Here is a 61,355-nt window from a genome sequence, read left to right as displayed (position 1 = left end):
AAAAAAAAATTCTTTTCCACGTCAAACCAACGGGTTCTATACCTGACCCCCTAGAATTTTGGTATTCAATGGATTTTTTGGTTTGTTTCGGTCAAAATTGATACCTCCAATTTGTTATAATTTTACCGAAATTTTGTAAAAGTGAGGCGATTCGAAATATCCTGGATACGTAGATAACATTAACAAAATAAATAAAACTTTTTTGTAAAATCAGGGACTCGAAGACACATCTTGTCATCATGTTTCAAAAATGGAATGAAAATACTGATTGTTGTTGTTGAATTTTTAATTAAAAAAAAAAAATCATAATTTTATTGGAATTTATTTTGAATGATTGTTTCCTGTAGTAAAAAATAAAATAAAAAAAAACTTCACTTTGGTAAAATTCGCTGTTCGTTTTAATTAAGGAGTAAATCGAAGAAAACGATTTTTGCTTCTAAAAAAAAAATTTCTTTTCTTTCATTTACTCTTCACTTAAAAGAAAAATCGAATTTTACCAATACAAAATTTCTTTTTATTTTGTTTTTATTACAAAAAACCATCATTAGAAATACGTTAAATGAAAATTTTTTTTTTTGGAAAGCAAAAATTCAGAAAAAATATTCAGACGAAAAGATGTGTCTTCGAGTCCCTGATTTTACAAGACAGTTTTATCCATTTTTGAAAATAGTATCTTCGTATCAAGGATATTTCGGGTCGCCACACTTTTACAAAATGTCGAGATGATTTCGAAAAATTAGAGGAATCATTTTTAACCGAAACAAACCAAAAAAACCCATTGGACATTAAAATCTCAGGGGGTCAGGTCCAGGAACCGTTGATTTGACGTGGAATGCCCCATATGTCAAACAAATTGAGTAAGTTGGTTGATAAATGAGCAATTATGTCTGCAATAACTTTCGTTCTACATTATGCGAATATACGCGATTAATCTCTCCGTTTTTGTAGACAGTGTAGTTATTATTGTATTGTAATATTTTACTGTAAAATTCTAAGATTGAAGATTTCGCTGTCAATTATACATTACTCTTACTCCGCATGTTACAATTTATTTATATGAATGTGTGTCAATATGCAAGAAAGTATCTTACACAATGCATTGTACAAATCATAAAATATGGATGTCTACTTTTAATAAGCTTAATTAAAACGTCCGTAATAATAATAATGATAATAATAAAGTTAGTGTAATATATGTATATGTATACTTTAATAATTGAGAATAAAACTGAATCAATGTAATCAAAAGCGTCTAATTTGTAATATTGTTATGTGCTTACCTTTTACCTTTGACAGCATAATGTATTATATACATTTATTTCGTCCGATTAGGCATCGATCGATGGGACTAATTGAATTTCATTATTATTTGCAAATTTAATTTAAAAATAATTGATTCGAAAATAAACGATGTATAGTACGATCATGTATATATAATGTGGACATTCTATTTACTGACCGTCTTGCCGAGTTTTAATCAAAAGAAAAAGAACGGAAGTAGTTGAACAGAATGAATATAAAAAGAAAAGTACACGGTTACTATAATGATAATAATATTCGTCGATCACAGGTTTAATATGTTTAAGCGCAAGCATATTTTAACATATACCGGTAACGTTGAAAACTATTATAAGTATACGATACGATTTAAAAAATGATATAGGAATATTAATTTCAAATCACGTAAAATGATTTAATTTACTCATATGTTTAAAATGCAAAATAGTATATTATCATTTAAATTTCCGTTTTCCAGGTCACACAGTGAGGGACAAAAGTATTCGTGCGGTGGATAAATTCAAACAAAATAGGGAATAATTGTTTGAATTAATTCATGTATTCAAACGTGTGCTGTTTTATATTTTACTTTTATATTCTGACATAATCACATATTTACAAAAGGTCGCTTATCTCTGACTCAGGAACGCATAGGTATTACCGAAAGTCATTATGACTCGGACAAGGGTATTTTTTGTATTTCAGCAAACCTTGTCGACAACTTGTTATTTATATTTTGTGGAATACCTTTTTGCTTGATACGCTATGCGGAACAATATTAACGTATAAATTGTGTTTCCGGAGATTTTTAGACTGTCCGTTGTGAAAAGGAATCCACTTGCATATTTGATAGCAGGCAATATGCTTTAAATCGAATTCGGTTTTGAGTTTTCTCCGTACTCTCAAACTATCATCAGAATCAAAAATATGATATTGAAATTTTGATTCGTCCGAGAATGTGACATTGTTCCAGAGGACTGTATCGTAGTTTACAAACCTGCTCGCCGAATGACTTTCTGAATCGTCTTTAAAATCATATTCTCCGATCTGTCACGCGATTTCCGATGAACTTATCGTTGGGTTTTCTTTTCCTTATCGCAGAATCTTTCTTCCATTACGTGAAGACAGTTTCCGTGGTCGACCACTTCTGTGTGAATTTCGCAATATTTCTGTATATTCAAAAAATTTTTCATCACACTTTAACCTGTTGATCGACTTCTCTGAACAATCTTTGCAATGTATGCATAAGACTTGTTTTGCTTCTTTATATAAATTTGATACGATTTTTTGCATTTGCAAATAATCGTTCCCGGTGAATAATCCATTTCGAACTTGTTTGTTTACAATGTTGCATCGTAAACTTATAGTGTACGAATACATTTCCTTACCATACCGGTGACTTGTCTTCATATTAGCCACGCAACGGAAGATAAAATGTCCGATTCTATATATTTTTTCACGTTAGTATCCAGGCATGAAATAAAACAGCACACCTTTGAATAAATAAATCAATTTTTAAAAAATTATTCCTTATTTTATTTAAATTTAGCCACTGTACGAATACTTTTATCGCGCACTGTATACAGATGTGCAGATAATAGTAATATATTTATCAATTTTACATCACACACGTGCATACATACAAACATTTATAAACTATTTATGTAAAATATATAGATAAGGAAAAATGTTGGATTAAAATACTTTTCTCAAATAAAAAACGCGGCAATGAGTTAATAATACATGTGCGGGTATGTATATAAACGAATGGAAAATATAAATCGTATGCCAAGCTTGACGAGTTCACCGACATAATTGTTTATCAGAGAACGGAAATATTAATATAGTAAATTATTTATCCAACATATCGTTACGAAATATAATTTGTGTATACATATAGCGTATGTAGATGATTTACATTATATGTATTATATATACAACAACAGTAATAACAATATAGCGAAATGTTATTTAAATTATTCACCTCTTATTGCTCTAATCGAAACATACTTCATTCATATCAAAGGATCGATTGTAAACCGCGCCGATCTGCAGTTCAGCAGAAATTTTGTATTTACAATATAAGTGGATTAATCTATTGATAAATTGATGCTTTTTATTTTAAGGTTGTTAACACGATACTAATATACGACTTATTGCTATATCTAATGATGAACGAAAGTGAACATTACGCAGACCTAAGGTATAAAATTTTGGACCAAAAATCGTGAATTCTGTCCATAAATTATTGACAGCAGTTTTGCAGTAGCATCGTTGCTTCAATGCTCGAACACAGTTTTCAAAAATTCGTAGCATACAAAATTTAAAGCCGTCAACCGAGCAGGTATAAAAATTTGTGATAAATCTTTTATCGCCTTAATTAGTATTTAACTGCTAACAATTGATTTGTAAATATCCAGAACATATTTTGGCTTCGATTAATTCATTGGATCTGTTCCATTAAACAGGAGCCGATATAATTATAATTATACCGTGGATTCCGCAAAATGTTTTACCGTTTCGTTGATTATACGATCAAACTTAGATTACGTTAAGATACGGAAATTATCGCTTAATCGTTACCGTTACAATTAATTTTTATCTCAATTCTCTTCTCTTTATCCGGTAAGTGGTAATTTCAAAATCAGACGAAGAATTTTACGACGTCCGCGTCTTTGAATCTCGTTTTACGAAAACTCGAAGACCTTGAACCGAACTATGTTCAATTGTTTTATTTTGTTCTCGAAAACACGAACTTCAAGCCACTGACGCAATTACCTAATTTCTTTTTTTTTTAATCTAAGTTCCACGTTTCCATCATATGATCTATCTTTGAATATCTTCATGGGGTATTACATTTGGAGACAGAATGAGAAGGAAAAATCACTCGAATTGCAACGAAGTCATCCAAAATACTTACCAGCAACTTTAAGCCGTCGCTTCAGTCGGTATATCAATATATTTATACAAATTTTCAAATGAAAAAAAGTAACACATTTCATGATATTTCGATCTACAAATACTTGGATCATAACAAATTTCGTTCATCGAATACCGATAATACAATAATAATAATAAAAATAATAATAACAATAGCCAGTATCACGATTCAGCCCGTATCTCATATAATTTTGGCACAAGGCTATTACTCTTAAATTTCACATCGATAATACGTGTATATTTATAATTTGCATTAAACCCTCGACTGGAGAGTTTCTGCTATCACACTCGTACATTTTCAACCCATTATATTATCCAAGGGCTAGTTTCTCGTCTCGAGCTAATCTGTTTCGCCACTTTCGACGTCCGGATCGCGAGATTTGCTAGGACCGCTCCCGTCTTTGGATCCGAATCCGTTCGCCATTCGCTGATAGTGCGGCTTCCATGAACTCGTCGGCCTCGTGTAGTCGAGGTGATCGTACTCCATTTCACCCTTGTTTTGCTTTATTTCGTCGTAGACGTGCTCGGCCGCTTTCTTTGCGTCTAATTCGTCGATGCTGTGATACAGATTAGGGTTTCCAAGATCGGCGTCCTTGTTCTTCGAGTCTAGACCGTTGTACTGAAAACGCCCGAAGGAATCTGCGCGAGATAATAACACATGTTTCATGATATTTTTCTTGTGATTTTTACGTCGAAGAGTGAAATTAATTCGCTGGACCGGCCAGTTTCAGGGTTGTTACAGAGACGGTGGGGAAAATTTGTCGCAACTTGCCAAATTGGGATATCCACTTGACTATGATTGCAGAATCATTGCTACTGCGTTAACAATTTTTGCTTCATCTATATTAATACCGAAATTGGAGAAGCGCTATTAATAGATTTTATGCAATAATTCTGGTATATTTGGCTTCAAAGTGCTTAATTTAAATCACATGTCTGTAATAAATAATTTTGTCACAATTAGAGAAGCATTTCACAGTTTTCATAAAATTAGTAATTAATACAAGAAACGATGTTAAATATACCATGATACAATTTTATAAACATCAATAAGCCTGAGGAAAAAGTATTCTTGAATCTAATCAATCTAAAATTATTTCATAGAATCAACGAACCGTCGTTTTAACGAATCTGTTTTACCTTTTCATGCATTATTTTGTAGCAAGATGGGTTTGGAAAATCACACCTTTTAACAATTAAACGCGAAACACTTGCAATAGAAAAGTTTATGCACAGTAGTACGACATTAAAGAAACGAAATAATTGACAAGGTTGAATGGAGATCAAAAATTACCTTTGCAACTGCCATCGTCATCGCTAGTTGTATTATAGCCAGCAACCATGGGACCGAGTTTGGCTCGTTCTGTGTTAATATTCTTGGTACCTAGATCGTTTTTTATTTGCACATTGTTCAACAACGTCGCTGTTCCGTCGTCAGACCTACTAGAATCCCGATACGAGTATACCGGATTATCGAAGTGATTGCGATCTGTGAAAGAAACAGGCCGATGTTGATATTATTATTTTCCTGTTTTAATCACTGCAAAAGTCCTGAAATATTTTCATTTTTTACCAAAAGCGAAAAACATAGCACTGGGTGAGAAATTTTTCTCAATGTGATAAACCGATCGAAGAGATCTAACGTTGCAATAACCAGAGGATTTGGTACCGACAAATATAATCGCTTAAAATAGTTATTTGTATAAAATTTTCTTCGAATTTTTAACAACATTTGAACCGTTACAATGGTAACGATACCCATTTTACCACAATTTTCCAATGACTGTAACAAACGAAACTTTCTTCGGTGTATATGAAATAGCAAAACTCAACAGGGATTTTTTATTTACCTGGCGCCGTCACAGGTTCGGCGATGTATTGAACCTGAGCTATTTCAGTTTTCAAATTAGCAACCCGCCGCCTGTAGTACAACCATATCGTGAATATGATCGCAATGAAGATTAGAGCGATCGCAATTCCCACGACGACACTTCCAGATCCTGAATCTTCTATCGGAAGGACGCTCTTTTCTTGCATTAACTCATCGCAGTTTTCACCTAAACAGTTTCAAAACATGCGAAGTCATTCGAATGCCAAACTTGAAAGCAAATCGGGGAATATAAGCCAGAATAAATACGCGTATTTAGAATTGAGTATTTACCTTTGAAGCCTTTTTTGCACGTGCAACCGTTTATCGGGTGACATACGAAGGAATCGGACTTACATTCGCACGGTTCCATGCAGTGATCACCGTAATATCCCTCCGGACATACTGAGAAAATAAGGAATGGCGTAAAATTATTTTGCTTGATAAAAGGAGCCGAACAGATTTCTCTCTGTTCCTTTGGACTGATACTTGTTATAGTTGGAATGTAACTGGAGGGGAAAAATTCCAGGATGTGAATCAGTCGGGATGACTTTTTCCTCACTTCGAACATTCAGCATTTGTATAAATATAAACACCTCGACATTCGAGTCGTTTCGATTTTCAATTGAGGATTAATCGAGCGTACAATTCAAAAAGCGATTTTGCGCAAAAAGAAAAGTGATAGGACAAAGAGAGAAAGAGTTTCGTTGAAATTCATCGAGTTGACTATATTTTTCTAAAAGAGAAAAAAAAAGTTTCCCTAAGACAGAAAATTTCTTTTCAAATATTCGATTTCAACACTAAATACTTCATTACGCTACTAACATCAGAGAAATTAAGTTATTCTAAAATTTTATCATCGCAAAATCCATATGAAATGCTCGTTCGATTTTGATATAAATGGTTCGTTTGATTCGTGACCGAATTCTCGAAACATCTTCTGACTCGAATCTTGGGTAACAATAACATGTTTCTTGTTAAATCATAAGTTAATCAGCGGTAAATTATCGTGATTGTATTACATGACAATATGTATCGAACTTTGTTACAAACCAACGAGTTAAAGAACACAAAATTTGCCGCAGCCAGTTCCTAGGGAATTCATTTCTGAATAAAATGAGCTACACTTTCATCGGAGTTAAACAAACTGTTTGAATTTTTTGGTAAAAAATATGGGGGTAATGTAATTTCTCTGACATGCTATTCATAAAAAACTTATTTACAATAGAAAATACATTTTGAAAAAAAATGTTGTCCGAATGAGTGGGAATCTTTTGGATTAAAATTAATCTGTCTAGCTTCAACTGCACGTTTTCAATTTCTGTTTCAACGCATTTTTCACCTGTTCTGAACAGCCTTTAATTCATGAAAATACGCTTCCTTCTTTGATCAAGAGTCTCTCACCTTCTGTGCAATGCGTTCCAGTCCATCCAGGTGCGCATCTGCAATGACCATCGTTTTTCCTGCATTCGCCTCCGTTCTGACACTTGCAAGGCTGGGTGCAATTAACACCGTACATCCCATCGGTGCAGGGAATTTGACAAGAACTGCCTTGCCAGCCCGGCAAACATTGGCAGACACCTGTTATTAAAATTTCAAGAAAACAATCCATGAATTGTCTTCAGAAAATGTGGAATCTGACTGTTTTTCAAAGATATTATTGAAGGAGGCCGGTATAGCAACAAAATCCAAAATCGAATTATTTTATGACCAAAGTTCACTTTATATCGAAATAGATTATTGTGTAACAAGGTCGTAAACTCGGTCTTTTCGTGCCGAGCGTAAGTTTGCAACATTATTCTTCGTTGAGCCAAAAACGAAATTATACTAAATCATAATAACAAATCATAAGCCAAGAGCTATTTCCTCATAATTACCAGTCACATGGTGACAATCAGCTCCGTTCTTGCAGTGACAATGGTTCGCGCAATTCGGACCGTATCTATCCAGAGGGCAAGGATGTTCGCAAGTTAGTCCAAGATAGCCAGGTCTGCATACGTATTGTCCAGTGACGTGATCGCACGTCATGTTGCCTGTGTGAATCAGGAAACATGGATATCAACTGACAATAGATAGAGCAAGATTAAACAATCGAGAGCCGATTGCTGTGGCTCTGTGTGAATGAAATTAGTATAACAGGCAAAGAAAGATCTTATCTTTGCGGAAAAATCAATAGCGCGGAAGATTAAACAATTTTAAGCACCGAGGTATATAAAGTCTTGAGAAATTGATCGAAATGTAACGGCAACTCTCAGGATGAAATGAGAATTTGTACGACGCTTATAATTATTAATGCATTTTGTTTTTAATGAAGTAACATACCACCTTTATGAAGCCAGTACTATTTCTGACGAAATTGTCAGCTACATACACGTAGAGCTATTCAAAACGTGACAAAACTACACAACGGTAAAAAAGCATACCTTGCAAAAGCAATTTATAATTATCTTTGCGTGACAGTGTTTGTGTGTTACATTGTTAAAGGGGAATATTAATTCGTAAGCATGTGTTCAATGACATTCTTTCGGAACCGGAAGCACGGCGCCTTGTCGAAATTCGAGATATAGACGCGAAGGAAAAATTAGACTGTTCGTCAGTCAAGAAGTCTCTTGGTTAGTCAAAAATTCATACTTCGTATTGATTTTTTCACATTCAGTACTTATCGAATATAATTGTTTCGTTATTTTGTAAAAATCGAAAAATACGAAATATCGAAATTATAAACGAAAATTTGAATATCAATGATTCATTTCAAATAACTTCAAAATGGAATTGAAAAACCTAATGGATTCACTCAATTTCACTCCACGATGGTTTATTTTATTGACAAGGCTATTCCCCGCAAAGTCACTGTCAAATATTTTTTTCTTTCGTTACTCAGTTCAATATTGAGAATTTTCGAGCGTATTTAATATAAGTAAAATCTTTGAAAGATAAATATTCCACAATGGCGATATGTTAAAACAAAAGTTGATAATTCATTTTGTACAAAATAATCGAACGAATCTACTAGATTTTCAACAATCACCTAGTAATTTGACGCCAGTACGTTCTATATTTTAATTATCAAATACATCTTCGTAGTTTACGATTTGCATAATTCGACAAATGCGCTCAAAATAAATAAAAAATATCAATTTTTGAGCAACCAATCCCCTTATCAACCCTCGATCGCACCCTGCTTCGGATTTCGTCTTACCGTTAAATTTCTCTGGGCATTTCTCCTTACAGCCAACGCCGTAAAAGCCCTCCTCGCAAGGTTCCGAGCAATTGGGACCCTCCCAACCTCGGGCGCAAACGCAAGCCCCAGTTTCTGGATCGCACGAGCTATTGTTCATGCAGTTACACTCGGAGTGACAGTCGTCGCCGAATTGACCAGCCGGACATTGCGTCTCGCACCTTATTCCTGTTTCATTAAATGTCAGTCTATGCTCAAGCTTGCGACCCATTTGTTATAAATTTTATTATTCGTACATCATACTTTTAGGTACTTTTTCTAACAAACGTGTAAAGGAGGGTTTAAAATTCCTTCGACAGATCGAACGATAAATACTTTTAATATATGCAGTCGATAACTATTATATATTATAAAAATAAAGAACAAAAATTAAGAATGAAAGAAATGAAAAATGGTGCTTAGCGTCATTTTTCACTGCAAAAATATCTTTGATTAATAATCGTTATGAAAGTTAGGGGTGAGTAGAATTTAGGGTGTAATACGAGTATCGATCAACGACGAACCTTTCCATTCGGGTTTGCACTTGCATCGTCCGGTCGCCGGATCGCAGCCTAAGCTGTTATTCTTGTCGCAGTCGCAGATCTGCTTACAATCGTGACCAAAGTATCCGTTGGGACATTTTTCCTCGCACAGATCCCCGGTGAAACCAGCCGCACATGTGCATGTGCCTAATATTACATGTACAAAAACCCAAACATACATACTGTACGATGCAGCAAAGTCTTTCTCGTCTTCGTCTTTTAAAGATCCATGTTTTTTTGCATGTGCTTTGAAAAAAACAAGACGCTCATCTACTCGGTTGTCACTACGGGTTTCGGCTCATGCTGACAATTTATGCCGGTAAGGGAAACAAGCGAAAGATTCAAGAAAAGGGAAAAAGGAATAAAAATAATTGCAAATATTTGAGAAAAATTTCCTCACCACAAACACGAGCTACATATTTTTATAATTATTATTATTCATTTATAATATTCCACTAGAATATTGTCAAGTCAAAGTCAAAGTCAAATAATTGTGAAAACAACATTTAACGTATTCTTACCGTTTTGCGAATTGCAGGCAGCGTTGTTCAAGCATTTGCAACTCTCCTTGCAATCCTTACCGTAAAACTTGTCGGGACACGGACGATCGCACAGAATACCTTTCCATCCTGACGAATTATCGTTACTCGTTTACAAATAATGATAATAATAATAACAATAAGACAAAATGATGCAAAATGAGCGCATTGATGTACTTGCAATAATAATACAATTAAATTGTGCACAAAATCAAAGTACTCGAATAAAATTGAAACGTGACAGAAAAAAAGAAAAAAAAAAATCGAAGATATCCGATTCACGAACTTTTGACCAGCTTTTTTTCACAGGCTCAAAATTTCGATCTAGCTGCAATTATTCAAATATGTGATAGACTAAGCGAAGATACAAGAATCCTGTGACATTTAGCTCTGCGGACTTTAAAGTTAACGAGAAACAAGTGGTCGATTTTACCGCATTTTCGAAATGAACCTGTGTATTCGAATTTTGAGTACTTCCAGTTCCCAGTGAAAGAAATATGATCTCGTCTGTTTTTGGTTCGAAAAAATTTGACCTTTTCGCGTCTAAAACCTGTTGAGGATAAATTGTCATGAGAACAGACAAAAAACATTTTTTCTTCTTTTCCAATTCTGTGTATTCCAAGGGTATAAGATAAAATGGTTTTCTATTTTTGAGTGCAAAAGCGCTGATATTCCGAAGTGCATCCTAAAATTTTTAGGTCAGTTAAATATTTCGAAGAGATACGGTATATTCAAAAAATTCGGTCTCCCCGGAATATTTGAAACGATTTAACAGACTCCACACTTTCACTTTGCTTCAAAAATTTAAAAATACTTTTCGAAGAGTCTATAAAAAGTTTCGAAAGAAACTTATTTTGACCGTAGCTCAAGATCTTCTTAAAGATAAATTCCACATTTGAAAAGATCAATCTTTTTTACACGAAAAATACATCAGATCATATTTTTGTTACCTACAAGAGGCGAAATGTTTAAAATTCATAGTAAAAGGGTTTCATTTCTAAAAAAAAAAGAAGCGATAAAATTGTTGCACGTGTTCCTCGTAAATATTAATGCCGCTCGTGCCTCAGAATCGGAGTTCTTTCTAAAACTTGGCCGAATGTCGATGGATCGGATTTAAACTAAATACAGTAACAACAAACAAAACGTTCATCCCCCACCTAATGACTCGATAAAAATCGCTATCGCGACGTAAAAAGCGTCGGGTACCTGCTGTGCAGTTGCATCGTCCGTTTTCTGGCGAACAATTGGCTCCGTTATTGCAATTGCACTTCTGGGCGCAATCTTCGCCAAACGTACCATCGGGACAGGGTTCGTTGCAGCGTTTACCCTTGAATCCCGCTGCGCATGTGCAAGTCCCGTCAAAAGGTGAACACTGGGCGCTGTTTTCGCATTTGCACTGCTGCTGGCATCCCTTGCCAAATGTATAAATCGGACAGGTGTGAGAGCAGATTTCGCCGTCCCAACCGGCGCGGCAAACGCAGTTTCCGGTCCAGGGATGACAGAGCTCGGTGTGTTCTTCTTCGCATGCGCAACTCTGGGGAATTTTATCAGCGAGATGGATTTAGGAATGTGTAAAATGGGCAGAGGCTGGAAACTAGAATGGCGGATCGATCGTCACTGAAATCAGCGATACGTTATATTCAGCACCAATTTCACAATTTCATGATTTTCGACAGCTTTAACAGGTTTCATTCGCCTCTCAAGACCTGATGATTTATTAGGGCCTTCGATTAAGCTAGATCGGTGGAAATATCAAGTAGACTAAACTTGTACTTTTACTCACGTTCTTGCACTCCGGACCCCATGAACTGTCAGGACAAGCTCGCTCCTCGCAAAGCTCGCCTTTCCACCCGTTTTGGCAGTTGCAGGATCCATCGATCACCGAACAAGTCGCCCCATTTTTGCAGCTGCAGTTGCTCGTGCAGTTAAGGCCATATTTGCCGCTAGGGCAGGTCTCCACACACTGGAAATGAAAGTATTTTGATGACTTCGTTATCACGCGCTTGCAATTTTTGTTAAAAGCTGACTGTCTGAAGCGGAAGTTAATTTTTACAGCTTCAGATAATGACCAATATCATAATAACGCGTCCAGTGCAAGTTTGCCAAGAATTCTATCATTTGCTCAAATTGTCATAATTTCAACAATGACAAATCATTTTTCGTTCTTCAAAGTTCACGTCGAAAATAAAATTATTATCTTTCGATCTGACAGTTGTCGTTTATTCTTGTGGACCTTTCGGTACAAATTTCAGCGGCATATATTCAAATTTCTCTCGAAAATCAAGTTCTAAAGGCAATTTTAATTCCCTCCGACTTTCTTCTCATCCCAAAATAAGGATGCGTTAAAGTCATGGTTTCTACGGTACACACCTTCTCCCCAAGAAATCCTGCTTTGCATTGACATTCGCCAGTTATATGATGGCACGATGCTCCGTTGTAGCAATCGCAGGAAGACGAACAATTGTTTCCCCATTGGCCATCGGGACAACGATTAGCGCATACGGATCCCTGAAACAATTTACACTCATTACGAACTGAAACTTCAAGCCACGTAGAATTTTTTTTTTGCCTCTTGCAAAATAGACTTCACTTATAATAATATCGAGCCAATTTTTCTCATCATCGCTTCTTTTGACGTACATTTGTCGTGTTTATTTTAACCGAGAGAAAATAATTGAACTGCCCGATAATCCCGAACGTTTTTATTACAGTAAACAAATTCCTTGTCTTAATTTCGTTGAACGTGTCGCAGTATATTTCAAGTTATCATGTGCGACAGGAAACAAATTTATATACACATAGTTAATTAGTCTGCAACAATAATCATCGCCGCACATTTTTGTCCGGCAGATCGTCGAAAATATTTACATATAACAAGTAGTTGTAACTCACCGTCCATCCTGGCGTGCAGAAACATTCGCCATTTGTCGGACTGCAGGATCCGCCGTTTTGGCAACTGCAGTTCGATTTGCATTCATAGCCGTGTTTACCTTCTGGACATTGAAAGTCGCATCTGAATGACGGAAGAAAAAAATAATTTAATACTTGTACAATATTATATGCATGAATACTGAAAAATATATTATACAGTATTGATCAATACTTTTTATTTTTACATCTTTAATTCGTCGTCTCACCGATTACTCTGTGGAGGATTTAATTTTTCTTTACACATTTACAAATTTGTCGATTATTATGTGATGAGTATAAGGCAGAAATTACTGTCAGTATTGTTTTCAAAATCTGAATATTTTGGTCCAGTCATAATGCATTTTGCTTTTCCATATATTGTACAATATGGGATTTTCAATTTCAATTAAATTGCATCTCACTCTAAAAACGATTTTCTTTTGACAATTTGTGATCTTGATTTCCGAGAAATTCATATATCTTGACACACGTTCCGTAGAACAAGCTAAATCACAACTTTCTAAATTCCACATTACATGGATAATTATTTCCTCCCATCTGTGACATTCGCTGGACATGTTTCACGTTTAGTAAAAAATAGTTACAAGGAAGGCTGATAAAACTTTCAAGCCGTGTCTATTTCTGCACATTCCACGAACATTTGTCAAGGTGGCCGTACAATCATAGTAACTACATTTTTTTAATAAGAATTCTTCGACTTTTTGCCGATTTATTCTACAGTCAAAGTTCTATTTTTTTTCCAGCAATTTTAAAGCGTCCGAATTCGGCACGAAGAATTAAATATGATATAAAAAAAAAAACTCGATATTTCACATCAGCATTTAACGATGTGTTTCACGTAGTGGAAAAGTTCAAAAAAATTATACACTTCCAACTTATAGGTACGGTGAAATTGATCAATTTACACACAACTGATCAGCCGTTAATTACGAACGTTGTTATTACGTATCTACTAATTGGCAAAATTTATTTGAGGATAGTTAAAATTACGAGACATTTCCTGGATTGTCACATTTTTCAACGATGATTATCGACTGTAAAAATTTCACGATTATACAGTGGAAGACCCAGATTTATAAATTTCATAATTTTCATGACTTTTACCTGCGCTTTATTCAGTTTAAAACTTTCAAGGGTTCGCAAGTGGCACGTAGTCTGTTTGAGATAAGAGGAATACTTGAATATTTTGTTATTCCTGAAACGTAAGATTTCGTTGAGTTAAAAATCCTGCTACAGTGCAGGATTATTAGGATTACTGATTTACGATTACTCGCGATTAATTTGAAAAATTCCCTGAAAAAAACTGGATCATATACATTTTTCGCACGTGATTTGAGAAGGGAAAAAATCACATACCATGAGACACCCCTCAAAGATTGGGATTAAAACTCACCAAACCGCTCAAAGCTTCGTTTAAGAAAAATATAAAAACCAATATATTTTGCCCTACATTCTAAACAGTCCAGATTAAATATATAACAGGCAATTTTTTGCGAAAATTTGTTTCTCAAAAAAGGCGAAAAAGCTAAGGCTGTCGATATTTTCGTCAATCCCAACTTACAGAGGTCCTGTGAACCCCGCGGCGCAGAGACACTCGCCGGAAATGTGATGGCAGCTGCCACCGTTTTGACACCGACACTCCTCGCCGCAATCCAGTCCGTAACGATCAGGCGGACATTTCTCATCGCAGTTTTCACCCTTCCAGCCCCTTGTGCACTTGCATTTTCCATTAAAAGGGTCGCAGCTACCGCCATTACGGCACGTGCACTCGTCCCGACAATGCCGACCCCAGTAACCGGTCGGACAGGCTGAAAGTCGAACAAAAGTTACGTAATAACGTCAACATTTTCTGTAAATGCGAGAAAATTTATGATAATTATATTTTGTTTAGATGTAAAAAAAATATCCGCGAAAATTATCGAGGGAATTTCGTGCGAATCTAAACAACGTCTGACCTTCACCTGGTTGATTAGTTATAAATATTGAGAGTGATTTTGGAAAGGAACATTTTTTCAAATTCATAAAAAATTCTCAAAGCATTTATTTTGTCTTTTTAACATTCCAAGACCGGGCCTATGATGATTTTTGGAGAACTCTAAGAAAAAAGTCCTTTTCAAAATCACGTCAAATGTTTATAAGCAAACGATCTGTTGAACAAAAAAACCTAAATAAATTCAAGGCACTGTTTCAGAGTTGGGAGAAAAAAAAAAATAATCAGAAATGGTGAGAGTCATAAGTTGGTCGAGTTCGCATGGAATTCCCCATATGCAGAAATTTCTTGTTACGGTTACTAGAGTCCGTAACTATTACATTTTTTGCCGTAACCGAAAACTATAACCTTGTGTAGAAAATGAAAATTAGTTCTTTTGCTGCGACATGGAAAATCCGTAATATATATGTGTTACTATTTTTATTTTTTTTTCTTGACATTGTTATTCTCACTATATTTTTTTGCAGTAACTATTGCGATAATCTCATGTTGGTGTAATAATGAATTAACGTCGATGGCTGAAATTTATCTTGAAAAAAGTACGATCAACTAAACGAAGAGATTTAATGTTGACGGTAATAATCACACTGGATAATTTCTTGTTGCACAATATTTTCTTGTAATTCTACAAAAACTAACCAGTCACTTTCACGATGTCAATTGTATTAGAATTCTCTGGTTACAGTAACGAATGAAATTTTTTCTCAGCGACAGTTCTTGTCATTGTCTTTTAATCACTACCTGCAATTTTTCCTTTTGTCTCCTCGTTTCCGTGCTAAATTCTCATATTGTACTCTTCGCGATAATTAGCCTGTACATTTTATAATACAGGCACAGAAGTTACGTATTATTCTATTACACGCTTTCCATGAGATATGCACGATGAATACAGAGTTGTCGAGGTCTGGGTGAAAATTACAGGAATTCTATGACTGAAATGTGCATTTTTACCCGGGATGTATTATACAATGTTTTTTACTTAGAAAATAGAATTTTTCATCACTTCGATACTTTACGGTACACCGGTGCAGATTACGTGTGATGAACGTGACTAAAGTTTGACAAACTTTCATCCATGCGTTATTCCTCTAGTTGAAAAATTGTCAGTTATAACTATATTGATGAACTTCCCGAAGCCTGAGAATTTCAAACAGCATTTCCGATGTTTGTTTATGATACGATAAATTTCTTTTAATATCAAAAATTCTAGATGACACATCGGATTTTGGATAAACTGTTGGAAATTTGTCTCTTGTCATTCGATATTTATCGGTATCGAGATCGATTTAATTTACAAAACATACGTTAACGATGATTTTGCAAACGTTTGCGATTAGCGTTCATTTTTCATATCACCAATAGATAGTTGACGATTATTATTTCATAATGAAATAAGTCTCGCTTTTTTGCCTCTGTTATACTTTACAAATTTCCATTCCAAGTATCAATAATCAACGATTAATCCGAACGAGGATCAAAGAGAAAGAAAAATGCGAGGAGAATAAATAAAACCTCGAATCGGTGAATGTGATATTAAATTTTTAAAGTCGAAGAAATTGGCCAACAAATGTGACACAATTTAAAGGAAAAGATCTGTGAGTTTCTTTACGAATCTGAGATTGATCTTTCTCAATACCCGTTATTTTCCAACGTTTTACTTTTCGCATTTCCGTTTCACCGAATGTACATCATACGTATTTATGCGTATAATATAATATTACGTGATTCGCAAGAGGCTGCCATACGAGTATCGTTTCAGCAACGGAAACACAAACATGCCGCTCGTAGTGAAACCTGATTCGTGTCGTGTAATTGGATTAATAAAACTCACTAATATTGCAGGAGGGTCCGCCATAGCCTGACTCGCATTTGCACTCGTCCGGAGCAACGCAAGTGCCGTGAATACAATCTTCGGAACATACCGCTATGCATCGATCCTTGTTGCTCCTCGTGTATCCGTTGCAGCATTCGTCGACCGGCCGTTTTTTAATCAGCGTCTAAAAAAAAAAAACCACAGTCAGATTTCATTTGTCTCGTCGAATTAAAATTTTTTTTTTGTTTTTGTTTTTTTTTTTTTTTTTAATCAATTAATTTTGTTTATTTTTTATTGTCTTCAAACATCGACACTGTCGAAAATAATTATGAATTTACGACGGATTTCTCTCATTTTTCAAAAATGAACTCTGTTAAACGCATTTCCATTTGTGCAGTCGTTCCGTAGTCGAATAAAACTTCCGTACGGAAAATATTTGACAGTATCGTTAGTTGACATACAAATTATACGCCTATTTGAATTGTTTATTACAGAAATGGGGCAATTCACCTGCGTCCTATACACGGGTTTAAAGTTGACCCTGTACTTGGTGCACCTAAATTTTGGGAAGCTGAAGCACCATCCGTACTCCCGAACTTTGAACCCTTTGTTTTCCGATATCGTGACAGTCGTTGTGTACCTTTGGAAAAAAATTGATTAGGATAAAGATAGGTCAAGAATGAGAAGAGAAATTTTGGGATTTAGAAAATTGTACGATATAAAAATATTATTTTTACAAGTAAAACATAAAATTGCTTTATATTTAGGGGTCGCGAAACTCAAAAATGTATGGTTTTCGGATTATTTATGTCATTTCCAACGTAAATATATATTACTTTGATATACCACGTCATGTTATAACAATTTATTGTTGAAATTTGGTGAAATATGTAGTATTCAATAAATGGAAGCTGTTGAAGTGAACATTCATTCACAATCAGTATTATAATGGTCCGATATTCGTATCTTCGGAAAAAAGGTTGTCATAATAATAATAATAATAATAATAATAATAATATATTGTACGAGCAGCTTCAAATTCGAGAAATCAATTTTTTTCGGACAGTCTAATTGCATACCTATTACAAACAGATTCTTACAATAAATAATACAAATTGCAATACATTAATGTTGTAAATATTTCTGTTGGATGGGATAAAGACGAATAAAATTGATTTTTCAGGTTTTCTTTTCGTTGATAAAAAAAAAAAAAAAAAAAAACTAACACAAAATGAAAGAGGAAACAGTTTTGTACTCACGATTCTTGCCGCGTACAGACGTTCGGCCCTTCGAGGGTTGGTTGGGCGAGGTCTATCACGGCTAGAAGGAAGGTGGCAACGACCAGTGAAACGAGGGAGGCCATTCTACTTTCTTTTCTTCTCTTATTTGCGAGGGTCGTGGATGATTCGTAATTTCATTAGTCGTAATATACTTGGATCGATGTAATTTTGTGCTGCTTAGATTCCGTCGTAGATTTTCCGTGCGACAATAACGTAGGATACCCTTTTTCATCCGTTCGCATTGTTTATTTAATTATCTTATCGTGGGAATCATTCTTTTAGAAAATTGTTAAGCGCATCGCGGGTTCACGTCGTGTACTGAGAACTGCTACCCTTCATCCTGACAAAACTCGGAGCTGTAGGGTCAGACTTTGCCTTCACCTGAAACATGCGATACAAAATTTCTAGTCAAATTAGGAGAACAGGGAACTCGTTATTTGCATTAAATTTTAATATTTACTTATAATTATACGGACATTATAATTCATACTCTGATAATTCCAATAGTTTTTCATTCAGAAATGATTCGAAAAGTAAACCACTGTTAATCGCACAGGGAAAACTTTTCAGTTAATTAAGTACGAATTGAAAAATTAATGCTCTTATATGTTTGGTTCAGACGATACCAAGTAATTTTTATAAAATGAATATTGTATTAATCGTAGTGCATGATATTACAATTTCTCAAATCATGACTAATAAAACATTTTAAAACAATCTTAAACGAAATAATTGGTGTATTCATATTAAAATCTACTCCGTAGTTACATTATTTACTCAATTTAATCTTATGATATTTGATTTTTCAGTCATTTTGTCATGAATTTACTATCCGGAAATGGTGAGAATATAATTTCGTCATCGTCACATAATATTGTTAGTTAATTTTTTCAATATATTCACCATTTAAAGAGTTCCCATCTTATAAAATACGAGTTTTTTTTACTTAATCGCGATTTATTGAATCACAGCCGTATAACAAGTTTTTATAAAAATACGTTGTTTCGTCAACGTTACGAATTTCAAACTCATAAGTGCATGATACAATTGACGAAATGAAACCCGTGATTGATTTCTCGATGTTAACAAATTCAAGGTTACTAATTAAAAATACTTGAGTTTTCTTTCCCCACTGCATCAGCAGAATTCAAAAGCAGGACTTTTTAAATAAAAAAGACTTGTCTTGCGGCATATTTGCGGAGTGAGAATTAAAGTTTCAACTGATTGTGAGCCCGGCAAGTTAACAGCTTATTATACTGCTGACTCGTTAAATTGGAGCCAGCCATGTCCTCAATTATGCCATTTTGCGACATAACCTAAACGCAAAATAAACTGCATGTACATATATTAGGGTCATCTCTAATAAGAAGATTTGTAAAATTAGCTGCTCTCATGGGTTAAAATGTCTTGATATAATTTTAAGATATGCAGACAAATTTTCAAACTTTCATCTCAGTTCTAAAATTCTGGCGAAAAGATTTCGAATTTTCCCATTTTGATAAAGCAGAATTTCTTACGCTTCGTGCCGTCAATTTTTATTTCTATTTTTACGGAATTTCTGTTCATTTCTGAAATCTTTATTACGAAATTTCCTACCTATAGTTGTGGATACTCGTTAACATTTTTTTATCGCTTCTAAGAAAACGAAAACGATTAAGAAGGTTAACCGATAAAAAGATGTTTGAATGTAAAATTGAAATGCTTTAATGTTAATTTTTTCTCTCCTAAAATTTCTACAATTTTCATTGAATACTTATGGCTACGGGTGTGAAATTCAGTTTCAGATTTTTCGACGCAACGCATCAGAAAGTAAAAAAAAAAATAAAAATTTAAACAAAAGCGCCAAAAATCCGATGTTAATCAAAGAGATATTCAAATATATATTACATGCAAATCTCATCGTTTGAAACAGTCTGATGACCATATTACTAAGCACCACCACCATTACTGTGACCATAAATAATACTCGCGTATTAAATTGCAAGGATCAGATCGGATCGGATCGGATCACGAGGTTACGACGAGCTGCGTACGACTATTTTAATTTCGCCAATTAAATTAAATTACGCTTAATGACGTGAACAACGAAAAGAAACAGGAGGAGGAGGAGGAGGGTTAAAAAGTAACTAATAAAACAGCGGTTACACGGCTGCCTCAGCAGTGCCGATCCTTCTGGCTCATTTAACAATGAATCGAAGCTGTATTCTCGCGGTTTTGCATGCATATAAATGGATTCATGTTCGTGTACGTCACTCGTTCGTTATTTATATGTACAAGCAGATTTAAAGATATATCAGACGTACAGTCCAGTCAAAGATTTGTAAAGACAGAAATATGATATAACGAAGGTTTGAAAGAGAACAATTGAAAAATTGAGTTAGAAACAATTGTTCCCTGGACACGGATAAAGTCGAAAAACCATAAATTTCAGCTGCAATAGCAGAATTACGGATGGCTTTGAAAAGATGCGATTATTGCCTCGTTTATACAATGAAAAAATCACAAGGTTTGATCGATTTTAATAAACTAGGGTTCATTTTGTTTGTAAATGAATTTTCTACGAGCCAACAAAGTCGTATTTTCCGCTTACTTTCTCAGTCCGTAAAAAATATACGATTACTGAATTCATTGTAAGTGATGAATAGTGACCCAATGCTTTAACGAAAACCACTGCATCGATACGGAAAATCTGATTTCGTAAGCTTGTGAAGAATATTTCATCTGCAAAATCATTTCTAATTAATTGAAATCGATCAAACGATGGGATTTTTTCGATGCAGAAACGATTTAACAACTGGATCTCTTCAAAGTCAACGATGATTGTGCTATTGCATCTGAAATGTATATACTTGAATAAAAAAAATAAAAAAGCAAATCTGCGTTCCTGGAGTATTTTTTCAAGTAAATTCAACTAAATCAAACCTTAGTTTCGACACTCAGACCTTCGTTTAATCATATTTCTGAAGTCTTTGCGGCTTTTTGACCTGACTGTACGTTTGAGGCATCCTTAATAACCGAGTCGATTGCTTCGAAATTCTTCAAGTGAAACGGATCTACTTTGCAATTACTACGCTTCCCTGATTCGTAACGTCTTTACGGTGAGTGAATCAACTGTGAAACGCAAGACGACAACGACGATGATATTAGACCACAAGGATCAAGTGACTGCACATTATAACCGTTTGTTTGTTTTGCGATATCAACGCTTCGGCGAAGCCGTTCGATGCACGATGTTACTTGTGTAAATAACGTTATTCATAAATGCAATCTAGAGCTTTCATTTATTTTCGGACATCAGTTAGAACCAGGGATTGAAAGATGAAAAAAAAATGACTGCAGGTTTCTACGAAATTATAAGACTCGAGTGTATAATTTAGAAACTTTCCGAACAAATAGATTCGGTGAAATATGGGTAACAGAATATGTAACATTGAATTTAAAAAATAGAGTTTTTTTTTTTATAGAAATCGTCGGGCAACTTGAATTCAACAAAACCAGCAGTACGGTGTGCTGAATAGGAAAATACATTGTTCAAATCCTCAACAATTTAATGCATAATGTTTATTGAAGCTACACGAGTAAAATGATACAATAATTCAATGCAGACGTGTTTATTTGCTCCGTTAATTGTCATTTCTTCTTGTTCTACGTCAGAAGAAAATATTTGCCAACATTTTGATGTAAACGGTGATAATTTTTCTTTAAAAAAAAATGTCGCATACGTTATATATTACACTCACAATATGTTACTCTTAATTCGAATCTTAGATAAAAATTATATTCAAGAAAACTATTTCTTTCAAAATTCACATTCGTCGTTCATCATTTTTGTTCACCATGATGGTTCGATTATTTTCACACTCAAATGCATTGTAACCCTGATTGCAAAAATTGAAATATAAATTCTCCCGAAAATATTTCCAAACTTGACCGAAGATTTGACCGAACAATATCAATCAGCTAAAAATATTTATATACAGTTGATTTTTGAAATGAAATTATCAAAATCTCGGTATATTAGCATTATATTCTTCAAGAATACGCTATCATCGTATGTTTTACTTTCCTTAAACGTGTTCAGATCTTTCCACATATTTGTGTTACCGAGAAGATTAGATTAGGTCACAGACACGACACCGTTACATACAATATCCATGTAAGTATACGTATACAGTGAAAAAATGGTGAGGTACATACTGTACTGTCATACATACGGCAGAGTCGTAGATTCGTTTGTTACATGATTACAAAAACAGGCATAAGGCAAGCTGAACGTATTACGTAAGTATTATACCTGCCTGTGTACGTGGTGTACTATATCTTTACGACACCTACGCGCTTTCATTGCGAAGAAACGTTCAAGCAACACGTAACATCATTTACACCCACAAATTGGTGTATCTTTCATACTTGAGGGCTTTGAAACTTTTATGACTACGGATTTCAACGCTTCATAGAATCTGAAATAACGTATAATTCTCGACGGATTGTTTGAAAATAAATTTTCGACGTATGGATTAACTGATGCAAAAGTACAAAATGATGATATTTAAGCCCCGTGAACTATTTCTGTTATTATTTTTGACCCGTTATAATCGCCTTGCGTAGAGTCGAAATTGTAAAAAAATGTTAATAATAAAATTTACCGATCACAGCAAATCGTTGTATTTAACGTTTTTATTAAAACCGCAAAACAAAATAAAAAAAAAAAAAAGACGAGCATTAACTCCACGCACGCATCGACGTTAATTGATGATCGAAAAATATCTCCCGTCTCTGAATTTGTTCTCAATTAATTACAATAGGTACAATATTTTTCCAGCAAGGTGATTACAATTTACAGAATTGATGAGCGTCGAGAAGCATTTGAGTGATCGTAAATAACCCTATTAAAAATACGAAGTTTAACACAACCTAAGATTTTTATTTCATGGTGAAATGGTGTGTCATGTGTTAATTCAGTCGCAACGAATTTTGCACAATCAATCATATCGTTCGGTTAATTTTGTAACAAGCTGTGAAATGATTTGCCAATTTGAAATCTGGGTCAGGGTTTGGAGGAAACTGTTATCGTCTAATTTCATTTAGATATTATCTCAGTATTCTGCGAGTTGTTCGACAGAAATTTCTTACGCGCCAGATTCAATTTTTTGACTCTCCAACTATTTAGCAATATTTATAGAGGAACTAAAGATGATGAATTAAACGGGCGTGTTAAACTTGTCGCAAATTTTTTTGGATTTAGCTGGATTTTTTTATACATAACATGGTTACTTTTTGGGGGTGAGTGTAACATGATCCAAATAAGAACCAGCCTAATACTTACGAACCTTATTATTTCTTTTGATTTTCAGTTTACGAAAGATTTTAAAAATAATATATCTTCATATTATAAAAAAAAGTGATACTCGTTATTTTTCTATATATATTGTAATAATATTGATATTGTTAAGTAATAAATAACTCCAATTTCTGAAAATGGAATATTTTAATTGTGTGTATGTTAGACTGGGCCAAAAAAATTGACTATTTTTTTTTTTTGAAAAATATATTGAGAATATCATTCAGTATGACAAAAAAAAAATTTCATGAAATTTTAAGCCCTTCATATTAACTTTAAGAGGTCTATCATCGCTATTTTTGATTTTTAGTAATAATTTGATGTTTTACGTCAGATCTGTCGAAATATTGAAGTGAAAAAATTTATGTTCACTTATCCCTTTATAAAATTAAATTCCCTACAAAAAAGGTCTGATTATAGATTTTTGTCAGACAAGCCGTTTCCGAGTAATTAAGCTTAATAAATTGATATAATTTCTCGATTTGACTTTTCTAATTTGGAATTTCGTGACTAACAAATCTATGAATGTATCAAAAAGATCATGACAGATTCTTAAAGGAAATTTAATGTTCTACAAAAAAGATCTCTTAATATTTTTTCCTCAATTTAATTTTTCAAAAGTTATTCTCAATTAAAATTTGGGTGAATTTGTAATTTTGCTGTCCGGTCGGTAAGAACACCGTTTGTTTTATCCTATTGCATACCGTTAAAGAACGTGCCTAGCTAGCCGACAGACGACCGATTTCTTTAATTTTACAAAATCATCCGTACTTCCCACGTCTATGCCAAATTTTCGCATCTTTGTATAACATATACATCATATTCGTACAATGCGCACACTGTATTTTGCATATTTTTACTGGCTTATAACGTACACAACGGTACACACGCTTTGATGTATAAGAGGAGTAAACATACCGAGCTCGTCGACGATTTTTATACGGCAAAATATGCTTTATAGGCGTACGTTACATGTATAATACGAACGAATAGGCGGCGGTAAATTCTTAAGTGGATTCATCATCTTTCTCTCTCGCTCTCTCGGTATCTGGACAAGCTTCAAAGGCGCGTCATCGACAATTCCAGTTAGACACACACGCGGGAACAAAACTCGTTACCGAAAGGAAAACAGTTATTTCAACGTACTAGTTCACCTGGGGTCAGTTCATGCGCTACTTTTTATTCCAACGCGGCAAGTATAATTCACCGATCCATCGATCATCGATTTCCATCATTTCTATTGCTGAAAAACATGGGTGAAAAATTTCACAGGATATTCCTTAGTTTTTGGCGTTTTTTTTTTCTAATGCCAAGTTGATTCGACTAGAATTTATTCGATCTTCAATAAATGGTTTAGGTACTTGCTAATAGATGATACTGATAATAATTGTTCACTTCTTGTTAGATAAATTTTTCGTTTTCCAATCAGCAATTGTATTCAAACAAATAGATAAGATCGTAGGTGTACCTATTTATTGATTTTATCGATTTCACATCTTTACCTTGTCAATTTACCGGCACGACTTCATTTAGAAAATATTCATTCTTTTTTCTCACTTGCGATCGCCAGAAAACGCTGAAAATTAACATATTCCCGAACACCGGGTATGCATAATTGCTAGCCACGCGCTCACCGGACCATCAGGTCCATCTGGTTTCTCGTGGAGGGAAAAGATACGAGGATAGACAGTGGAGCGGATGAGGATGAACCTCCCACGTAATTGCTCCGACACTCTCTCATCTCGCACCGTGTTAGTTCTACATCGCTCGGTACTCCTTCGATTCCGCCGCTGTTTTCTCGCTCACCGCATGCAACCGCAAGAGCAGCAACAGCAGCAGCATCGCGATTTTATACCGACAAACCGGTTGGACTTGGTTCTCGTACCGCAATCCAAGCCGCGTTTTAAACCGGAGGCTGAACCGAGGGGAGATAAAATCAGATGAAATGAGATGGGGTCAAACGGAGCGCTTTCAGGCCTGCGTTTCCGATATTTATGGCACATTTTTTACGCAATTACGCGGTTCCTTATTATTACTCAGCAACGTCAAATATCTCATTGAATTCCTTCCGAAGTATGTTAATCGGGTAAAAAAAAGGGCGGGGGGGAACGAATTGAAGAGGAATAAGTAATTCTGGCTATAAATGGATTTTATCACCTTTTATACCGACAAGAGTTTTCTGAACAGGTTATAAAAACCGATGAATCAATTCGAAGATGTAATAGCAACGAATTTAATCCTGGTTGTAATGAAAACACGTGCAAAATTTATGCATGTATTAGATTTTCACAATTTAGGTCGACTTGCCAAATTTTTATGTTACGTGTGATAAAATATCACTTTGAGGATAAATTTGAACGAAGTTGAAAACAATTGGCAAAAAAGGAACAAAATATATCAATATAAATGCCAACGACTTCTGGCAAAATCGGTGTCCACGTGTATAATATAGTAGTTATCGACAAGATAATTTCTAACTTGGAAGAGGGGGAAAAAAAAAAAAAAACAAATGCCACGTGCTATACGCGTAAATGTATAAACTTTCGAGATTACAACATTAAAAACAAAGGAAGTGACTAATGCTGAACGGCTATCGTCGACTGCTATATGTACATATCAATATGCATGTTCTCTTATATACCTATTAAAACCTTGTAAAAAACATTCCAAAGTCCAAAGAACTTTGTGTTACACAATTTTTAAAACTTAGGCAAATGCACACGTGTCTACTCCTGTTATAGACTCAAGACGATATAGGGATATAATTGAGATACCTATTTCTCGTGGTCTTAAGATTGCTTTAGACATGCAAATAAAATATTTCTAATGCAATTTACGACAATACATACGTCAAATTTTTTTTGACGTCGACTAATATGTCGATGACGTCACACAATTCATTCGTCAACGCTATATCGTAATTATACGGCCCCTACAATCGTCTCTGTTATTTTTCAGAATCATTGAAAATGAATACAGTTTTTTTTTTTTTTTGCACGTTCGATTGTTGAGAAACATATATGCACACAAGATTATTACCACAGGTTTGTTAATCTGAAATAATAAATGATTGGCAAACTGATTTTACATAACAGTATAAATAAATAATATTTAAAGTGTGCGGAGAAATTTTTGGGTTTCGCAAGATTGTTCCTGGTGTAGGAATGGTGAAAAAAAGGAAAATGTGATGGTCATGAATCACACGAGGAAATGAGCGAAAAATTTTAATTGTGAAAAAAAAACGACCGTGCAATTGTTTAAGTGAGACAATGAATCGATTTCTTATTTCTTTTTTTTTTCTTTTTCTTTTTTTGTTACCCAAGGCATTGAATTGCAAACTAATCGCCACGTTCTGCACCGTCTGCCACGGATCTTGAGCGTTTATTATAATGTGTATTACGGAAAGGAAAGGAAAGGAAAGGCCGGCATGTAGGAACGAATACTTTGACCTGTGTTATGTATGCATAAAATATATATATAAACATGTACGTACGTATGACGACACAATTTGTGGAGACAACTTTCACCACGTAACTCTCGAGTGATTACATATTACTGTACATTGCACCGTAACCAAAGTGAAAAAAAAATTCTCAAAAATATATTCAAAAAAAGGACGGATCAAATAGAATCTAAAAACACGAGTGATTTCATTTACTTGATCCCGCTTGCTAATTGAAGCTTCATTTTTTAGTTTACCTGAAATAAGGTCAATTGTTTGGTACATATCGGTTTTATCCATGTGTCCAAAGGAATTTGAATCAGTGAAATGATTGTTCTGGAATTTATTAGAACAAATGAACGTTGATTCCAAAGTTGATGATGTTCACTTATATTCATTGAATTAGTTTAAGAATGGTGGTTGGCTGGCCAAAATTTGGGAAATCTTTATTAATCTTATCACAAGATAGTCGCGCATTGAATATTTATTTATTACATTACCATATTCGTATGGTAGAAATATTTTTTCTAACGTACAAAAACAGAAAGTACAGGAATTATAAAAAAGAGATCGACGCTTCATTTCAAATCGCTTCAGAATTAGCAATTCTGAAATCTAGTAGATTCGATTGAATTTATTCTAGGATGGCTCATTTTTTCAGAAGGACTTGCTCTAAGAATTCATTGAAGAAGGTTTGGGTTTCTTTTTCAGTAGTCAATCCAATATTGAAATTTATTGATCATAATCAATATTCTTGCAATGTAATGAAATTAGATAATTAACTACGTGTATATGTATAATAAAAAGGTGTTCTGGTAAATTTGAGGATAAAATGGTCTTCGAACTAAAATAAGTTTGATGTAGTAAAATCAAACGATTTACTAGATCTTCTAAAATTTCGACGTGATTTGAAACTAAGAATCGGTATCCAAGCTTTTCTTAGAATTTTAATATTTTCAAAAATATTTTTACAACTCAAAAATATGACGATTTGTTAAATACTCAATGTACGACTATCTCGTAATAAAATTATTAAAAACTTCAATTTTCGGCCAATCATGCTTCTCAAATCATTGTTAATTAGTCGATCAAAACCATGGTCCATCATGCAAAATCTAATTTGTACAGAATACATTATTTAAAAGAAATAATGCCTCATTTTCAACTCAAGTTATTACAAATATCGATCTATATTAAATGGTCCTACTTGTGACTAAGAATTTTTTCCTTCTTCCATGCACTGCGTCTGGTTTTACGGTATACTTGATGTACACATTTGGTGTCGTTTAAAATAGATTACCGCATGGTTTAAACACGAGTAGAGATGGGATGTGCGTGACGTGCGTTTTGAGGTGGCGTTTTAGATTTAGAGTAACATGGACAATACGCAGAAAATCCGACGGCTTGTTATTTTTTCTCTTTCATTCTGAGAAATGTTTAACGATGAAAAGTACGGTTCTAAATATATGCATATGTAGTTAAACTAACATTAAAAGCAACAAGTACAGTTTTATCTAATTTTTGATAGGCCAATTGGTACAGAATTTCTTGAAATCTAATGAATACTTCACAGCTTACAACGGAATAAATTACTAACAAATTAGTCGAATCATCCAATATTTTCCTCTCCGTTTGACTATCTCGATTTGAATTTGTTTGCGCTTGGGGAAGTCACGCTTGTTCTAAAAAATGAGAACAATTCTGTGTGCGAGGTAACGTAAATTTAGAAAAAGTTCTAAAAATAAACACTAAACCTTATTATTGCTGGCTCGATTTTCAAGATACTTTGTTCATTGCGCACATTATTTACAAGTTCGTGTATATAATGTGCGTGATTTTACTTCAATTAAATTTATAAGCTTTATCAAAGTTTTCAATACTACTGAATTGTTAATAAATAGCATTCATCAATTATACAAATAAATAAATTCATAACTATCAAGAAATTGGTCGAAGAATTGAATTTTTACTTAAAATCATGGAACTTTAATTTGTGAATTTTCCTGTTTTCTATTTTCGCGAATTAAGAAATAGATATATGTTTTTAAAAAAATATACATATAATAATAATAATAACAAAAATAATAATATTAAATCTATTTTGAACTGGACTGAAATAAAGTACAGCTTACGTTTTTTGATATTTCTTCTCGAGAATATCAGTATAATGCATCCATTTGCAAATCATCGATAGATACGAGGAATAAAAAAGTCAAGAATCACAATCGCCGAGTGGAAAATTTCAAAACAGAGTAAATAAAGAGGTGGAAAATTAATTAAAGTTTTTAGAAACATGTGAAAAAAAAAAAAACTTTCACAACACGATAATTTCAAAATTCCATGTTCATGATCGAAAAAGAAAGAGAAAGAGAAATTACGATTCAGTGTGAGGATTCAGAGTTGAAAAATTCACAACTGATATAAACGGCCGAAGAAAAAAATCTATAAAACAAAATAGCCGGCGAGTGTTTGAAATTTGGGAAACTTGTCTGAGAATGAAAAAAATGTTTACATTACATGTTAGATCAGAACGAATAGAAAAGTAACGGGATTCTGGTGGAGTTTGCATGGTGTGCGCCATATGCACACGAATTCAGTTACGCTCCGCAAAGTAGCAGCTGAAATAACGCTTCCGACACCGTACGCGACGTGTGTTTCATTTAATATATCGTATACATCGTACACAGTGTGAATCACGCCTTAAAAATGCGGGACGCGTGTCTCCCGAAGGAACATATGTGTGAAAAAAAAAAAAAAATTGCAAGTAGCTGGAGCCCACTGAAAAAAAAAAAAAGAATAAAATTTAACAAGAAACGGAACTCAAGTAGTATAAACGAAAGAGGAAAAAAACTTGTCCCGTACAAAATAACGCGTGATTCAGCTGCCTATCCGTTGATACATCCGACTTACACATATGCTGTATGTTTTTAATAATGATAAAAAATAAATAAATTGGCGTTTTTTCGTAAATCCTCGCTCAGTATATATATATTTATATGTATATATGTATACTAGGGTGCTTCGTTTGAGACGACTATCCTTTTTTTTTTCACTCCATAGACGAAATATCACTTTGAACATATAAAAAAAAATTCCCACCAAAGCCTAGCTCTTAATTTTAATTTTAATTACTCGCTAAATGAATTTGAAATTTTCCCATTTAATTAAGACGTAAAAATAATTTTTTTTTTGTCAATTATCTGTAGCATCGCGAGTTTTCATACTATTTAATTGACCATGGCCGGAAGTTTTACAGTTTTATACAATGTACATGGAAGAATTGAAAGTTTTGAGTTCGATTCTCCAGTAATTGGCGAAGACTTCAGAATGGTCGGGCGAAGACATTTGAAGATTAAGATACATTACAATCACGTCTATTTTATTACATTTGTAACAATTTGGGTATAAAAATTGTCAAATATGCGGATAAAATAGTGATATTTATGGTATTCTTATGATTATTTAATTTTATATTGGAAACTATCAGTTCTACAGTTTCAGCTGATCAAAAAATCCAATTAATCTATTAAATTCTCTACAAAAAAGATCCTTCACAATTTTGCTGTAAAGTTAGTAGTTTAGGAGAAAAATGAAAAAAACCATAATTTTTTAGCAAACATCAACTTTACAATTTTTTACTGGCTAGATACTTCGTACATTCTAAATTAGCTGTAGGAACTTTTAAAGAGGAAGGATCCCTCTAAAACTTCCGGCCATGGTCAATTAAATAGTATGAAAACTCGCGATGCTATAGATAATTGACAAAAAAAAAATTATTTTTACGTGTTAATTAAATGGGAAAATTTCAAATTCATTTAGCGAGTACATAAAATTAAAATTAAGAGCTGGGCTTTGGTGGAAATTTTTTTTTTATATGTTTAAAGTGATATTTCGTCTATGGAATGAAAAAAAAAAAAATAGTCGTCTTAAACGAAGCACCCTAAATTGTATACAGTAGACGGTTTATATAATATATTACGAATATCGTATGCGTATACCTTATTCGAGACCTTTGGAAGCGAATAATTTACGCTTGGTTAATGTTTCATGTGCCTACTATTTGTTATGTATACAACTATATGTGCGAACTAAAACCGCTAGAATAAGTCAGGAACTCTGCGGAGAAGGGAAGGAGACAACAGGAAGTCGTGTGTGTCACTCGATTAATTACATATGCGTCGGTAGCCGCGTTTAGCGAACAAAAACAACATTTTTTTTCTTCCTGTTTTCATTTTGTTCTGTTTCGTACGTCATGCTCGAGCTCTCACAAGTAAATTTCCGTCATTAAAGCGCGAGGTATTTTATACATGGCATTATAACCGTTGATGAGAGATCGAGAAAATAAATACAGAATTTTGATCAACTGATTATTTGACTAGATTTTTCACCGTATATAGTAAATTTGTTATATTTTTTTTTTATTATTATAAGCTGGACGAATTGATTGAAGATAAAATAAACCAAATTGAAAACTTACGAATATTTTACTTTGATTAGTCGTTGAAGAAACACGAAAAAAATTCTTTTACCAAGTCTATATTTGTTGCAATTTGACAATTGCAAAGGAAATGATTTTTTTTCTATTTACCGCTAGAAAACGATCAAGTCTGTTGTTGAAATAAAATATTATTCTCGTGATCTTTTGGCAGACTTTTGATACCGAGAATTCGGTAAAATTTAAGAATCTTACGGAGATTTGCCAATTGTCGAAAATATGAATTCGGACTATTGCATAATTTGCCGTTAATTAGCCGTAAATTAGTCGTGCGACTTGTTTTTTTGTCGCACTCAATTTTCAAAAAAAAAGCGGATGGCGTGCTAACTTTTTAAAAACTTAGCGCGCCATCTACCAAAAAAACGCACAGCGAGCATCATGCGTAATTCTGATTTGGTTGATAATTTGCCGTAAATAAGCCGCAAATTAGTCGTTGAACTTTAGTTTTTGTCGCACTCAATTTTAAAAAAAAAAGCGGATGGCGTGTTAACTTTTCAAGAATTTAGCACGCCATCCATTTATTCGCAAGATTGAAAATACACTTCCCACACACAAAATATTTACATAAAAATATCTTGGTTCTCTTTTCATTCCAATGGAATGGATGGATGAATGAATAATTTTTTAATGATTTCTATTTACCATTTTATTTATACGCTTTTGATTTATTTATTTGTTATTTTAATCTTGAGAGTGAATGGATGGATGAAAATGAATTTTTCTTTTTTAAACAATTTATTTTTACATCTCTAATTTATTTATTCACTTGGTACGAGAACGAATGTGTCTTAAAGTTGGACGTCCTCATGATTTGTATTGAGACTGACGATTTTCTATGGAGAATACAAAAGTCAATAGTTGATCCAACGTAGCTGTGAATTGTGATAATAAAAAAAAAGTTAGCACGCCATCCGCTTTTTTTGAATATTAAGTGCGACAAAAAAAAAAGTTTAACGAATAATTTGCGGCTTATTTACGGCAAATTATCAACCTAATCAGAATTACCCATGATGCTCGCTGTGCGTTTTTTTGGTGGATGGCGTGCTAAGTTCATGAAAAGTTAGCACGCCATCCGCTTTTTTTAAAAAAATTGAGTGCGACAAAAACCAAAGTTTAACGAATAATTTGCGGCTTATTTACGGCAAATTATCAACCTAATCAGAATTACCCATGATGCTCGCTGTGCGTTTTTTTGGTGGATGGCGTGCTAAGTTCATGAAAAGTTAGCACGCCATCCGCTTTTTTTAAAAAAATTGAGTGCGACAAAAACCAAAGTTCAACGACTAATTTGCGGCTTATTTACGGCAAATTATCAACCTAATCAGAATTACCCATGATGCTCGCTGTGCGTTTTTTTGGTGGATGGCGTGCTAAGTTCATGAAAAGTTAGCACGCCATCCGCTTTTTTTTAAAAAAATTGAGTGCGACAAAAAAATAAGTCGCGCGACTAATTTACGGCTAATTAACGGCAAATTATGCAATAGTCCGAATTCACATTTTCGATAATTGGCGAGCCAAGTTCATGTACGTGATTTGGGCGGACCAAGAATTTCACCTCGTAACCACTGGATTTTTTGATCTTGTCAATTATTGAATAAACTTTAATGCCTCTCGTGGCAATTAATCTATAAAAACGTGACTCCTCTCTGATTCTTGTTATACATGTATAATAATACCAAGTGCATAATCAGGCACAATGTAATTCAGTACAACTGCATACGGTTGAATCACGGGATGTGCGGTCTGTAACAATACTCACAAGGGATGTGAGTGATAGAGATATGATTGCGCGTTAGGAGATACACAGCCGCTGCACGAGATTGATAAAAGCGAGTGCGTATGTACCTACGATATAAACAATTAAACATACATCTATCACACATTTTCACACATTAAAAACAATACATTGTTTTTATTTGTTTTGTTTCTGTGAAAAATTTGGAACATTTTCGAGTATACATATACGAAAATATTTCTAGCGAGATAAAAATTGGATCATTTAATCAAATCGTTATGAAATATTACAAAACTCGAGAATCTTGAAAAATTTCTACCGATTTACTTTACGCTATCCCATTTTCATCTTGGTCTAGAAATTTCAGATCAAACCTCAATATGTCTACTTTTTGACGCAAAAATAAAATTAAGAGAAAAACGTATTTTTTTTCCAACTCCTGAGATTCTGCCTTGAAATAAATTTCATGTTTTTGGAAGATTGGATTCTTTTATGTGAAAAACAAATTCGGTCATATTTCTATTGCGAGGACAGCAAGCGCCGGACATTCGGAAACGGTAAGGCGCAAAAGTTTAGAGATCGGACGGTCGTTATTTCATATCTAATAAACAAAACTGCAAATCCCATTTTTTTATTTTTTTTTCAAAATAATTTTCTTCTTCGCAAATCATTAGCCCTGGCACACGCACAAATACTTTTGAATCAAAAATTTTTCCTGCTGTAAAAAATACCACTTTCAGCCTTTTTTAATTCTCATCTTCAATCGTCCAATCGGGCTAATCGATCGAGACAAGTTAATCGAATTAGTGGGAGATACCCGCATGTTGTACGCATAATTACGACGGTGCCGAGTATCCTAGTGGTATTAAGGTTATCGAACCGAGGAGGACCGCGATCCTCACCGGAAGTGGTCAGTTTCGATGGACTGGATTGAGTGGCGATGCGGGGCAGTGTACGAACTTCCCGTGACCGACAGATAAGATTATCATAAGAAGAGCAGAAGGGACAATGAGATAAGATATTAATTAGGGTATTTTTTGCGTTGATATATAAAGACGTAGGAAATTATGTTTCGAAATGAATCACGCGTGGCTGTGTAATCGGACAGTTGAATTGTTGTGACGAATGATCAAGATGATAGAAAAAATAACAAAAAATAAAAAAAAAAACATATCAGTAATAGAACGAAATTAATGTGATGATATCACATGATCAGATAAGAAAAAAAAGTTCTCAATCAATTAATGATAATTAGTTTATAAATTGAGGAAAATTGTAAATTCTTTGTAACAGAAATCGAGAAAATATACGAAGGAAATAAAATTCGAGGAAAAATCAATCGAACCTCGGTACACCTGAGTTTGAATTTTTTTTTTTTTTTTCTTCATACTCTAATGAAAAACGTAGACTAACGATGAAAAATTCGTGTAAGACGAATATTAACAATATGCCAAGTCTTCTGTTAACATGGACAAGACATTCGACGTTTACCGCGTAACATGTCGCGCTCTATTATCTACTTGACGGAGATTTAATCTTCTCCCCCCCCCCCCCCCCCCCCCAGATTAGTCACGCCTTAGGAGAGGCGTCACACGGCGACGATGCTGGACTACGAACGTCGGTTCAAAGAAAAAAAGAAAAACTAACGAGAAGGAAAGATACATCTGACTAATCAGAGTGCAAAGAATGCATTCAGAAAAAAATTCTGAGAAAATGTTCTGCTTCCGTTGGTATTTACTTTTTGCATTTATTTACCCCCGTTCCCCTTATTCTGCATTTTACTCTTGCGTACAGTGAACTGTATAAATTTATCTCCGTGCAATAGTTGAGTCATTATGATATCTGAACAGGAAAAATATACGTGAATAAATACAAAGGGTATCAAGGCTGGATGTTTTCATTAATCGTGCTTTTCACCGACCGGTTGAATCCAGAAACAAGGTGCCAGGACCAATAAATGACCAAGAAATAATAATCCGAAGTAATAACTCGAAAAAAAATATAACGAACGAGAAAAACAATCACACTAAAGTAACCCATGAAAAAATTAACACGCGTGAAATTTAATTTCATTTAATTATGTGTCAATTTTTTGACGCGCTGGAGTTATTTTTTTATCTTTTTAGAATTATATTCGTTTTCGTATGGGTTTCATTTTGTTCAGGTTATTTTTAGATGGCTTGTCTTTAAGCGGGTTAATAACATCGGTCATCCGTAAACGCGAATATCAACCTACAATGACGGAAGAATTGACTTTTTCCAAACGATTTCGAACCGTTGATATTCGTGGGACCGAGCTTAATCTGCACCAGAGTTTATTTCATATTTGCTGCACCGTAAACCAGCCTTAAAACTCTGCTCGATCAGCAACCCCATGCGAGGGGGCGACACGGTTATTGAGGGGCTTTACGGATAAAGGGTGCAGGAGCTTGTGCCTCGTGTATAAAAGAGTGACGCATTCACAGCCCGTTTTTATGTCGTAGTCGGAATCATTGAGAAGGAATAAAACAAACGCGAAAAAAAAATTATTCTTCTCTAAGAAACTCCAACATAAAACATACAAAATTTATCGCTAGTATAAAACTAAAAAAACAGAGCAATAGAAAGCTTTCGTTTCGATTTTTGTATTGAAACTGCGATTTTAATGATCCTGGGGCTAAGTTTTCTCTGTCCCGTTACTCATCCAAGGACTCCAATTTTTCCTCATCCCTTGAACCTTTTTTTTCTGAATTTTGACAAGAAATAATAGAAAATTAAAGAAAATATCAACACTGTGATAATTGTAAAAAAATTTGTCTGTTACAAAAAAGCAAGAAAAAAATAAACAGTTTTAATTCTATAACATGTTTTTTTTTTTTTTTTTTAACTCAATTCACAAATTTATAAAAATTTCCAGCCATGGAATTTATGTCAACGTATGTTCGCCAAGGATTATCATTGAAAAGAATTATGTATATATTTATTCTACTCTTTTACCCTCCAACAAATTGTTTCCTCAACCCCTGTGCGGCTACATATTAAATATTCTCCGACCATATACTAAATGTTCCCGGTTTTTCACCCCCTGCGTATTACAATCGAGGTTCTACTGTACATCACTGCGCACATGGTGACCCACCCACATTATACCTTGCAAACGAGACTTGGGCTCGAAAGCTATGCGTTTCGCCCCTTCTGCAATACACGCAGCCGAGTCTCGTCGTCTGCAGGAATTGATGCGCCGTATACAATACACTCGTTGAAATGCGAATACGCGTGTGTTTGTGTGCGTTAAACGTACGAGTGAAATAATCACGCAAGGATCCGCTAAAAGGGGGCTGAAAACTCCAGTCTCCTACAGGTTGAAAAAAAATGAAGAAGAAAGCTCCGAGTGAATTTAGCCAAAAAAAAAAACCAGCCATTGCTCAATTATTTTTTCTTCATTCTTACTTCCTTCGTGATCGTTTATCGTAATGTACATAAATATATACGTTCGTGTAAACGCGTATGAATCAGACAATAAAAAGATATGTAATTCAAGAACAAAGCAAAACAGAATTGTAAGAGATGATAATAATTCAGGCTACAGCTTGGGAATAAAAAAAATCAAGAAATTGTTTAGAGCATGCAGATACCTCGAGACATTACAAAGAAATTCTGCACGACTAAAGTGAGCGCGAAATTCAACGCAGCAAGCGAAATTCTACATCGCATGTACGCAATAAATTCGTTGTTTCTTTCTTGCGATGCATATATATGTATATACATACTTGATTTTATTTAATGCATTTATATACTTCAAGAAAAGAAGAAAACAAGTTACGAAATTCTCAATTCTGTTAACGTGCAAAATATTGTGCGCAGATTTTTACTAAAATGGTTCATTTTGTTTAAAAAGCTATTTTTCATAAAATCAATCAAACAGATTTTATTTTTGGATAAACTTCCGTTTAGAACATACCTCCGATCGATCTGAAATTTGGTATACTTATGTATTTTGATGCGCTGATCAAGAATATCATACTCAAAACACCCGCAAATTCGATTTTCAAGGTCAAATCAATTTTTTTTTTTTTTTGTATGTGTGTGTGTGTGTGTGTGTGTATTTGGTATACTTATGTATTTTGATGCGCTGATCAAGAATATCATACTCAAAATACCCGCAAATTCGATTTTCAAGGTCAAATCAATTTTTTTTTTGTTTTGTGTGTGTGTGTGTGTGTGTGTTTGGTATACTTATGTATTTTGATGCGCTGATCAAGAATATCAAACTCAAAATACCCGCAAATTCGATTTTCAAGGTCAAATCAATTTTTTTTTTTTTTTTTTGTATGTGTGTGTGTGTGTGTGTGTGTGTATGTATGTGTGGGTTTGTTTAGATTTGGGTTTGGGTTTTTCCTTATATTTGTTGCAATAAATGTGAAAAACATTTAAAAAATCGATTTTTTATCGATTTGACCTTGAAAATCGAATTTGCGGGTGTTTTGAGTATGATATTCTTGATCAGCGCATCAAAATACATAAGTATACCAAATTTCAGATCGATCGGAGGTATGTTCTAAACGGAAGTACACCCTTATTTTTCTCAGTAGTTGATTCCATTACGACATTTGACATAGTGTTTAATAATCAATATTGATACGATGTTGTGAAATTGAATATAAAATAAACTGTGGTAAAAAACGTAAATAAAACATATAAATTAAAATGTAAAAAATTGTAGAGTTGATTAAACGAATCTACTAGACTTTTATCAATTTTAAAGCGATCTGAAATGAAGCATAAATGGTTTAGATCTTATTTATAATTGCAGAATTTTCTGTTTTTGTATTTGCAAAGAGATTTTTGCGGCCCACGAGCATGATAATTTGATAAATAAATAAAAATGATGAAATTTTTACTCATCTAATTGTAAGCTCAGCTGTCGGAAATCGTGCGAACATCGATTAATACATCAGCTCTCAAAAAATCTAGCAGACATTAACTTGGTACGTAAACTGCGCCAATGCATATTTCTGGAGTTGCAGTCTAAGGAGGTTATAGTCGTAGGAGAGAGTCAGGGGCCCGAAATGAGACCACAATTTTAACGGAGTGTCACTGTCATACCGGAAGTGAGTAATCAATTTAGAAGTTTCGTTACAAACAACATATAAATCCGTATTAAACATAACGGAGGGCGTCGATCGTGTGTGTAAGATACATAAAGTAAACGGTGCCTCGAAATATATTCTTTTAACCACTCTGTTAAACAAATAATAAATTTATCAAATATATATCTTGAAGAAAATGAAAATTAGTTTTACCCGTTACTATTATTTCTCATTACGATCACTTTTACTATATTTTCTTGCAACTGTTGCGAAGATTCAATGCTTGGGCGACAATAAATTGATGTTAAAGTCTTGTTTAACTAAAAAAGTAGAGCGAACCGAGCAAACTGATTTCGCGTTGCAATTACTAAAAAAGGATCGACAATAGCGCAAAATTATTAGGCGTACCTCGTTTTTCGTAATTCCAACTGAATTCACTGAATTTTTCTAGTTACGGTAACAAATGAAATTTTTCTCGGTGTATACGCGTACAAGCATAATAAATATTTATACGTGTAGAAATTGTTTCCAGAGAAATAAACGATTAGAAAAGACAACTCGCTACAACTTATGGGTCTGTAAACTTCCGTTATATCTCGAATTGCGATGTAAATAGTTACAAGAAACATATTTGCCCAGGATGTATATAAACTGCAAATGTGTTAGTGAAGATAATTCATATTCACTTTGCCAAAACAATGAAGATAAACGTATCTACATAATTGTATAAACACAACTTGGACATGAGGACGTACGTATGTACTGAATTAAGATAGTTGCGCAGTAAATTATAATTTAATTGTAACTGACAAATCGATTGGAGGAATAAATAAAATAAACAGGTTTAATTGTCTGTGCAAGCTTTTCACTTCACTGCAACACGTAATTTAGATAGATACCTGATCAGCGATAGTTCATCGATTTCTAATACCTAGAGAAATTATTTAAATATAATATGCCTTGTATATTAATTACGGGTATGTGAATAAATTTTTGTACCTATTTTATTTATACGATAGAAAATTTCAGAAAGCGAAGTACTATGAACATATAATTTATGATCAGGTTTTTTTTTTTTATCTCTTCTAACAATCAATTTTGGAACGGATATTGAGGTTTCAAGAAAAAAACTGTCAACGGTATTCAAATTTCTTGTAAAAAGAGATTGAGAAAGGCACAGAGTTTTTGTTGCTATTTTCGAGTCGTAAAGTTCGAAACATTTTTTTCTCACAAACGAACGATGCACGGCACGTTTCGATTACAACAATTTTTACTATTCGTTTAGAAAAGAAAAAAAAAAAAGTTTCCTCTGAAATACAAATCTATGTATGCATTAACGAATCAAAGAGAATTCTTTGAGAAACGGTGAGAGAAACTTTAACCTTGAGCAAAATTACTTGAAGCTCAAATTTACACTCCAAGTAACATATGATTTTTATGACTATCAAGATAACGGCGATTAAAATTTCAATTAAAACAAAAGTAAATAAATAAAATGAATAATCTGGCAACGAATATGATCTCGCCTGGCGTATATAACGAATTCTATACATGTTTGATACGTGAAGAGTATCGTATATTGTTTAAAGCCGAAAGCACGGTGCAGGATTCTCAAGGGTTGTGTTTATTTTTGTACCATCATCATAACTCGTTACACGTACCCGAGCAATATGGTCTTTGCACGAGCTGCGTCCAAAAAATTTTACACGCACATGTGTTAAGGGAAAAAACAATCAGAAATAATTATGAGGTACCTTTTTTGCATTTTTTGATTAAACAGTAATTGAAACAATTAAAACAGATTGAAAACTATGAAAATGTGACGTCATTAACGATGCGAATTCAGTGAAATTCAATTCCAGTTTGTAACTTTTTTCATTGTTAAAATTGACAATTTTGCGTTTCTCTGCTTATAAATACACATATAAAATTGATTTGTCTACAGAAGGGGAAGATCCAAGTTGTTGTCTCAAAATATAATAGGTTAAAATAACTGAAATCTGAAAACATAAAAACTGAACAGGTAATTTATAGAACACGAGAAGAGAAGAAAAGAAACTAAAGTAACTGGTAGAGTTATGGAAATAAAATCGATAACGTGAGCTGTGATTTTTTCGAAATTCTGTTTCCAAATATTGATGTAATTCTTTTAAATTCCTCAGGCAAAAGAATCAGTTCAATTCTATTATTATTACACATGAGCTCGAATTTTCAGCAATAATATTGAGAAAAACGAAAACAACAAAAAACATTTAACTGTGCTCCACGGTTTAACAAAAATTAATCTGCCACCTCTTAGTTTTTGAATTGTTATACTTGAGGTAGAAAAAAACAATTATTTTTCCATCGGCTAAATTTAAGTCACCAGATTAACAACTTGATAAGTTAATATAATTAGCCATTTTTTCCCCGTTTGTCATTTGAAATAAATAATAAATAAGTCAATTTCTCAACAAACTTCCCGACTTTTTATTCTTCTCTTTCTTCTGCATGTTTTCCGCAGTTCGGCATATAGTAAACGACCTTGGACCAGATCCAGAAGGAAAATATATATACATACGACATTATACGAGGTACGTAAAATATCAAGCCGGCATGTTGACACACATAGATACGTATGTGTGTAGTTACATACATTTCGAAAGATCTTCCTTCAATCTGTAACCCGTTCCGTTTCACCGCAGCTCAACTTGACCTCATTTTCCGTCTTTTATCTCTTCAGATACATACTTAACTTTCAAGTTGCGGAAAATTCGTCTTCCCGAATTCCTCGTCGAGTATCGATGGTGAGTAAAATTTGTTTGTTACTTTCTCTCTTCCTTCTTTCCTCTTTATCTCTTTCATTTGTATACCGTACACGCACATCCACGATTAACTCTACGTGGCAAAGATATTTCATCGAAAATTGATCAATGAATAAAACAACATGTGTGAACACCTAATTTATACGATGATCGAACCGCGCTTAAGTTAAGGATTATACGAATAGAATATCAGATATTCCCGATCGAATAATTTGAGCATCTTGATTGTAGCGAAAAATATTTTTTTAGCCTAATGAAAATCGATTTTAATTCTACATCAAATGTTCCATTAATTGATAGACAAATATTTATTAGGTTTAAGAAGTTCAATTCAAGTATGTTATTAAAAATTAAACTGTATAACAATTCAATGTTCTGATTTAAATAAATTTATAGATTTAATCACGTACAAATTTAAATGAAACAAACCACAGTTCGAAACTATTCAACTGAATAGCAATTCTTAGCTATATCCAGGAGATTCTAATGCGTTTGTTTCGCAATAATTCCTTTCGATTATCACGAACTGGGTTGCAAAATAAAGCTAACAATATGAAAAAAAAAAATGATCTACAAGAAGGTAAAATTCTATATATACGTAAAATTCAAAAGTTGTGCAAGGTATTTACGGCTGCATACCATAATAAATACATGTACATGTATGCGAGCAACTTAAACTAATTGCATAACGATGCTAGTTGCGTTATTATAAGCCGCAGTTGTGGTCAAATATTTTCTATCACACCTGGTTTCAGTTGTAATATTCGCAATCGGTATTACAAAGCTATGATTAGAGGAAGTTTTTTGAATGAAATGTTTAGTATGCTTGTTCAACGATGGTGTATGAACCAAAAGTATTTTGTTTGTTGATTTAATTCGATTCAATATGCATGAAGGATATATAAATTCCCTTCATCGATTCGACGGATGTTAAATTATTATTCAGGAATAGATTATAAGTAATTCAATCATCATGTTTTACGGGATTAAATTATTATATTCCATTCAATCTATATTAAATGAAAATAGATCAAAGAAAGATCGTCGCAGATTTTCCTGATTCACGCATAGATAAACAATGACAAAACATTATAATAATCAATAAGAAAAAAAAAGAAAAGAAAAACGAAATGTGATAGACTGTTAATCACTTCTATGAGAAGTAACCGTTGTCTTTAAATTAGGAACATCGTCATGGAATTCGTGGAATGATATCGACATTCAACGGTTTATCTACAAACCATTTGAAGAAAGTATTTTCGATAAAGACTCGTCGAACCTTATCTCAAATTTGAAGCGAAGAATAATTTGCTGTATAGTTGAATTAATACTGCAACGAATTTTTTCACGCAGGGTAAAAAGTATTAAGTAGTGTTTAAAAGGCGGAAGATTATTTCAATAATTAAAAAAAGCGTCCATGCACACTTGGAGGAAATTCCAGTGGATTAAATACGTTACAATAATGTTGATAAACTAATATATCTAGATGCATTCAAAAATATTTTTTAAGTAATTCAGCATTTACGATAAGAGTGCGGGAAAAATATTCTTTGAACTCCTGAGTAATTAATCTCTTTTTGGCTCATCGCAAAATTTCTATCTCAATTACGTCAAATTATTACACGGTACGTCGATATTATATTTATGACCACACTAATCAAGAAATTAGCGAATATTTATTCATCATAAAAACTGTCTCATTAGTTTGACATTTTACATGCTGAATAGTCGGATAAGTAATTCCAAACATTCCCAGTGTCGATTAGATAGTGAACTTCGACCCAGTGATATTTTCGGGATACTTTAGCGTGTGACTATAATAAGCTTGCGCTGTGGTAATAAAATGCATAGTAATTTTGTCACGCGGGCTTGTCATTTATTATTTATTGTTGCCGATATCTATTTTACACAGTGTGCGTAATCACAGCGAAAAACAATAAAAAACAGAAATTAAAATAGAAAGAGTAATCTGTGACTGAAGTCAGTCAAGTTGTATTTAATCAAAGCAAAGAGTTTCTTTCATACCGAAAAATTAGGTTTTGAATCCGACGAATTTTAAATGATAAAAAAGGCCAATTATTGTATAATAATCTCAGAGCGATCGCGTTGTTTTAATATATACATATATATGTATTATTTCGAAATGAGATAAACAGGCATAGGTCGTACAATTTTAATTAATTCCAATGCAATTTGTTGGTGTATGAATTCTTCGCAGATTAACATTAATATACTGGACACATGACAATATTAAAAAAATATATCAGCTGATTTGTACAGAACTTATTCACGCACAAAATTTGTCATTATTGTATCGCAAAGAATACGCCTTTAACCCAAATAAAACGTAACATAATTAGTTATTAATTAAGGTCATGGAGAGGAAGCGAAATTTGATATAAATTGTGACTCCTATGCACAAAATTGGGAAAAATAATACGAAATTATCTCCAAAACTCTTGTAAATTTTCTGAACGATCGATCTCGCACTAGTTTGCAAGCTTTTCAATTACACAAGGACGGCTTTTTGGTACAAAAAATTCCGATCATAAATCGGAACTATTTTCAATAAACGTAGTAAAGTATCCTCTCTTATTTAACTCTTTCACCACTAAGAATTGAATATTTCATTTGAATGTACGATTTTGATTTACTTTTATTCATCACTTTGAGGATCAATAAAATTCGTCTCGATCTGCAACTTGAGGATCACTTTTTGAATCTTGACTTCAGCGCGGATTTGTTTTATTCGACAATTTAATGGACTGCGCGATGTTTCATACATCCTACATCGGATTGATTGATCAATTGGCTTTGCTGCACTTTAGAGTCACGACAGGAACGAAACAAAAGAGAAAGAAACAGAATAACGACCTCGAATCTCGTCGAAGTGACGCAGAGGAAAAGTGAGCTCGGTGAATATTCTGAGCGAAGGTCAGAACCGCCTCCTTCTTTTCCATCTTACTCGCGATGTCGTTTAATTGAAGATCAGAAGCTGAGCACGAGGAAGAGAGACCAGAAGAAGAAAGAATAAAAACGGTATATACCTTGTGTCAACCTCATCATCGTTATTTTTTTCTGATACGCCGCAGTCTGTTTTTTTAATCGTGGAATATTGCAATAATAATCTTTTATCATTGTGTTTCCTTCCACACTCTCGCAGTTAAAGTGCAATGCGCTCAATCGCTTGCAACAACATAAATTAATTATCTCTGAATTGTCTGTTGCGCAATTGCAATATATATATGTATAATGTATATATACCACTTTCGCAATGTGCTGGGTAAAAATGAAACAAAATTTATAAAACAAAGAGTGAATCGATAATTCTTTGCAAACAAAAGCAAAACCGGATTAACTACAATCGGTTTCTAGACAACATATAAGGTATACGTAATGAACTAATAACGCAGAAGAAATTGAAAATGACTTGCGTTGATACGAACTATTCAGTGATAAATCTAATATCTCTACTGTAACCTTCTGATGTTTACACTTCACGTAACGTAATAATGATCGCAGTCTGTACGTTGGATGGTATGTTGACAAATATATTTCTTTCAAATCGTGGTTGTGCAATTAAGTTTACGGTGAAAATGAGCAATTGTCGTCGTTTGTCCAATTTTAGCGTTTTTCAGAATTGAAATAACTATATGAAGAACAATAAATTATACGGTAATTTAATTTCTCTAATATGATGGATAATTACGAAGTTGAAGTTAGTAGCAAAATTTTATATTACAATTTCAAGCGACTCTGTTCTGAAATCGTGACACAGTGACGTTTCTAAAATATGCTTTGGGTTATTACAGTTCACTGAATTTCAAAAGATCCTAAAATTTTGAAATAACAACTTTTCTATGAATACACGGAGAGAAAAAAATCATTGAAATAACTGTATTTGTGGTCACGGGCGACGAAGTAAATATCTACATATTTGTGTCAATTCTAGATTTATTAGTCCAACAAAATTTGGTTGAAATCAACTAAACGTGTTGGTACGGTTACAAAATAATGTTATTAGCTTCAACCTCGACCATAAATTGAAATATTTTGTTGAAACTCGTCGGTTCCAAGTTGGTTTCAAAATCAAATAGGTCATCGAAGGTTTGAACGAAATTTGACTTCCTATACTTTCTCTCATCGTTTCTGACGTTCGGAGCATTTTTGGGCCACATCAGCACCGGGTTACCCTAATGAAAATTTCTACTACTACTACTACGAATTTTTCCAGAAATTCGAACATTTCGTGTCATTTCGTACAAAATTGTAAGCATGCATAGTTTTTCACGAATAATTGTTGACTTTCTTTAAAAATCGTAGTATCTTGTAGACTTTCAGTGAAAAAATACAAATTTTCATGATAATTTAGGCGTATTTACAATTTTTCGTACAAATTCATGCGATGCGATCCAATTTCCCTAAAAATTCGTAAAAAATCGTAGAAATCATTTTCACCAGAATAGCGTTTCCTCGCGTCATTGCGACGCGAGAGGTAGATTCAACTTGTCAGAACAGTGCGAACCACCTGCGGCTTCCAGCCAGTGGTTCAACCGCGTCGTGCGTAACAACGACCTTCGTCTCACCGTATAGAAAGAGAAAGAATGACGGAGATCGAGAGAAGCGAGTCAGTCACGTGACAATAATGATACTTAAAACACAGCGATCGTCATCTCTCAAAGCGTTCGGGCGGGATGAAAACAAAAAACGGCTGCATTCCGCACGCTTCGCGCGGTGTTCCAGGCCCTCGAACGAGGGCACAAAGAACCGACGAGGGGGCAACGCACCGCGTCACAATCTGGTACCAGAAACTAGATTCCACAACCACTGTCGGGGGACGAGAGAGGGATGGGGAGAGAAAGAGAGGCGATTATACGTTGCAATCTCTCTTTCTCTTTCTCTCTCTGCCACAGCGGCAGTTGTAACGGTTCATTAATACCGCAGGCCGAAGCTGGGATGCCAGCAACGAAGATCAGAACGAGGACACTTGGATAAACACTTACATTATTTGTTGAGGGGTAAATCCGATCCAAGGGCTCCCGGTTTCCCTACTTTGCACTGGATCTTGAAATCGGTGACGTTCGATTCACTGCGGTATCTCAGAATGCAATCGGCGGATCTGATCGCTCACCAAAAAACACTCACGCACTCCACTACAAAGCTCACTTTCGGTTATTTCCACTTTTTCACTGTTTATCGACTATCGCTGATATATCCCGCACCAATCTTTGTGCAGAGGAGGATCTAGCCGCACTGAATCGAAACAAATTCTCGAGCGTCCCTCGGCCAGAGCGAATAGTTTCACACGTATCCGCTGGTGGCGCTGGCGATGTAACTTTTTCCGTCTGGCGGCTCTCTCGGAGAACTTCAAACGAACTTCGATGCCAGTTATCGCGTGTAGATCGAACCTCTCGAGGCAAGGTAAGGATAGGCATCTGTTGTACCGACGCTACGAATGTTCGCCGTGGTTGTGGAATTAGATTCGTCTGATTTAATTGCAAAACTTATAATTGTTCAAGACTTTCTTCTTACGTAATGCTTATTCATTTTAATTGTAATTTCAGAATTATACTGGTTTTTCGATTTACTTTTTAGTATGCGATTCACATTCTACTCTGCTTCCACTACCACTATTTTTCGACTTAATCGATAGAAACACCAGAATATTCAATTTTTGAAGACGCGAAGATCAATTTTTTAGCATCTTTAAAAGATGTAGAAAGTCAAAGTATAGAATAGTAAAAATGTAGAAAGTTAACGTACCGAAAATAAAAAATTGCATCTCCAGAATTCTGCTATTCTATATTTTGGCTTTATATACTTGGTGTTTCTTACAGTTCGATTTTAATATAATTCAAATTTGTGCATTATAAAAGGTGGACAAAATAAGTTTTTGCATTCTTGAAAATTCGTTATTCTTACCATCTACATATTTGACGATCTTTTTACGTTTTCACTCTCGTCCTTTCTCTCGTACTTTCAGAACAAAAATCAGTGACTAGTCAATAATATTAATAAATTACAGTAAAGCTACGTTATTAGTGTAAAATAAAACCACAGTAGATCTTAATTTTCAGTTTTCTTTTTTCTCTCTTCAAGTATTTCACTTCGTTACCTTTCTCTGATAACTGATTCCCGATCACACTGTTTTCACAGGTCAAGAATTTCTGTTAAATTCAGTGCATGACTCAAATCAGATATCACTTTCCTTATTTCTTTATTTTGCCAGCATTATTCAAGTGCAATTGGAATGGGTCGAAACTTTGCGCCTGACTGCACGGAATTTGCAGCTCTAACGTGTATCTGTAGTTGCGATATCAGGCGCTCAAGGTTACGTTATTCAAGCTTTCCAGGAGCGATGGCGCCACAGAATGGATCAAAGCATGCTGTGACCTTACGGGCAGCTTGCACACTATTTTTACCACTCCGTGGCGGTAGTGAGTACGAATTCAAAAAAAAAAAAAAATATTCACGGTATCATTTCCTAACGCAATGAGCCCGATTTTACTAATTTATTTTCTTTTTCAACTGATAATTTAAAAAGAATACATCCATACTGAATTTTAAATTGTTTTTAAATTATATCGTCTCAAAAATTGTGAGATTTAAAGATCGTTCTTTTAAATTTAAAGATCAGATATCAGAATACCGATATCAGAATTTCCGTTCCCAATACAGAGATTTTATCGTTCAACTTCGATGTCATTGTTAGTCAAAAGAATAATATTTAAGACTGACTATTTTAAAATGATTTGAGATTTCACGTGCATGCGGGGGGGGGGATAAATTTGTGAAATCAGTTTATACTATTACAAATCGATTCGGACATACCTCATATACTGACATAGGGTTGTTCTTATTTAGAGTGATGCCTAATTTTTTGCGAGCTGCTCTCCAATTCAACCTTAAATAATTCAAAAATAATTGCCTAATTTTTTCTGATTTTTATCTCAACTCTAAAATCTCCCGCCATCATGGTGCGTTTCTACATTTAAAGTACACGTGTTTCAGACACATTGTCAGTACAAATATATTTTATTGCAAGAGTAATAATGTTCAAAAACATCTGAAGCAGCGAGGTTTTAGTGGACATTGGTGCTACTATCTGAAAAAAGTACACATCATCATACCATACAATCTCAACGAATTGGACACTTTCGAAATCTGAGTTTATTCTATTTGGATTAAGTGCAAATTCGTCTAGATTACCGGGTATGATGGTGTGAATTTTTTCTCAAATATTACCACTAATGCCCGCTAAAACCTCGCAGTTACACATTTTTTTGAACATTATTACTCTTACAGTAAAATATATACTAACAATGTATCCGAAACACGCGTATTTCAAATAGGGAAATCCTTCCTCTTGTAGACACGAGTTAGAGTTGAGCTAAAATTCTGAAAAACTTTGAGAATTGTTTTTGAATTATTTAAAGTTGATTGTGGGGGGGGGGGGGGGGGGGTGGTCTAGAGAAAAATCCTCACCACCTCAACAAGGACCAACCCTGTTACAAAATACATCGATCCCTGCAGTAAAAAACATGAAATAAACTTCCAAGACTTACGATTGAGCAGCATATTGCAACAAGCCGTTGGCATTAACCCTTGCGACGAATTTCATCAAACTCACAAATGTATAATTCATATAACCGTTTTTATGTCGTATACGTATGTATATATGTATATCGAATATGCAACTACATACGTATATAGAGGAAATTTTCTCATGCGCTTTCGCGTGCGCATGAAACGAGCTGCGAAGCTTTCTCCCTTTCTCTCTCTCTCTCTCTCTCTTTCTCTCTCTCCCCGAGATAAACAGCCGGGCAGTAATTGCGAGCGAGGAACGATACCATATTTCATACGCAGTATAAGCCATAACTTAGGAGGCAATTACCGTGAGTACGTCATTTATCATCCGGTTCCCCGCCGAACCCCCTTGGAAACCGCGCCGGGCGACGCTCGGGGTTTGAGTTGGGGGTGATTGCGAGGGGTGGCAGAACAACCGGTCTACGGAAACGGGGGCGGAAAAGTAGCCGACAACAAGGCGCTGTTCGATCATAAGCCGTGACTAAAGTTGGCGTTCTTATGAATGTAAATACTAAACTGTTTCAGATTGGATATTATAAGTATTTTTATTTATCTTTTTTTTTCCCCTTCTGCTGGAACGTGATCCAAATCTCAGCTTCTGCTGAAATAGGATGTTCAAGAGGCGCTTCACGCCGCGTGGCTCATTAGCGTTTTGATAAACACGACATAAAAATACAGTAAAAATTTTACATAACGATTGTGTAGCACGAGGTTTGACAGTTGTGTTGGCTTTATTTGAATATGCGTAATATCAAATTCTATTTTGCTAATATCTGGTTTCTGGTTTCTCCAACGAAAAAATGGTATTGTCGTTTGTGAAAATTATTCAATAATCTACGCGATCATTCATTCATATTACTTCGTAAATTGCTGCAAAGGGATTGGAATTAGTATATTTCTTTTTTTTTTTTTTTTTTTGCATATTAATCATTGAATTGAAAAAAGATACATGACGCGAGGCACCTGTTTGAGAATTGGTTTCAAGAAAAAAAAAAAAAATATTAACGCGTAGATCTTATTGCATAAAAGATAACAAAATATTGTCCTCATCTGAAACAGGCTAATAAATACCCGCGAAATCTCTTGTGAAATTCATCAATCTACGGCGTACAATTTATTACTGTTATTTCGATCAAATTAGATTTAGAATAAAACCGATTCCTGATTAACGGGGCTCAAGTTCGTGTAGTACTCCTACTTTTACCGACAGAGCAAACTCACCCTTATCCCTTATGTTATCAAATGCGGGAAATGTGGAAATAGTAACACGTGTCAAAGAACCACACATTTATTTGACGATTTTCAGGACACGAGTAGCTCACCTGAATTCTGCTACAACAGAGCGATGCTCCGTCGAAACTTGAACCCTTTGCGTTCGTTTATTTATTTAATAAAGCAAGAAAGAGGAAGAACTTACTCGGTCGGTAAGGGTAGAGGTACCTCATGACCTTAATTACTTACACAATCAGGAACTTGGAGACCGTCTCTGGATTAGATACGTAAGTATGATATAAAAAGTAATTTCTCAATTTTCTTCAATTTTTTCTATTCACAGACGTCGAGAGAGGGGGAATCAGTGTTGCAGGGGGCGCAAAGCGGCAAGGATCAATTGCAAAGCCGGCAACAAGGATCCAGCGATGAAACAAGCCGCCCCGCAGCTGACAATGGAGTGCCCGTAGCTAATATCTGCACAACGAGCCACCCGATCCCCGGATCTGTAGATCCGGTAATGCGCTTTGAATTATGTTACCAGAGAAAATGCCAACGCCGCAAACTTTCCCTCCGGAATTCTAAGGGATTAGCTACGGGTCGTATTAATAAAAAAGGAGGGGACCGATTAACCTGTTAAGTTCTGCTGTAGCTATGCTTCTCGGTTTTATATCATAGGTTTTTCAATTTTTACCAGCCTTTACACTTTATTTATTTAATAGTATTTAAAGGAACGATAAACTTAAATTAGGCTGGTTGAAGATTAATAATGTTATTGTTTGATCACGTTATGGAATATTCAGTTCGTCTTAATTGAAGCACACGACACCGTTTATTTATGCTCGTCGATATACGAGAGTGAATTTTAGTAAACTAAACGAAATATTCAACTATCGGAAAATTCTGTATCACCGAAATCTGTATCTGCATATTTTGCCCCTTAATCCACTATCGTTATCAACAATACCTCTGCTCTTTCTTTGAATTTCTTAAAATATATTCTAACAAAAAACCCATCAATTTCGAAGGATCGTAAAATTTTCCGCAGTTCTGCACGATGTCTTACATCAACATCATTATAACCAATTGAGCGTTTACACACAAAGCAATAAAAGTAAATTGAGAGGGTGAAGAAGAACTCGTTCCAATTTTTTCTTCCAGCAAAACTTTAAAACTGGAAATGCAATTTATCGGTCGAAGCTGAATTGGAACGGTTCGAAGGGGGCGTGAAAGACTCTGGCGGTTAGAATGTTACTTAGATATCAGGGGGCGCGGTTGAGCGAGGGGCAAGTGTCCCCGAGGGTAGGTAGACTCACGGGTCTCTCGATCTTTTTTGATCATCTCTGTTTCGCACCCAATTCGCGTTTTGCGACCTTATACATGCGTTTGTATATCGTATTATGCGTGGACATGTGTGTGTGTGTGTGCGTGTCGTGCCAGTATGCTATCTAATCCTGATATAAAGTTTCAGAAGTTTTCAAGAATAAAAATGGGAAACTCGATCACGCCACGTGAAATGGATCCCCCAACACGATCCTCTTACGATTACCTCTAAAATGGAAAGCTTTCAAAAACCGTATCCATCAAACTGACGAGTTTCGAACAGCTAGAAGAAGCAGCTACTGCAGGGTAATAAGTCTGCCGGTACTGAGTTATTATCATTACTATGATTATAATAATACAATTTTTGTATCTACACTGAACCAATAAAAAAAAAAAATTTCAACATTTGTCGATCATCATTGACGTCAAATTTCTTCAAAAAAAGATAGCGAGCAGAAATTTTTCAAATAATATGCAGTATCAAAGATTAATAAACTTTTATCATTCGTTTCAATCTACGACTATTTATTCTATGAATGTCAGTCATATAATTTTCAAAAACATTCCATTCTTCCAAATCCTGTCGATTGAAAATCTGCAATGATTCGTCGATAATCGTAAGGTGGTTGGGGTGCCTCTAATTATGACGAGAAGTCAAAATTAGCAATATTTCACACGCATATTTTCATAGAATACCTACTTGATTTTTTGAATTGAGTTTCAACAACCAAATGCGGTCGAATTTTTTTTTAAAACTTTTTACAACTCGTTCTCTTAAATATCTGAAGTGAATTTATAACATTAGAAAAATTCATATATTGTATATTGTCTAAAATGACGATCATTTCGAGCATTTTCCTAACACAGGAAAGTCATTTCTTACCTTTTCGTCTCGACTGGTTTTGAAATGTTTATTCCGTAACGAATTATATCATTTCAAATATCGAGGCTTGCATGCTTATCCAAGGGTGTGAATTTGGTGATACAAATTTACTCCAAAATAACAAAGATTCATTCAAAGACGTACAATTAGCAACAAGTTGACTTCAATTTCATTGCCCAAACCATGATTTAAAAAAGAAAATGATATTTCTAATAATTTAATTTTTGATACATCCCTGTAATTACGAACAAATGGCAAAAAGAGAAGAAATTACACGTTTCGTCGAAATCATCGACGGCCTTGAAAGAAAGGAATTAGTTTTGTACGAAGTGGAGGTTAATATGAAGATAAGGAGATGCGAAGAGAGAGAGAGAGAGAGACGGCGTCGAGGCGGTTTTCTACCTCATCGTAACGAAGTGTGCCTAATGCGTTTTTGCGACCGCAAGGGGATCGCGATCGTCACGGTGAATTTTCAAACCACTCGAGAGGACATACAGTTTCATATACAGTATTTCAGAAGAGATGTCTCCGAGCACTCTGCGAGTCCCAAGTCGGATCGTCTTACGTGCAATGCGGCATCGATGATTCTCCTTTCCGCCACCCTCCGGTGATACCTTGAGCCGTTACGCGGGTGCTCGCCGAAGGCATTGCCGAAGTACCGCCACCCCGCAAAGTGCTTCTAGCTGACGGCTTATCAATTCTATTCCACGCCACTACCAATTTACCGATTGACCCGCGTCTCCGAACCAAGCTCAATTCTTACATCTGTACTTCTTCAATCGCAACAATGTTCCCTAGAATTATTGCCAGTCTGAGTTTCTTAATTTTTCCTGTCTTTTTTACACTTCACATGAATCTTGAGTGATCTTAAAAAGAAACTATTTTCAACTCATTTTTTTGTTTTTTAAAGTCCTTCGTAATATATCCAAAAACATTGGACACGTATTTTCCTGTACGTGTTAATTCGGTCGTTTAAGGGGTTGAAACTGACCCTAAGCTTGTTGCTTCGAAATAAGGGATGCAACTTCTGGGGGTAAGAATACTGTGCATATTGATTGAGACTGTTGAATACAATTCATTTGATTTTACCGAAATATCTTGAGTTATTATCGAGATATCCTGGAAAATTGAATTTTGGAGTGTGAACTGTCAGGTTGGTTTTTACCCTTCACTTTCATCGAAGGATCTTTGGTGGAGAATCAAACATTCGTTTGACCTTAAGACAGAACTCTCAATTATCTCATTATCAGAGAAACGTGAACGAATTCGATCTGAAAAAAATAATGTTTGGGATTGACACACGTTATTTATTATCTTGCTACGGTGGTAAGCGGAAAAAAAGAAAGCTAAAATAGCTGCGAATCATCTTACGATTATACGGTAGGCATTGTCTCAAAAATTCATATCGTATTTGAGTCAGTGCAAAAATACGTTATCAAAAAATCCAGATATTCTTCAATTTCAATGAGCTTAGCAATATTCTCTGTCTAATTTGTTAAATTAATAATAATCAAGTTATTCCAGTTGAATTTCGTCGGTTTCGAATTGGTTAATTATTTCCCCTCATTGAATTATATCATGTGGAATAAATTAAACTTGATTCACATCAGTCGCAGTTCTTGCACCGTTGTTTTATTATTATCATTCCTTATTTTGTACGCACCTTGAAAATCGATAACTGTCGCAAGCCGTATCGATTTGTGTAATTTCCGGAATTTGCGAGAAAGTGAAGACATTTTCCATTGCTTGGATAACAGGATGAAAGACATCAATCTCTTCGTTGCCCGATGACAACGAAGAAAGGGATGTTCGCTTTTGAACCGTGGTGACGTGCAGCTGATGAGAAAGAGAAAAAGAAAAGAAAAGGCGGCGAGAGTGAGAGGGTAGGGGGGTGAACGTAATTTTGAACGTCACGTCGAAGTGTACATGATGGGGAATTCACGTAGGAATAACCGCGACCACGTGTGGGTATGTATAGGTATATGTATGCGGGAGCTTTTATCAATCATCTGAGAGATTGAGTTAGGACGTAGTTATATGAGAGGAACTCGTAAAGTGGAATAGGATTTCGCTGCAGGGTGCTTGCGGCTGAGTGAGTCAAGCTTCTCCTGTGGCAGGCGGCGAGCGCGAGTACGAGCTTTCGAGCTTCCGAGCTGCCAGCTTTTGCCATGAAAAATTAAAGGATTTTGATCAAAGGATTTCGCTCCTACGTCGGCTGTCAGTTCCAGTTCCCGTCATTACGCCCGTAGATAATCCGCAAACGCGTTCCTGACGGCAACACGTGGACGTGTGTTGTACGAAATTCACCCCTACCTCCGAGCGCACTTTCACCTCGGCTTTTACCAATCGCGATCCGATTTTAAAACCGGGATTCAATCTCTAGTCAGTACTCACTCAACGTTTCAACTCCATTTCATTACTTTCTTTTCACCAGGATTATAGCGATGCTTCCGATAAAGATTTGGTCCAAATTTGGAGAATGAGAGACGAAAGCAACGCATAATGTTGTGGCCAAGAAATTTTAGACCGAATTCAGATTTAGCGCTAGAAAACCTAACGCAACCATAGTGTAAGGAGTAATGCGTGCTCGATGGAAGACCAATCTTCTTACAAGTTCGCTCATTCGGCCAGTTGGCGTCACGACAAGTCATATCGAGCTTACAGCGCAGGCGCATGCGCGCGTAAAAAACATGACATAACCTCAACTGCAACGTTGATTTACGCATAACAGACGTGGTGGGTCACGCATCGCGTTGACTCGCATCGTTTAACGAATTCAATAAAGTATTTAATTCTCGGTCATGGGCTGTACGAATCATGGTGGGACCTGTAAAGGTCAGAGTCCAAAAGGAACACTACATCTAATAGAGGTCCGTATAGGATACACAGCTCCATGAAAAATTTGTACCCATAGTGGATTTCTGGTAGACATCTGCTGAAATCTACAATCTCTACATTGAGATTAATACTGGTGATGGATATCCATCGGATGTCTACGAAGATTTATGTAGATAACTAGAGATACTATAGACAATAGAGTGATCCAAATTATACAAACCCCCAGCAATTTAACCCTTTCGTTTACTCCAAATTTCGTCCGGTATTTACGTACTTAGTCTTTCTTCAGCGCCTGGTCTATATTACCTAGGCCTTGGGACTTTTTGTCCGGATATCTGATAGAGTTATTGAATATCCATCACGGATGTCCGTGTTAGGTCCATTAGATGTAAATGCTCCGCGAGGAAGTAATTTGCTTTTCCACCATGCGTGTATCGAAGAATTCAGTTAACGTTTCATGTGTAACATTTTAATCTATCTCAATATTTGTCAACAATTTTGAATAGATCGCTTGATGTGACGTCAACTGGTGGAACTTTTCTATTGGTTCGTCCAAAAAGCTGCGCTATAGCGCACCTAATTTTTTTACACAATGTGACATAACGACCTCGCGACGTCCGAAAATATAATTTAAGTCTTGTAGAAATGTGCTTTTATTGCTGGACTGAACCACATTTGGATCCAGCGTCGAAAACTTGAAAGTAGTGCCCTTGGGGCACCGAAAAAATATGCTTTAAGCCTAGGAAAAATGCGCTTTAATACGGGAAAGCATAGCTACGCTAACGATACGAAGAATCCTACAGTGATTTCAGTGTGGGAAAACGTATGGTAAAAATACACCTCGCGATCAGGATTTTCGAAATACGAAAAAAGAGTTGTCGGTGGCAAAAAAAACGAGGATGTTTTGAAACGTCCAACATAATTTGAATCGGAACTTAACGAACAGAGAAAAAGTAATTTGCAATGGAACCTCAGTTATACATTGCGCTCTTGTATATTTTTCTCGTTTATACGTAAAATTTTCTTGGTTTTAAAAATTTTTGCCTATAAACCCGGTAAAGATATTTCACTTCGACGTTTCTCGCTTATAGGTATTTCGTCCGTTACCGCTTACTTACCATCGATGGATTAACTTTAACCGTAATTAGTAATATTGGTCAAATTTGCTAGAGGTGAATGGAAATACGACAAGATGATACTCATAAAACGGCTGAGGATCAAAAGCTTTTTAATTTCCAATCATGAACGTTTGCAATATTTAGGTATTTCACTTTAACGTTATTCTCACATATACGTTAGTATTACCATACCTCTTGAAAAACGTATAACTTGAGTTTCGCTGCAGTACAATGAAGCATTGAATAACAGATGTCCAAAACTTCCCACTCAATTTTCTATCAGTTTGAAACGTTGCGTTTCACTCCAATCAGCTGGATTCATTTTGATCATCCCGGATGTTCCGAGGTCATTACGATGGGTGATTCAACGCTGATTCCGAACCTGGTTATTTTTTAACTGTACTCTCCCGATTTGAGAAAGTTTCGTTTAGCACTGTTGGGACGAATTTTCTAAAAACACAACTAATGTATAACGATTGAGTGAAAATATTTTGCCATTGAATGTCGTGGTGTGTGAAAATCCTCACAATCAAGTTTTGTTTTTCAAAACAAGACAAGAGGAGGACGTCTGTGGCAGCGGTCGAAAAGTCGATAAAAAAATTTGTGATTCCGTTCGGATTGTAACTGAAAGAAAAACGGGATTTCGGAGTCGTTCCGCGGGGTCGAAGGGGACGAAAGCGGGGTTCAAGAGGCGGTAAGAGGATCACGGGAATTGTTTGTATTTCTAAATATTGGCTGGCAGCATCCCACATCGAGCGAAGCGACGCCTTAGGGAAGATCAGCGGCGTCTTCGTCGTTCGCGGGGTTCGGAGAGCCACTTTTCATCGTTGGTTCTTGACAGGCTAAGGCGCTCGGTGGGCGCGCAAATTGGCTTCGGGACCTGCTGGCGGGTTCACCGCAACGACTCTAGCCGAAGCAAAGCTGATCCAATCTTCAGCCAAACGACGGCTGACCGTTAACGCGCAAATCCCTCAAATATTGTTACGGTTACGAGGAGTGAGGACGGAGCTGCTTGCCCCGGAAACTCCGGAGACAGCCCGAGAATCGAGAGGAAAGAGCTTACATTGAGCCCCGGGTTCACCCTGTAGCGATGAAAATGAATTTCACATCCTCCACCCGCGGCGTTTCCACGCCAAAAGGCTCTTCTATCCGAGAAAATTAAAATCCTTCTACGATAAGGCCGCCTCTCGACGTCTCTTTCATCGCCTACATCGGCTTGTGGATATCTCGACGGACTGCCGCAAGTTCGAAAGAATTCTCGCTGGTCGACGGCTTACGGACAATTTTGTGCTTCACGTCAATTTAGACGAAGTCAAATCACTCCTGGGAAATTCCCATTGGACACTTCGACTAAATAGTGCAGACTAAAGGGGGTCTTTTTTAATCTAGTCGGACGAATATCTCTGAAAGTAGAAGAGATACGAGAAAATGTTTAATACAAAACGCGTTGATTAATGGATTACCCCACTTTCGTCATTTTTCTTAGTACTTTTTGATTTTGGATAGGTTAAACATATTTTGACTATGAACAGCTGATAGTGGGTTCGAAGACGAATTCAGAAACATGAAAAAAATTCTAGTCTTCAAAATAGTCGAAAAGTTTTATTCGGAAAAATGTTACAAGTTTTCAAAACTCTTCTCAATTCTCAAAATGCAAAATACTCGACCACTTTTCGTCGAAATGAAGCACCAATCCTCACGGTTTAAAATACTAAGAGCTGTGTTTTCGAGGTGATCAAACGTCTTTTGTAGCCCTTTAGCGTAAAAAAGTAGCGAAAATCGAACTTTGGAAGTAATATTTTGCCAGGGTAAAAAATGCCTGAGAATTTCAGATTTGGAAAATTTTGAAAACTCAAATTTTTCTTTCAAATTTGAACTGTTCATCAAATTGTCTATGCGCTGGCCATAGTCAAAATGCATGTTCCTAATCTAAGATCACGAAATATTCATTAAATCTCGAAAGTGACGCAATTCACAAATCAACTCATATCAGCATTATCTTTTCCTCTCGATACCCTCCAGGTTTTGTATCAAACTTTCTCTTGTATCTCTTCTATTTTATAAGATATTTGCCTTTGGCGACTAAAAAGGACCATCCTCTATGATTAACCCACTTGAAAGCATAGGTTTGATCGGTTTGAACCTTGCCAATTGAGTTGAGGTTACTAGAATTCATAACGTGCCAGGGCTACGACTTTCAAAGGTAGGTATTCAGCCCATCTAACCATCCACCGAAAATGTAACTATTACTTGAAGTCAAAAGTGAAGTCAAGTTGTAGACTCTTGAATTGAGTCGAGCTTACGAGAATTCGTAAGGTGCCAGATTTTTTTCAAAGGTATTATTCAAGCACATCGCCCCCATTCACTAAGAGTATACCCATAATGAAAATCATAGATAACCTAAGATTGTTAATTTTTTAACTGAATCGAGGTTACTAAAATTCACAACCTTTCACAGTTAGATGCAAACACTCGATTCATGAATAGCGAATACCTGTCGATTTCATCTGGTACCAGTTTCACACAAAATGACACCATACCAAATAATCTACACGAGGCTATTGAGCATCGTTAATCGATCAGGAATACCAAAAATTCGCGTAAAGTTTTCAAGAAGCCATAGATGCTCCCATAAAATTGTCTCCGTATGAAAATAGCGGGGGAAAAAACGGGCTCCCGCCCCAGAAGACAAGATATTCACGATATCGGATGGAAATCAATATGCAGTTAGGCCTGATACCGAGGGGTTATTACGCGTTCGACGGTGGTCCCGTCATCGAGTATACGAGATGGCCGGCGCAGGGAGAAGCCGTCGTGAATGTTCGGAGGCCCATAAAGGCCGAGGTTGTGGGGACCAGCGAATAGATACGTACCCTGGAACACGCGAACTCGGAACCGGCGGAGACGGGAATGGGAACAACGACGACGGGAGTTGTTGACGTTGAACCGGGCGATGCTATCGCTGGCTCTGCTCTGCTTTAAACGAAAATTTATTGCCGTCCGCCTCCGCCGACTCCACGGCCGCCATGTTTGAGCTACGCCTTAATATCGCTCGCTCGTACCTCGGCCATCATCGTCGCCGGACAAAATTGCAAAATAGCGTGCCACGCACGTTTAGGTCAGCCTTTTGGACGTTACGTGCCGTCGTCATCCTCTCTTATTCAGACCACGCACTTGCGTTATGATCGCGCCACGTGCAGCCCGCGTCTTTCGGTCATAAAACAATCGGCAGCTGCTGACAGATGTATTGTCTCGTTACCCTTAATTAATGCCGTGTGCAAATCTACGGTAGTCACACTGAGAAAAATTTCATTTTTTACAGTAACTAGAAAAATTGAGTGAAACAGGTATCGTTAAAAAAAACTGTTCGAATATTGTTGGGATTACGAAAAACAAGGTACGCGCAACCATTTTGCGCTATATCTCCGATCCTTTTTTAGTAATTGCAACGCAAAATCAGTTTGTGAGGTTAATTACTCTACTTTTTTAGCTAAATAAGGCTTTAACGTCAATTAATTGTCGCGCAAGCGTTACATTTTCGAACGGTTACAAGAAAATATAGTAACAGTGATCGTAGTGAGAAAGAATAGTAACGGATACCAGACTTTACGGTAACAGCTAGAAAACTAATTTTCATTGTCTACCTAGAACTGTATTTTTCGTTTGTGGTAAAAAATGAAAATAGTTAAGGACTGACCGGTAACCGGAACTAAAAATTTCTCTCAGCGCAGACCCGCGGAATGGGAGGTTTACAAATTCTGGAATTATGTGAAAATATATTCTCTTCTCATACAAAGATAACCGTCTCCATCATTCGTAAATATGTGACGAATAAAAAGCTCCAGATTACGTCTTTTACCGATAGTTGAAACTTAACCCCTTGTAGCCCAAAATCATAAATTTTAAAATAAATAGCATTTAAGGACTTGTCATTAATACCTTCCGTATGGATTTTGTAAGATCTTATTTAGTTTGTTACAGAAATGTCACAAGGGGCTACAAGGGGTCAAGTCTAAAATTTCATTATTCGTGAATTAGGTGCCAGGGGTTCAATGACTTCGAAAAACTGTAAGCATGGGTGTTGGGGTGTTGTCCGCCATTTCCCAACTCCCAAACATCACTGTATCTGCGGTATTAGGGTGGTTCAATTTCGCCCTTGTTCCATATAATTTTAGTGTTTGGTAGAAAAAAGATTTTCCCAGGAGATGAGCTCGCTTTTTCAATTTTTATTTCCCATTCATTTTATACGGAAAAGTTTACTTTTTTATTGAAAGTTGAAATGTCCGTTAGCTATTCTGCATTTTTTTAACTAAAGCATGGATCCTCGAAACTGATTCTTCAAGCTTTCCGAACCTCTATAATAAAGCATAGTTAGGTTAGAAAAGTATGTACCGTCATTAGAAAACACATTACATTCGTATGAAAACCACTGATTTTCTCTTTTTCTGTAAACTTAAAATAGCGACTTGTTAGAAAACTTGTTAGACTAGAGTTAGAGAGCTCATCTTTTGAAAACATCTTTTTTCTATCAAACATTAACATTACCGGGGGTAAGAGCGAAAAAAAAAACTTTAGTTTCCCAACCACCCTAATGGATATTCAGGACGTCAAAGAGTTGACGTAACTGCTGCCTAAGACCTAAGACCTGAGACATTCAATTTAGAAAGCGATACATTTTTAGCTGGATCTTACGTCACCTCACACGATTCTATCAGAGACTTGATTGGATCCCATGGAACTTTAAATTCAGAGCTTCACCAGACTATAAGGACTTCGTAATATACCACCTGGCATCTAACGATCAGTCAAAATTTCGATGAATGATAATATTTGACGATAATTAGCGGATTTTAGAAGGCTTTAAGTATATTCTGTAAATGGAAGTCAATAATGCTGCACCAAGTTCTAAAATTGCAACTGAAAATCATCCCTGAATACAATCTGAGCGCATAATTTGTAAGTGCAAAGAGCAACATAACAGTACCGAAGTAGTCATGCATGGGGGATTATTAGCGGATGTTGAATTATGAATTTATGGAAAACGTCGGGGTTCGGTGAAGACCCGGAGGTATGATGCATGCCTCGCGAAGCCCGGAGCTGCGGCGTTGCAGGTT

At 35.2% G+C, this 61,355-nt stretch overlaps 1 protein-coding gene across 3 annotated transcripts; it reads right to left on the bottom strand.

The window, feature by feature from the left end:
* Positions 1-763: 763 nt before the first annotated feature.
* Positions 764-46,560, bottom strand: LOC124304031 (protein draper). 3 transcript variants are annotated; one of them, XM_046761964.1, is made up of 18 exons: positions 46,287-46,560; positions 18,377-18,778; positions 17,628-17,757; positions 17,136-17,301; positions 14,876-15,122; positions 13,276-13,396; positions 12,754-12,891; positions 12,167-12,346; positions 11,590-11,917; positions 10,366-10,473; positions 9,827-9,991; positions 9,285-9,491; positions 7,963-8,118; positions 7,490-7,666; positions 6,380-6,490; positions 6,069-6,275; positions 5,513-5,707; positions 764-4,857 (listed from the first exon to the last, which is right to left on the bottom strand). In XM_046761964.1, the coding sequence occupies exons 2-18, from the start codon at positions 18,478-18,480 to the stop codon at positions 4,559-4,561; spliced, it is 3,039 nt and encodes a 1,012-aa protein (XP_046617920.1). In that variant the 5' UTR covers positions 18,481-18,778; positions 46,287-46,560; the 3' UTR covers positions 764-4,558. The 3 variants fall into 3 exon arrangements, with proteins under 3 accessions (XP_046617920.1, XP_046617922.1, XP_046617923.1); XM_046761966.1 differs by lacking the exon at positions 9,285-9,491; XM_046761967.1 differs by lacking the exons at positions 9,285-9,491; positions 9,827-9,991; positions 10,366-10,473.
* Positions 46,561-61,355: the final 14,795 nt, after the last annotated feature.

Source organism: Neodiprion virginianus, chromosome 4 (assembly GCF_021901495.1).
Source record: "Neodiprion virginianus isolate iyNeoVirg1 chromosome 4, iyNeoVirg1.1, whole genome shotgun sequence".
Lineage (NCBI taxonomy): Eukaryota > Metazoa > Arthropoda > Insecta > Hymenoptera > Diprionidae > Neodiprion > Neodiprion virginianus.
The sequence above is the reverse complement of the archived record's forward strand: the minus strand, read 5'-3'. Positions and strand labels throughout refer to the sequence as shown.

What these genes read in the sequence shown, in the direction of transcription:
- LOC124304031 (XM_046761964.1), bottom strand. Translation starts at nt 18,480, where the DNA reads ATGGCCTCCCTCGTTTCACTGGTCGTTGCCACCTTCCTTCTAGCCGTG. An exon ending in CGAACCTGTGACGGCGCCAG is followed by an intron (nt 5,708 to 6,068) that starts GTAAATAAAAAA and finishes TTTCTTTCACAG; the next exon opens with ATCGCAATCACTTCGATAAT. An exon ending in TGACGATGGCAGTTGCAAAG is followed by an intron (nt 4,858 to 5,512) that starts GTAATTTTTGAT and finishes TATCTCGCGCAG; the next exon opens with ATTCCTTCGGGCGTTTTCAG.